The sequence below is a fragment of the Macrotis lagotis genome, chromosome X (genome assembly GCF_037893015.1).
Source record: "Macrotis lagotis isolate mMagLag1 chromosome X, bilby.v1.9.chrom.fasta, whole genome shotgun sequence".
In the NCBI taxonomy this organism is placed as follows: domain Eukaryota; kingdom Metazoa; phylum Chordata; class Mammalia; order Peramelemorphia; family Peramelidae; genus Macrotis; species Macrotis lagotis.
Window position 1 is genome coordinate 332,972,943 of NC_133666.1, and position 72,089 is coordinate 333,045,031.

At 33.9% G+C, this 72,089-nt stretch overlaps 1 pseudogene; it reads right to left on the reverse strand.

The window, feature by feature from the left end:
* Positions 1-30,129: 30,129 nt before the first annotated feature.
* Positions 30,130-36,785, reverse strand: LOC141500504 (small ribosomal subunit protein eS26-like; annotated as a pseudogene).
* Positions 36,786-72,089: the final 35,304 nt, after the last annotated feature.

Genomic DNA, 72,089 nt, shown 5'->3' on the forward strand with positions numbered 1-72,089 from the left:
TGACTCCACTTTTACCATTATTATAATATCTTAAAATTCAGCTCTCTCCTGTGCCTCATCTATAAAAGCTCCTTCTAACCTGCTCTATTTAATGTGAAGGCTCATATGAGTACTATCAGTATCATCTTTCCATGCATGAATACATGCAGTTCATCATCATTAAATCCCTCATAATTTACCCTTCCCACTTCCCATCCTCCCTGTCAATGCTTCACCTGAGTCCTGTACTTGATGATCAAACTTTTTGTCCAAGAACAAACTTTTTGTTCTTTCAACAGGAACATTTGAAATTCCCGTTTTATTGAAAGTCCATCCTTTCTCCTGGAAGAGTATGTTCAGTTTTGCTGGGAAGTTGAATTTTAATTGCATTCCAAGCTCTTTTCCCTTCTAGAATAATATATTCCCAGCCCTATGAGTCCTTAATGTAGTTGCTGCTAAGTCCTATGTGATAATGCCTGCAGCTCCACGATATTTGAATTGTGTCCTTATGGCTGCTTATAATATTTTCTCTTTGACTTGGGAGTTCTGGAACTTGGCTATAATTTTCCTGGAGGTTGTTTATTTGGGGATCTCTTTCTGGTGGAGATTGTTGGATTCTTTCAGTTTCTATTTTACCCTCTGCTTCTAGGATATCAAGACAATTTTCCTGTAGAAATTCTTTAAAAATGAGGTCAAGGCTCTTTTCCTGATCATGACTTTCAGGTATTCTAATAATTTTTAAATTATCTTTTCTGAATCTGTAGCCCAGATCAGTTGTTTTTTCAATGAGATATTTCACATTTTCTTCTAGTTTTCATTCTTTTGTTGTTGACTTATAGTGTCTTGATTTCTCATAAATTCATCAGCTTCCTTTAGCTCCATTCTACACCTGAAGGATTTGTTTTCCTCAGAGAGCTTTCTTGTCTCCTTTTCCATCTGGCCAATTCTGCTTTTTAAAGCATTCTTCTCTTCAATAACTTTTTGAACTGTTTTCTCCATTTGACCTAAGCTGGTTTTTAACATGTTATTTTCTTCAGCATTTTTTTGGATCTCCTTGACTAAGCTATTGACTTCATTTTCATGTTTTTTTTTTCTGAATCTCTCTCATTTCTTTTCCCAGTTTTTCCTTCTATTTCCCTTACTTGATTTTCAAAATCTTTTTTTGAACTCTATCATAACCTGAGCCCAACTTCTATATTTCTTGGAGTCTTTAGATGCAGAAACTTGGACTTTTCATCTTCAGATTTAGTATTTTGATCCTCCATGGGATCAAAGTAATTGACTGTGGTTAGGTTCCCTTTTTTTTTCTGTTTACTCATTTCCCCAGTCTTTGCCTGGTTTGGGGGTGCTTCCTGAGCTTTTGAGTGTTATTGGGACACCCCTGCAAGGACCTCAGTATGTGAGGCTCTGACTGCTCTCCTGGTCTGTTGAATGACCACTAGCATATCCCTCTGTCCCAGGGCTGTGAGGGGTGGGGTCCCTGATCTATGGGGGACTCAGACTGCAACCAGGGCCTGCATGTGGTCAATGCCACAGAGTCCTGTCCCAAGGACACAGGACATACCTCAGCAGTCCCCCTCCACTCCCTTACCTTCCACTCAGGGAGCAGCTGCCAGGTGGCTCCTGCTGGGAGACCCCACAGGTCTGCATCTGTTTGCTGGGATCTGGGCTGCGCTGAGGTCCACAGAGGACCATGCTGGCCTAGACTTCACATTGGCTTTGGCAGAGGTCTCCCTGCTGATTTTCCAAGTTATGCTTACTGTTCCCTGTGGTGCAGGTCAGGAAATTGCTTCTGCTGCCAGGAGCTGTGTCTCCCAGGTGCCCTGGGGCTGTTTCCTTAGTTCTAGTGTGCTGTTACCCCTCCAACCCCATGGAATAGAGCCTTCCCACTATTTTCCAGGTTACCTTGGGTTAGAGAATTGACTCACTGGATCTCTCTGTGGGTTCTTTCTCTCAAAAATTTAGTTAGAGTCATAATTTTAAGGTTTTTTTAAATATTTGGAGAGAGCATCTTGGCTTTGTCCATATAGCTAATTATTTTAAGCCAAATATAAGTCTTTATATTTATGCCAGTGATTTCAATTAATTTGAGCATTTGAATATTTTCTAATACAGCACTTAAATGGACCCATAATATCATTGATGTGGACGTTCCAGTGCTTTAGATAAAATTTCATATATGACTGTCCACCTTACCTGACTGATGTCTATTTCCTTTCATTGGTTTGTCATAGAAGGCTCATCCTAACTACACCCAAAGGGCAACAAAAATATGCATACCCTTTGATATAGCAATATCACTACTGGGTCTATACCCTGAAGAGATGATGAAAAAGGGTAAAAACATCACTTGTACATAAATATTCATAGCAGCCCTGTTTGTGGTGGCAAAGAACTGGAAATTAAGTAAATGTCCTTCAGTTGGGGAATGGCTTAGCAAACTATGGTATATGTATGTCATGGAACATTATTGTTCTATTTGAACCTGGGGGGATGGAAATTCAGGGAAGCCTGGAGGGATTTGCACGAATTGATGCTGAGTGAGATGAGCAGAGCCAGAAAAACACTGTACATCCTAACAGCAACATGGGGACAATGATCAACATTGATGGACTCGCTCATTCCATCAGTGCAACAATCAGGGACAATTTTGGGCTCTCTGCAATGGAGAATACCATCTGTATCCAGAGAAACAACTGTGGAATTTGAACAAAGACCAACGACTATTACCTTAAATTTAGGGAGAAAACACTGATATCTTTTGTCTGCTCTTGCTATCTCTTAAACGTTATGTTTCTTCCTTAAGGATTTGATTTCTCTCTCATCACACTCAATTTGGATCAATGTATGTCATGGAAACAATGTAAAGACTGACAAATTGCCTTCTGTGGGGGTGGGGGGAGGGAAGTAAGTTTAGGGGAAAAATTGTAAAACTCAAAATAAATAAAATCTTAAAAAAAAGAAGGGTCATCCTACACAGGAGAGAAGTATAGTTAAATAAATCATATAAGGAAATATTTGTATAACTTTGCTTAAACTTGTTTCTTCAAAAACAGTTATTGGTGGGGGATGGGAGCAAAGGTCTAAATTCTTTTTTTTTAGTTTTTTGTTTTTTTTTGCAAGGCAATGGGGTTAAGTGGCTTGCCCCAGGCCACACAGCAAAGTAATTATTAAGTGTCTGAGGTCACATTTGAACTCAGGTACTCCTGACTCCAGGGCCAGTACTCTACCCACTGAGCCACTTAGCTGCCCCTAAATTCTTTTTGAAGAAAAAAACACATTTTAAGAATCCTAGTTATAGAAAGACTATTGAGAATTGCACAGTTTATTTTGAAAGAAAAATTAAAAGACATTCTATAGAAAGAGGTTTTGACTTTTTTTTTGTTGTTGTTGTTGTTTTAAGTTTTTGCAAGGCAATGGGGTTAAGTGGCTTGCCCAAGGCCATACGGCTAGGTAATTATTAAGTGTCTGAGGCCGGATTTGAATTCAGGTACTGCTGACTCCAAGGCCAGTGCTCTATCCACTATGGCACCTAGCTGCCCCAGGTTTTGACTTTTAACAAGAGATTTAAAAAATTGAGGAACCACTAAATACCTATTCCATTATCTTGGACAGAACTGAAAAAAAAAAAAACTTTTACAGTCATGGATGAAAGAAAAGCAGTAAGATTTGCCCCCTCTTATTTATGTTACTGACTCAATATGAAAAAAAGTAAAATTCAAAAGTGATCTGAAATCCCACATAAACTTTTTTATATTTTAATACTCTTGGCCTCAGAACTCACATTTCTATAATATTTTAAAGTTTATAAAACACTACTCACATAAAATTATAACCAATGGGGGTGACTTGTGCCAAAATGATCCCCATTTTATGGAGCAAGAAACTTAGAATCAGAAAAGGTAAATGCTGTGGCAACATAGTGTCAGAGATAGGATTCAAACTGTCTCAACTTCAAGGTTTGCATTCTATCTGCACATTATATTTCCTGTCATTTGTAGTTTTCAATTCAGTCCATTGGGGTAGTTATTTTTCTTCTTTGGGAATATGCATAAGGTATAATAATTTGCCTTATTAAAATTTTCTTTACATTCATCATCTATTCTGTGTTTGCAGTTAATATCAAATGTTTGTCAAAAAACCTTAATTCTGCCAGTTTTCTAATTGGTAAGAAGAAAAACATTATATTTTAAAGCAGTTTTCTTGGGTAATGGATTTGAAATCATTTCTCTTTATTTATAACATCACATAGCCACTAATTTATCAGAGTCTGAATCAGACTAGTTAGTCCAATAATAGTTCAAATAACTTCCTATTATGTAAAGAAAAAACTTTCAAAAATCATTTCCCTCCAGAAGTTTTTCCTTGTAAAACTTTACAAATCCTTTGGTTTCTGACAAATAAATCTGTTTGACTCTCTGTATTACATCATTTTGTTTGGAGCATTGTGTCAGCACTAACTGATACTTATTAGTACCACATGGGTAAGACAAGTCTAAAAATAAGAAGACTGACAGCAATTCTTGAGTAAACAAAGTTTTGCTCTAGTTTGTGCATGTGCCCAGAATTCAGGCAGAGTTTCTTAAAATACCTGTTGCTTCTAGACCCTTAAATGTTTGTACTGATACTTTCTTGGTTTGCCACACTTACATTCTCTTTCTATATTATTTTAGAATTATTTCTAAGAAAAGACTCTAGCTTATACTTAGTGAATACTCTTGATTTGCTTCTTCAGTTGACACTTCTAACTCACATCCCTACCATTTTGGACTAAATTTTTGACAAGAAGATGATTCAGAACAATTACAGAACTTTACTCTCAACCAATTCAGTGTCTATGTTATTCCCTCTCTGAACCAATTCTGATGAGAGTAAAGGCTCACCCACTCCCCTTACCTTCCCTCTCTTCCACTCCACTACAAAAGCTTTTTCTTTCTATTTTTATGTGAAAAAATTAACCCATTTTACCTCTCCTTTCCCTTTCTCCTAGTACATTCCTTTTTCACCCATTGACTCCATTTCTATAATATACTTTCATAGTCAGCTTCCTCTTGTTCCTTGTCTATATATGCTCCTAACTGCTCTAACAAATGAGAAGATTCATAGGAGTTATCAATATCATCTTCCCTTGCAGTTATATAAGCAGTTCAACATCATTAAATCCCTCATAATTTTCCCTTCCTGTCACCCTCTCTATGTTTCACCTGAGTCCCTTACTCAGAGATCAAACTTTCTGTTTAGCTATGGTCATTTTATCAGGAAAGTTTGAAAGTTCCCTATTTCACTGAATGTTCATCTTTTCCCCTGAAAGAGGATGTTCAGTGTTTCTGGGTCATTGATTCTTGGTTGTAATCCAAGTTATTTTTGGTTCTGTAATATCATATTCCTAACATTATAAGCACTTCATGTAGAAGCTGCTAAATTTTGTGTTATTCTGACTGTAGTTCCATAATATTTCAATTGTTTTTTTCCTGACTGCTTGTAATATTTTCTCCTTGACTTGAAAGTTCTGAAATTTCACTATAATATACCTGGAGTTTTCATTTTGTAATCTCTTTCAGGAGGTGATCAGTAGATTCTTTGCATTTCTATTTTACTCTGTTGCTACGGTATCAGGGCAATTTTCCTGGACAATTTCTTGTGAAATGGAGTCTATGTTCTTTTTTGTTTTTGTTTTTGTGATTTGTTTATTTGCAGGTCAATAGGATTAAGTTACTTGCCCAAAGTCACACAGCTAGGTAATTATTAAGTATCTGAGTCTGGATTTGAACTCAGATCCTCCTGACTCCAAGGCCAGTGCCCCATGCACTGTGACAGCTAGTTGTCCTTAGGTTCTTTTTTTGATCATGACTTTCAGGTAGTCCAACAATTTTAAAATTATCTCTTCTGGATCTATGTTTCAGGTCAGTTGTTTTTCCAGTGCCACATTTTCTTCTACTGTTTCATTCTTTTGGTTTTGTTTTATTGTTTCTTGATTTCTCACAAAGTCATCAGTTTCCCTTAGCTCCATTCTACATTTTAAAGAATTGTTTTCTACAAAGAACTTTTGTATCTCCTTTTCCATCTGGTCAATTCTGCTTTTTATGGCATTTTTTCTCCTCCATGGCCTTTTGGACTGCTCTTTACATTTGATCTAAACTAGTTTTTTAAGATTTTCTTCATTATTTTTGGTACCTCTTTCAGGAAGTTGCTTACTTGATTCTCATTTTTTTCTGCATCACTTTCATTGCTCTCTCCAATTTTTCCTCTACCTCCCTTACTTGATTTTCAAAATAGTTTTATGAGCTCTTCTATAGCCTGTGATCAATTCATATTTTTCTTGTGGGAGCTTTGACTTTGTTACCTTCTGAGTATGTATTTGGTTCCTCCATAGGACCAAAGTAAGTGTTTGTGGTTGGGTTTTCTTCTTCTGTTGTTTGCTCATTTCCCAGACAAGGAAGATAGAAAAACAAACCAAGAAGAAAATAACAAAGTCAAAACTGTTATATCTAAAGGCTCAAAGAAAAATGTAAATTGGTCCTAGAAAGATTTCCTGGAAAAGATCAAAAAGGATTTAAAAAATCAAATAAGAGAAGCAGAGGAACAATTAAGAAAAAGAAATAGGAATAATTCAAGAAAGTCTTTTAAAGAGAGCCAACAGTTCAATAAAGGAGTAACAAAAATATTGAAGAAAATAACATCTTAAACAACAGAAGGCTAAATAGTAAAAGAGGCATAACAATTCACTGAAGAGAACACCTTATAAAGTAGATTGGTTAGATAAAAAGAAATATAAAAATTCATGAAAGATTTAAAAAAAACCTCATTAGAGAGAAGAATTGGTCAAATAGAAAAGGAGTTACAAAAGCTTACCAAAAATAATTCTTTAAAAATTATAATTGGGCAAGTAGAACCTTATGACTTCACGAGACATTATGAAACAATAAAACAAAATCAGAAGAATTAAAAAAAAAGTAGAAGAAAATGTGAAATATATTTTTTTAGGTTTTTTTTTGCAAGGCAATGGGGTTAAGTGGCTTGCCTAAGGCCACACAGCTAGGTAATTATTAATAGTCTGAGGCCAGATTTGAACTCAGGTACTTCTGACTCCAGGGCTGGTACTCTATCCACTGCATCACCTAGCCACCCCAAAATGTGAAATATCTTACTGGAAAAACAATTGATCTGTAAAATAGATACAAGTGAGATGATTTAAAAAGTTTTATAATATCTGAAAGTCATAATCAGAAAAAGTTCAGATAACACCTTTCAAGAAATTATCAAGGAAGACTGCCATGACATTTTAGAACCAGAAGGTAAAGTAGTCATTAAAAGAATCCGAGAAAGTGATCACAGAAGGAAATGCTCAGGAATATTATAGTCAAATCCCAGGACTCTGAGATTAAGGAGAAAATATTGCAAAGAACCAGAAAGAAACAATTTCGATATTGTGGGGTCATAGTCAAGATAACACACGATTTAGCAGCTTTGACATTAAAGGATAAGAGGGCTTGGAATTCTAGAAGGAAATGGAACTAGGATTATAATCAAGAATCATCTATCCAATAAAATTGAATTTAACTCTTAGCAGGAAAAATGTATAGTTATGGAAATAGAGGACTTTCAATATTCATGATGCAAATACCAGAGCTACATAGAAAATTTGGCTTTCAAATACAAGATTCTAGAAAAACATTAAATGGAAATGCGAAGGAGAAATAAAGTTAAACTTTTTACCATTCTATATAGGAAGATGACACTTGTAACTCCTAAGAACTTTATCATTAATTAGCACAGTTAGGAGTCTACATAGACAGAAAGTATGAAAGATAGTTAACTATAATAGAATGATATCTAAAAAATAAAATTAAGAAGTGAGGACAAAATAATGGACTGGGAGAAGAATCAAGGGAGAGGTAGAATGGTAGAAAATCACCTAAAAGAGGAGTGAAAGAATTTTTACAGTAGAGGGGGAGATTGGGGATGTAGTGGAGGACTTGAGTCTTTCTCTCTTTGAAATTGTCTAAAAGAGGAAATAACATATTCACTCAATTGTGTATAGAAACTATCTTACCTATTAGGGAAATAAGAGGGATTGAGGCTAAGGGATATACAGAGAGATCACAAAAGGGAGAGTAGTTAAGGAAGGCAGTGGTTAGAAACAAAACAGACTCATGATGAGGTACAGGCTAAAAAAGAAAGAGTGAAGAATAAACAGAAGAAAATAAGATAGAGGGAAATACACTTAGTAATTATAACTATGATGTGAAAGTAATGAGCTAAACCATAAAATAGAAACAGATAAAAGAACTGATTAATTATGTTTAAAGAATTAATAAACTGTGTATTCCTGTTTAAGTAGTAATACTGTGACTGATACAAAGAGATCAATCAAAAAGGAAAAAGACTTATATGTACCTATACATTTAACAGCAGCAATTTTTATGTTGGCAAAGAATTGAAGGGATGCTTATTAATTGGATAATGATTGACCAAGATATAGCATATGTTTAGCATAGTAAGAAATAAAGAGAGGGTGTTAAAAAGAGAGAGAAAAAACATTGCAAAACCTATATGAATTTATGCAAGATGAAGTGAGAAGAACTGGAAGATAATTATACACAGCAATATTGTAACTGACCAAATGTGAAAGATACGGTCACTCTGATCAAAATTATTCCAAAGAACTTGTGATGTAAAAATGCTATCCATCTCCAGAGAGAGAATTGTTAAACTGAGTACAAATTGAATCACAATTTATTTTTTCTATATTTTGTTTATTGATAATATGGAAATGTATTTTATATGATTACTCATTTATAATTGGTATCATAGTGCTTGCTTTGTCTGTGGGTGGGAGAGGTATGAGAGGGAAGGAGAGTATCTGAAATTCAAAACTTAAAAGGAAGAGAAAAATATGTTAAAAATAAATAAAATTTTTAAAAAACCCAAATGTGGTACTGAATGAATTTTTATCTCAGCTCTCTCTCCCCCAACTTGTTCCTAGTTCTTTAAACTAATGATGGGTTGACTCCATCACTTGGCACATATTCAAATGCTGAACACTGTTAGCTCACTTTTCTGTCCTTTTCAAACTCATAAGTTAATGGTCTACATTCTCCACATAAAATGAAAAATAAACATCGAGTCAAAGGATTGAAGCCTTTTTTCATGGAGCCACATGCTGACCACAGAGAGAGAGCAAGAGAGCCCAAGGCTTCTCTGCTTACAGAATTGTCTTTCACTGGATATTGCCAGGCAAGCTATCAAACCAAGAGAACCAAGAGCCAGGACTGATTAAGCTTTTAAACCCCCCATCAACCCATTTGTCCTGGTTCCACTATGTAGTCAATCAAAGATGCTGACATTTACTATATGGTTAGGCGACTATAATCAGTTACAGAATATCGATGTATTCTTTGTTCTCTCTACAAGGTACTTCCATTATATAACATCAAAACTTTCCTTTTCACTCTCTTCCATATAGGAGTAGAATCATGGTACTCAGTGCATGTGCTAATTCCCTATTACTTCGAAAATTAATGATATGCTACATAAATTAAGTGATTTGAGAATAACCTGCTATTTGAAATAGTCATTGACAATGATCAATGTGAAAATTCTTAAGCATATATGAAGAGACAATATTTTTTTTTTGCAAGGCAATGGGGTTAAGTGGCTTGCCCAAGGCCACACAGCTAGGTAATTATTAAATGTCTGAGGCTGAATTTGAACTCCAGTACTCCTGACTCCAGGGCCAGTGCTTTATCCACTATTCCACCTAGCTGCCCCTGACAATAATTATTCTTTGTAAATATTTTTCATGTCATTGAGATTACATTTCCTTTAATACTTAGAAAAAGCTCCAGGACTTCAATGGGTTCAAATAAATAATCTTATGAGAATAATTGTTTAATTGACTTTTTAAATAACTACAATTCAGGACCCTTTGAAAAACCACTAGTTTTCAAAAAATGTTCAAAAGAATATTATTGAAGGAAATTTCACTAAAAATATCAGAATCTATTTGTCACATGAACTCAATAAAAAGTACTTATTAAATGACACACAAACTATGATAAGGCAAAAGAAATGCCCTAGCTAGTAAATCAGCATGAATTTGTGAATTTTGATTTTTAAATAGAATCATAATGGTAAACCAAGTTGAGTCCTTTCAAGTATGGAGCCAATTTTAAATTCCAGCATTTCAAGAGAGTTTTGTTTCTTCCTTCCTGATTCTAATTTCTTTAATTTCCTTTTCTTCTCTTATTGTTAAGCTAATTTTTTAAACCAGGAATACAGGTTTGATATACTTTTAAATATATTTTTATATTTTTTATATTTAAGGCAGTGGTGTTAAGTGACTTGCCTAAGGGCACACAGTGAGGCAATTATTAAGTGTCTGAGGCCAGATTTGAATTCAGGTACTCTTGACTCCAGGGCTCATGCTGTATCCTACACCACCTAGCTGCACTGAGGTTAACATTTCTAACACAATATTGAATAGTAGTGGTGATAACGGCATCCTTATTTCACCCCTGATCTAGAAAGATTTTTTTTTTTAGGTTTTTGCAAGGCAAATGGGGTTAAGTGCCTTGCCCAAGGCCACACAGCTAGGTAATTATTAAGTATCAGGAGGCCGGATTTGAACTCAGGTACTCCTCACTTCAGGGCTGGTACTCTATCCACTGGGCCACCTAGCTGCCCCCCCCCCCCCGATTTTATTGGGAATGCCTCTAGCTTATCCCCATTGCGTATAATGCTTATTGATGGTTTCAGATAGCTACTGCTTACTATTCTAAGGACCAATCCATTTATTCCTATGTTCTCTAGTGTTTTTAGTAGGAATGGGTGCTGTATTTTCTCAAAGGCTTTTTCAGCATTTATTGATATAATCATATAATTTCTGATAGGTTTGTTACTGATTCAGTTAATTAAACTAATGGTTTTCCTAATATTGAACCAACCCTACATTCCTGGGATAAATCCTGCTTGGTTATAATGCATTATCTTAGTGATAACTTGCTGTATGTAACTTCTTTCTTAAGCAGTTTCCTAGTATCACCATCAATCAGCTGGTTCAGCTAAGGCAGGCCTATCCTTCCCTCTAGTCTCAATACCTAAAAGCAAGGTTCCCAAATGCTAATGCTTTTATTAAAAAGTTCTAAATGAGTTTGGGGAATAGAGATTGGACAAGGCAGAAAAGTGTTTCTCATTTTGGAAGGAGGTGACATCATACTACCTGGGGAATAAATTTTGGATTCATCATTTCTCTTCCTATTGCAGATGTCTCTGATAGAACCAGCTCCTTCATACTCAGTACTGCTTCTCTTTCTCCAAGAAGACTGTCCTCTTTTCCTTGCTCTTTTATGGGGCCAGCAGTACATGGGTTGGGAATAAGAAAAGGAAAAGATGAGTTGTGTTCTCTGCACATATTAGAAAGGTTCTTTTCAACCCCTATTCCCCCATAGGTAGTGAAGATGAAGATGCAAAAGAGTTTGGACAGAGTATGGAAGAAGAGAACTTTGGAGAAGTAGCCATCCACAATTCAATGAAGTCTTAAATGTAAGTGCAATATAAAGTTATTAAAGCCAATCATGGTGCTGGTACCAGGGCAATGTAATTTAAGCCACAGAAGTTCCATTATTGGAAGCAAAAGTTCACTTTTCAATTTTTCAAAGCAATAAAATCATTTACATTGAAGAACAGTTTGAAATGAACATCCACACACATATTCAGTTTTTTGAGTTAGAAGGACACTTTACAATCATTTAGTGACAGGATTTGGTGGGAAGAAGAAAGCAAATTTATTAAGTTCCTATTATGTGCCAAGCACCATGTTAAATGTTTTTACAGATATTATCTCATTTGATCCTCACACCAGTCCTGTTAGTTGGCTGCTACCTACCAACCATTACCCCTATTTTTCAGTTAAAAAATTGAGGCAGAGGGGTCAGTTAGGAGGGTAATGGATAGAACACAGACTCTGGAGTCAGGAGGACCTGAATTCAAATATGGCTTCAGACAATGATACTCACTATCTGTGTGACCTTGGACAAGTCTCTTAGCCTCTTTATCTTACAAAAAAATAATAAAAAGGAAAACTGAGTCAGACAGCACTTAAGTATCTTGCCCAGGGTTACACAAACAGTTAATTGCCAAGGTTGGATTTTGATTTGATAATCTTGATAGCAGGCTTCCATCCTCTACACCATCAGGGTTCCTGAAGGGACAGTGGATGTTATTTATGACATTGTGTATGTGTGTGTTTGTGTGTGTGTGAGTTTATGTGTGTGTATAGTCTCAAACTGTTATATTACATGCAAAGAAATTGTTTCCTCCTGTCTAAATAACTTTCGTGTATATTAAATAGTCAAATTAAGATTTAAACAGAGGTTCATTGATTCAAAATTCAGGGATCTTTCTCATTACACATCTTTCCTTCTAGCTTACAATTTATAGATGAGGAAACTGATGACCATAAAGTTGAAATGATTTGGCAAAGATCAAACAATGGGTAAGTGGCAGAACTGAGTTTAAAACCTCATTCTCATGAATCTGGGTCCAAGGGGCTTTGGATTACATTAAAATATAGAATATCATCAACCAAAGTTTCATGTGATATATTTTCTAATTAGGAAAATGCATAGCTCTGCAGTTATAGTAGGTAGATTCTAGAAAGGCTAAATGCCTGTATTTAAAGGGTAGCATGAATGAGAGAATATCAGTTTGGAGAAGGTCAGTAGTAGAGTTCCTCAGAGTTCTGCTTTTTGATTTATGCTATGCATTTAAAAAAAATTATGACTCAGAGTTAGAGATGGAAAGTTGAAAAGGATGGCAGTCAGAATTCTCAGGCTACAGTGATGAGCCAAATCTAATAGCAAAATTTAATATGGATAAATATGATCTTACATGGGTTTAAAATACATTGTACAAATACAAGATGGTAGAGACAGGGTTAAACAATACTAGTTTTTTGGGAAGTGATCTGGGAGTTTTAGCAGACTACAAATTTAATAGGAATCAAAGATTTTCATGAATGAAAAAATGAATGAGTAAAAAAAGGATTCATTAATTTATTACTTTGTGTCAGATACAAACTAAATGCTAGGAATATGAATACAACAAGATAGTCTGAAAAATTAGATTTTTAATAAGTAGAACAAAACAAATATCCACTAGCGGTAGTTAGAGAATGGTACTTTGAATTGGGAAGTCACAGGGATGGTTAATATAGTGATAGGACAATTGATTGACAAGAAAATCCAGAAAAATTAACCAGATTTTAGGGTTCACTAAGGGAATGATATTCTACAGAATTAGGAATATCATAATTCTACTTTACTCATTGAAGGTCAGAGTATATCTCTAGAGCAAAGTGATTGATTTGTTTGTCACTTTTTTAGGAGGTCATATTTGTAAGGTGGAGAAAATTCAGAGGACACAAACTAGATGGAGAGTGACCTAAGGACTATATTCAATGGGAGTAGGTAGAAGAATTTGGGATTATTAGCCTGAAGATAAGAAGTCTGAGAATAAGGGAATATGAAAACTGTCTTCAGGATTTTGAAATTTGGCAGATATAGAGACAATGGGTTGAAGTTGAAGTTGATTCAGGCTACTTTGGGATCTCCTTTGAGATCCAATCAAAATTTCAATGATGTTGCAAGTCAAATATATCTGAAAAATTTTATGACATGTTCTTAGTCCCCATCTGATGACATCTCTCCATGAATTAACTTGCAATAAGCTGATTTCTTTATATTTATGAAGTCAATATTATTTATACTGGATAATTTGAAGTCTCATATGTACTTTCTTCAAAATAAATATAAAATATATTTCCATCCTTTTGAGAGAATGATGTTTCATCTCCCATAGTTTAAATTTTCATTTATAAATGATATTTTTTAGTTGACCATATGATTAGTAGAATTTTGAAAATAAATAGAACTTTTATTTTGGTAATTTTCATTTTCTGTTTTTACTATTTGTAACTTTTTCAACAGTTAGAACATTCATTCCCCCCCTTCAATTAAGGAAAAAATTCTTCCCAATTAAAGCTATACAAAATTGGAATGCTTTCCTGTGTCAAGTTCACCATTAATGATGTTCTAGTGGAGGCTAGCTGTCCACTTATTAGGGATAATTAGAAGGTAAATTCTCAGGTACAAACTGGATTAGATAGTCATTGGAGATTCTTTTCAATTCAAGTATTCTATAAGTCTGTTCCTCAAATTTGAGCAACAGAGAGGTGGATTCCTGGTATTTACAAATAAAAATGATACTCTTCCTCCTTCCACTCCAACCCATAGTAAAAGATGGGAACAAGTTTAAGTGTCAAAACACTTGAGTTTCTTTTTCATCTCTGACATGGACTAGCTGTGTGACATGGGTAAGTCAAGTTTAGGCTGTCAGTGATTCTCTTTGGGCATGAGACGTGTGTGTGTGTGTGTGTGTGTGTGTGTGTGTGTGTGTGTGTGTGAATGACAATCACTGCAAAAAGTTTGGATTAAAGAAATTTAAAGAAGACATCAATGGTGAATGGTAAAAAAAAATGATGAGTGTTTTTCATGACCAGTGTAAACATTCAGAACTCTAGTTACAATGTGCCTCTTTTAAGATGAACAGATTTAACATCTATGAGGATCATCTTTCATTTACTGTGGTTTCTTCTCCCACTCCAACCAGTATGAGTCAGTTAACACCATAGACAAATGGGATTTTTCAAATTTTGACTTTATAAGCAAAAGGCTGCCAAAGGTCTCTTGTATCTCATCCTTTACCTCAACCATCTTTAGAAATGTTCCAGGCTTTCCTTTTCTTTTAAGACTCCCTAAAAATTCAAAGACTATTTGGGCAGTATATTTTTCTTCTCTGCAAAGGGTCAGTGTACCTTTATACACACTAATAATTTCAATTCTACTTCTTATAAGCAACATATGCAAAAAGACAGTACAATACTGAAGCAAACATACTTCTGTGTGAAAAATTAATAATATATTTCAAACATATATAGCATATACAAATCTTTATTATGTAGGTAGATACTAAAAACAAAATATAAATTCACTTGAAGGGATAATCAAATTTATTTCAGTCTTTGACATATGTTTGTACTGAGACATTTTTTGATATTGACAAGGTGACCTCATACTCAAAATCATGGAGAACCACTGTTGCAGTTGAAAGTTAACAGGACCTCAAAATTTGAAGACCTAAGTTTGAGTCTCAACTTTTTCTCTCTCTGCTATTGGCTGTGACCTTGTTGGAATCACTTAAATTCTTTGAGCTTGTTTCTTCCTATACAAAATGTAGACACTCATTCTTTGCACTGCCTGTCTTTCATGGTAGGCATGAAAACAGATATCAGATGAAAAGGCAACACTTTTAAACTGTTGAATGCTATATAACTGTAAGCTGTTATCCTCATTTTTATCTATGGAAGATCAATTGGCTTATCTAATAGATGGCAAAGTGATGTACCTTCTTGAATAGTGATTTTATAAAATCTACTTTGGGATCCAATTAAAGCTTTCAAGATAGCTGTGAAAAACCATTTTAAAATACATTTTAAATTTTATGATATTTTCTCAGTGTCCATCTAAAGATAGCTAAGCGTTCACATGTAATAAAGTCAATTTCTTTCTATTTATGCTGTCAAAATTCCTCATATAGTTCTCTGGATAACAAAGTCAAAATGCACTTACTACAAATTAAGCTGAAACATTACTCAGTCCTTCTGAGAGAATAATGTTTTTCTTCTATAGTCTAAGTTTTCATTTGTAAATAATCTCTTTTTAATTGACCATGTGATTATTAGAATTTTGAAAATAAACAGGACCTTGTTGGTTTTTCCATTTTCTATTTCCTTATTTTCATTCTTTCAACAATTAGGACATAAAATATTATTAATTAATTAATATACATTATAAGCTCTCCTATAACTATTAGGAAAAATATATGTTGCAGTGAATTTTTTATTATGTCGGTAGTTGTTATCACTTATGTGACCTAATTTACTACTATATTATTAATTTTCTATACAAATGAATACCTGGAAGAACCCAACTCTTGTTAGAAAAATCTTAAAATAACTTTCATATTCATCTTGAATACTTCACTTCATTTGCCCCCAATTAATTTTCTATCATGATTTGAAATCATGGCAGGATTCTTTAAAAAACTGGATTTTGTGTCTGTAAAAATACTTTTAATTTTTCTATAGAAAAGACTTTTTCCATTCTGTATGGTCACCAAGGTCATGGTTTTCTGGTGATGACCTCTTCCTAGTCACAAATATTAATAGCAATATGTAATTTGGATATGAAACCTAAATCCAAGGCTTATGGCATCTTTCCTAGCTTCAATATACTTCTACTAAATGATTGGGCAACTTTCCTAAAGTAGGCTGGGTAAATTACCCTGTTGCTATACAGAATTCCCAGTGGGTGGCAGGCCATTCCTTTTTTTTTTTTTCTTCTCTCTCAAGAAGAGTTAAAAAGTATTTACAATATTTTGGTCTGGGCAGATTCCCAGTTGCCTTATGCACTGGTCTAACTCTGGTTAAAGTCCAAAATCTTCAGGATGTTTTACCTGCAGTACCAAGTAGTATGTTTCCCAGAGACTAGATAAAATCATGTCTTGAAAAAATGCTTAGTAAGGATGGTAGAAAAGTTAATTTGGTTTTGAAATCTATAAACTTTGTTAAGCATCTGTTTATGATATTGCCAACTTTTCTGTGTATAAAAAACCCAAGAAAATCATCTAGAGGGCTCTCCTCTCATGTTATTTCAAGGTACTGTAGTGTATATAAATTTCTAAATTTCATCTAAAGTAGCTCTGTCTAGTCTTCTTTCCATCTCTGCCCACCACCAGTATGACCATATAAATCTTTTAATTCAGATGCCTCTTTGGCAAATCAGGCTTCCATTGACATCTAAGGAAGTTCATGGCTCAGAACATTATGAAATTGCACAATGTATAGATATGAAGAGGAACACATCTTTTTTTAAAGAAAGATTTTATTTATTTTGAGTTTTACAATTTTCCCCCCATTCTTGCTAATACACCTATTTTTTTAAAGATGTATGACCCTTCTAGTTAGCTCATATTCTTTTCTTTTTTTTAGGTTTTTACAAGGCAAATGGGGTTAATAGGCTTGCCCAAGGCCACACAGGTAATTATTAAGTGTCTGGGGTCAGATTTGAACTCAGGTACTCCTAACTCCAGGGTCGGTGCTCTATCCACTGTGCCACCTAGCCGCCCCACCCCCAGCTCATATTCTTAATGAACAAAAAAATGAATTCTAACAAAGGAAATAAAACAGAGGCATATTTATTCTTAAGAGAATTATGTAGTCTGATCATGATGTCTATGCAAATTAAATTTTAAAAGGAGATCAAAGAAGATCATATAATAAAGCACAATGTAAACCTTAAGTCAATATATAATTTCAGCTACCATTATCATTATTATTATTATTACAGGTCACTTAAAAGACTAGTTTAAAAATATTTAAAGATTCAGTCAAAAATTTTGAAATCATGTGCATGTGTATATAAAAAAGAAAATTTTGAGAACGTGCAAACTTTGAAAACAAAAGTTAGAAGAAAATACAACTGACTGTTGAATTTTAGCAAATTGTCCAACTGATAGATATATATATGGTCTATGTAAAGTTTGATTCCCAAATTTTTATGAAAGAGTTTTCCAACCTTTGTATATTTATTACTTAATTCTGAATTCTTGACACATAAGAAAAAAATTGTTTCTTATTTTAAAATAACCTTACTTATTTGGGTACTGTGATTTTAATTAAGCCAACAACAACAACTATAAAATTGAGCTATAGAATATGACTTGAACCTAGTTCTTTTAGACTCTTAGGCTGGATCTCTATCGTCTGCACTATTCTACCTTTTCAAAAATAATAGTTATGATGGGATGTCAGACAAGAATGATTTTCTTTTAAATTTTAATCTAGGATAATAATATTCATTGTGAAGTCAATAAGGTTTTTGAAGATGCAAGAGACTGAATCATAGAATCATAGGGCTAGAGTGATCTTAAACAATCATCTGTTCTATCCTTCCAACCATCTCTGACAGATGAGATATTCTATTTTTAAAGATTTCTGAAGAAGGAAATTCCATGGCTTCCCTTGGGTAACCCGTTTCAACACTTAACAACCTTTCCTGGCAGGAAATTATTCTTCTCATTTCAGCTTAAGCCTATTTCCTTGCGATCTGTCCTAAATGGAGATAGAAAACAGCTGGTCACCATACTCTAAGTTCTTTGTGTATTGTACTTAAATGTAGTTACTACATGAGCTCTATTCTGCTTTTTCTGTCAGATGAACAATCTCAGCTCCTTTATTTTTTGGTCAATTATTTTTAAGACCTTTACTTCCTTCTTTAAGAATCTGTGTTGTAATGTGTGGAAATTTCTTCCATTTATGAAGATGGAATCTTTACATTCCTCAGGTGATTATCTTTAAGGCTGGAGTGTATGGTATGCTCAAGAGGACTAAAAACTCTTGTATGAGGGTTTGTGGAGCCCTTTTAAGGACTACTCATCCTCTTTTGGTGTCCACCTGATTCACTCAACTCTCACCTGTGGCTCTGATAGCATGTACAACATCTATGCCCTGATAAATCACCTTGGCAGATGAATGAAATAGGTTGAGCATAACCAACAGGTCTCAAACTTGTTGAATTAGGGGACTGTCTACACCTGGCATGTGAAGACTTTCTTTGGTGGAATATACATATGAGAACTATTTTTTTCCACTAGCCATGAAGGCTGCTGAAGTGTGGAGAACTTAGAATTTGGTCAGTTTTTGAAGACACCAAGGTCATCCACTGGGTCCCAGGCCATTTCCCATCATCCTGACTCTTGACTTGTCACTGAACTGTGATGACTCTGGAAGAAAGAGTGAGGCTGATGATTTTGTGTCACTCAAGTCAAAATATTACCTGTGATGTCACTGGACCTCTTTGAAAGCAAAGGACAAACCATAGCAACTACATCTTTAGGATAGGGGACCAAAAGTTTGATTTTTCTGGTTATCAGTTCTCTAGTGATTAACATCTCTAAATTTAGTGTCTTTGGGAAACAGAAACAGACTACGTTTTACATCAAGATTTTCTAGCTTGCTGTGCTTTTAGAAATGTTACTTTTTAAGCACAGCTTTCTGGAAAATCAGTTTCATATCTACTCCATGAGGAGACAAAATAATAAGTCTTTAGTGGAGATTTAACATAGTATCAGATGAAGCTTAGGTGGTGCAGTGGATAGAATGTTATCCCTGATTTTAGGAAGAGCTGAGTTCAAATCTAGCCTTTGGTACTGCTGTGTGATATTGGGCAGGCCATTTAACTTTTTTCTGACTCAGTTTCCTCAACTGTAAAATAGAGATAATAATAATAATAATAATACCTCACAAAGTTATGAGAATGAAATGATGGTATCTAGTAGGCACTACATAAATACTTATTCCCTTCCCTATCTAGTCTAATGCCCTTCTTTTACAGAGGAGGAAACTGAGGTTCAGAGAGATTAAATGACTTGTTCAAGGTCACAGTTCATTAAAATCAGAGGAAAGTTTTTGGATTCATTGTCTCCATAGGAAACAAAATATCCAATTAATAATTTGGAAAGACAAACTATGATATAGTTTATGTAAAGGGTGAGGAGCCCACATTAACTCATATTGTTGTCCATAAAATTCCAAATCCTAAAGAAAATTAATATTATTACAGAAAAACGAATTAGTTAATGATGGCAACTGTAACAATAACTAGCACACATAAATATTATGTAGCATTTTTTAAGACTTGCAAAGCCTTTAATCCTCAAAACAAGCTTGTGAGGGAGGTAATACCCCCCACTTTACAGATGAAAAAAACTGAGGCTTAGAAAAGTTATGACTTGCCCAGAATCATATAGCTAGTAAGTAAGGCAGGATGAAATTTGGTAATTGTAACTCTGGACATATTCTCTTCCCTTCAAAAAATACTGGTTGCAAGTGTTAAAACAAAATTAAGTGAATAATTCAGGGAATTGTCAAGACATTTTAGGATTTCTAAATTTTTCATTAAATAATTTCCTTATGTTGACCTTGTCTTGGCAACATATTTATTTCTGAATCACAGTTTCCTAGATACTTTTAGGATTGCAAGCTGAAATAAGCCTTTGAAATTATCTAATGTCCTTTGTACATATAGGTAAACTGAGACCCAGAGAAGTTTTAAAAAAAACACTAATTAACTTTTAATTTACATCCAGATCTGACTTCAGACACAGTATTCTTCTATTTACCTTATTTTTCTTAGGGTTTTTTTGGCAAGGCAAATGGGGTTAAGTGGCTTGCCCAAGGCCACACAGCTAAGTAATTATTAAGTGTCTGAGACCGGATTTGAACCCAGGTACTACTGATTCCAGGGCCAGTGTTTTATCCACTATGCCACCTAGCTGCCCCTGCCTTATGTTTTAAGGTCTCCATCACTATCCCAAAATTCTGCCTTACTGGCAGTGTTCTCATGTACTGCATGGCTGTCATGGAGAGATCAATTTGCTCTTAGTGGGATGTGACATCAAGTTTTTCTTCTCCTTTGCAAAAAAGGGAGACATGACCAAGAGTCATTCTAGACTTCTGCCCAGTGTCTGTTGGATAAGTGGACTTTTTGCCATTATAAGACCCCTGACATTATGTTAGAATTGATCAGCCTATTGTTGCAGCATCCTATGTAAACAGACTTCATCTGACTCCTTGACATGACAAAAAAAAAATGACTGCACAAGTCTTATAACTGACAATTTGAAATTAGTTGATTGGTGAACTATTTATCAGTTTGCACATAAAACCCCAGCTGCTGTTTCTCTGCACTGATATCTTGCCCTTGGTTTAGGAAAATGGTAGTGGGTACCAGTTTGTCTCCTATGATTCATAGCTTACTCCCAGGGGTTAAACTACTTAAGTTGCAGAAAAACAATGGGTATTTGTCATCTTCTCAATTTCCATTTGCCATCCCAGACACACTGCTCTGGATGGATGCCTTTGGTAAGCTGCATATTTCGTTTTTTTCTTTTCTTTTCTTTTTGCATCTGGAAACAATGTAGAACAATTATCTGATGTAGCATCCCTTGTGCCCCAGGTGTTTTGTGACTCATTCTACTCTCTCTGCAAACTCATTAAGTGGGTTTGGGGAAGGATGCTTTGAGTAAAGTTACATATTAAAAATGGTTTGGCAAAAACAATGTAATTACAAAACCAAGAAGATGAAGAAGAAGTAGAAGAAAGGACTTCAGTTGTGATCTGCACACTTGTAACCATCCAGCCAAAGAAATAGAACATTAAGCAAAGGGGGGTGCAAACAAGCTGGCCAGAGCTTGTCTTTTTCAAAATTAGGTTTGTAATTAACTTTACCCTATCTCCAGGGAATATTGGAATCAGAGCAAGGGAAAAAAAAATCAAATGAAAGAAAACAAAACACAACAACCTTCTCATGCTCTAGGTTTTTCAAAATACTGTTTTTGAAGAAAAGTAGCCGAACAACCACTTCTCCTTGGGATGGCCTGAGCTAGCTAATGAAAATTTTGAGAACGTAACAAGGGTACCCTGGAAGCCATTTGGAATTGAAAGTCTGTGATCTCACAGTGGATTTCAATTAGGGCTGGGTGGTTCTTGTTTCACTCCAAGCTCTTTGCATGTCTTGAACTCTTTATTTTGTCTTTGAGCTTTGGCTTTGGCAGTCCCCAAGATTTGGCTTGCCAAATCACTTTTCCCCTTAACATTTAGGCCCACATGTATTTTTAGGGAAATTTAATCCATATGTCTGAGTTGCATTTAATATGAAATCATCAAAATATTTTCATGAGAACCATCCAGAAGAATGCTCCACTTATAGGCCTTAACCCCCCCCCCCCCCCAACAACTTCTTAGAATTAGGAAGTTATGTTTTGGGAAGAACAATAAACAATTTGAAGAAGTCAAAGGTTTAAGTCCTGGGAGGCTCAACATATAAATCCATGAGATCTGAGAGTGATCTAGACATGAAAAAGAGTGATCTTTTATCTCTAGTCATGAAGAGGAGGGGAAACAATTCAAAGGAAAGAATTTTCTAAGTCCAAGTGAGTGATGAATCTACATTAAGAATCATTATTGGATAAGAGGGCAAATATAATTACCTTTAATATTTTGGAGCAAATTATTTCAGCCTGAAGATGGAAAACATTTGAATGTTGGTTGGTGACATGATCATTAGAGTATTAGAGAGAGTAAAAGTAAACTAGATTTGAAATTTACAGGATTTAAGTTCACTTTTGGCTCTTCTACTTAGTACCTGTGTAACTGTCAGCAAAATCTTGGATTCTTTAGCTTTCTGGGTTAGTTTCCTTAATTATAAATGAAAAGATAGAATTTAAAGGCTTATTATTATAGAGCTAGAAGGAAGTCACAGACCACCCCAGGTGGTATGGAGAGTAAGTGATTTGTTTATCAGGAGGTAAGTATCAGGGGTAGTACCTTGGATTCTAGCACTTGTACTGTTCTTGTTCAGTTGTCCAGTCAAGTCCAAATCTTTGTGACCCCTTGTCAATATCTATGAAGTTTTCTCGGCAAAGATATTGGAATGATTTGCCATTTTCTTCTATAGTGGGTTAAGGTAGCCCAGGATCACCAAATTAGTAAGTATCTGAGGCTGGAGTTAGACTTAGGTCTTCCTGACTCCAGGCCTAGTGGAGCCTAACAATGAGCCACCTAGATGCCTATTCTTTTTTCCATTACTTCATCCCAAATGTGTCTTTGTCCAATAAGGATAATAAATGAATGAAAAATTATATATTACCTTGAAAGTGGATAATATCTTTATTCATAAATATTTATTGATTACCTATTAGACTCAAAGATGTGGGAAAGGCCCTAAGGTGAATGTAGAGATATAATAAACATAATCCTAATCTTTAGCTGTTCTCAGTTAGAAAAGTTGATAATATCATTAATAATATAATATTTTATAATATATAAAATATTAAAATATTAACACGATATTGTTTTACATATAATATATTATATGACATAAAATAAGTAAGAATATGATAAGCATTAATATAATTTTATCATATAATAAAAATAGGCAGCCTTTATATAGAGCTTTAAGCTTTGTAGAATACTTTGCAAATAACTTTACAACTATCCTGGGAGGTAGGTACTATTTTTATCAGCATTTTACAGATCAGTAAACTGAGATAAAAAGTAAGCGTTTTGCCCAGGATTACACAGATGTTATATCTCTGAGGTCATATTTGATCTCAGGACTAATTCCAGCTCCGGTGCTCATGATCTACTACAGGGCTGTCCAAAATGTGGCCCATGGGTTGCCTGAGGCCTCCAGGGCAATTTTATGCAGCCCCCTGTGGGTTTACTAAATGCTTTAGTAAATGAAGCTGAGCTACAGAACAGCTCTCACTAAAATGGCAAATCAAAATATATTGTCTATTGTTTCAATAAAAACTTTGAAAAGTAAGGTTAGATACCCCTGATCTAAACAGGCCCACAGGCTGCATTTTGGAGAGCTCTCTACTAGATGAAGGGGCTTTCAGCCTTTTTTTTAAGTTTATGACTTGAAAATGTGAATATTGTGAGATTAAAGAAACTAAGTGTGTGGCAAGTTACTTCTCTTCATTTTAACTTAATTTCCTTACCTTATGAAATGAACTTGGGTTTGGTTAGGTTAGATCATTTGAGTATTCATTTTGATATAGAAAATTAACATTTGGCAACTTGTTTTTTCATTTTCTGAATTTTTATTTACCCAGGGAGGTGAAGAAATTTCTCTTTTCTGAATTTTGCAGCAGAAGAGATAACCATGGAAAATGCTCTTGGGAATTTTTAATTAAATTGTACTGGCATAGACCAAAGCATAACACCAATTCAAGTTTACCAAGAAAATGCTTTCAGCAAAAGGTAGTCTTTTTTATTTTATTTTTTTTAGCTAATTATGATATCAGGAAGCCAACTGGAGGGTCCATATAAACAATAGTTTTATGTTATAATATTTTCACTTACTAATTATTGAATTTAAATTATTAAATTAATTAATTAATTGAAATTATTAAATTTACTGAACTCTTCCATTTTTGCACAGTGCAGCAAAACTAAACTCTTCTTTTTTACTTTTGAAAATCCCTTGGGTATTGTTTAGGTACAAGTCTAGTCTAGTGAACCAGGTTTGCAGCTGTATACATTAAGGGCCTAGAATGGGGTGACTTCAAACTCATTTGATTTTCATTCTTGGAAAGCAGGGTGGGTTCTGAAAATGTACTCTTCATTTTGGCTTCTGTCTCCAATTAGAAGCTTTTAAGAACTCAAAGAAGAAATTAAATAAATATCATTTTTCCAGTCCATAATATAAACAAAACAACTTTAACTTAGAAACTAATTAGTTTAGACCAAGGGTCTGAAAGAAAGTAGTATGGCACTAAAATAAATTAGTTTAAAAAACATCAAATAGGAACTGAAGAAGAGAGGAGAACCCAAACCATGATTACTTATAGTATTAATATCATTCCCTTTTGGGCTACAGGAATTGAAATTATTTTGATAACTTTAGAAATTATATAGTCCCTTTATTATAAAGATTAGGAAATGGGCTCAGGAAGTAATTTTCCTTGCCCTTTGATTATTTAATTTTTTCTTTTCCTTATTAGCTTTTTTGTGCTTCCCAGTCATTTCCAGCTCCACTTCATATGTTGTATTCCAGCACCTTTCTCACTCTTTTCTTTCTCATTTGTCACAAATTCAGTTCATCTCTCACATTTCAGCCAAAGTTTTCTTTAAATTCTAAACTGTCAATAATATTCCCCTACTCAATCAGCTCAAATAGCTTCCTATTATCTCTGGGATAAACTTATAAACTTCTCTCTTTAGCTGTTTAAGCCTTCACAATTTATCTTTTTAGCCTCATCTCATCATATACTTCTTCCCTTTCTGCAAGACTGCTCTTCTCTTTCTCCAATCTTCGTATTTGACTCTCTGTCTTCCATCTCTACCTTTTTACTCATTGTCCCACACTCTTGAAATCCACTCCTTCCTTCACTCTGTCTTATAGAATCCTTTTTCCTTTAAGATCCAGTTCAAGCACCATCTTCTGGGTTTTGATTCTCACTCAATTACAGGTGCCATCTGTGCCAAATGATTTTGTATTTGACTATAAGGCATAAATTTATATTTTTTCACTTTATATATGATTTTACATATATTTGTGTCCACATCCATCATACATGTATCTTCTCTTTCCCACAGCTTACAGCTAGAGATTGTCATTTCATTCTTTGTATTTGTATCCTCAACACATGGCTCATTGTCTGACACATAATAAGTATGAAATACTTTTTTTCTGATTTATAGTATGGTACTTTGTCCAAAGTATAGTATATGCTTGCTAAGGAGTTGTAGATATAGAGATAAAATATAAACATGATTTACAGAAAGCAAATGCAAGAGCATTTTTATAGTGTGGGTATATGTATATGGTGTAGTGTGGTGTGTTGTGGAGAGATGGTTCATGTAGGCAGTGGAACTTGAGATAGGAACTGAAGGAAGTTATTGCTCTTAACAAGGGGAATTGTGAAAGGTAAACATTCCAGGGTAGCATTGGCCTTGGAGCCAGGAGGACAGGAGGTCAAATCCAGCCTCAAATACTTGACACGTATTAGCTGTATGAACCTTCAGCAAGTCACTTAACCCTGACTGCCTTGTATCCAGGACCAATTCCAGTTGTCTTGCTTCATATCTGGCCACTGGACCCAGATGGCTCTGGAGGAGAAAGTGAGGCTGGTGACACAACACAATAACCCTTCATTCAAATCCAATTCATTTGCCTGGCATGGTATCACCTCCCTGATGTCATGGTCTTCTTGAGAATGAGGGACAAAAATCATCAAAATTCCAAGCATGAGGGTGGGGCAGACTTTGCAAATGCATGAAGATGGGAAATGGAATGTTGCTTATGTGGAATAGTTAGTAGGTAAGTTTGGTTACAACTTAGAGTGGGTGCAGAAGAATTAAATGAAAAAATGAAACAAAACTGAAAAGTAGATTGATTTTTATTCCATAGAGATATTTTACTTTATATGCTTACTGACCGTAGGATTTTGGTAAGTTTACTGAAACTCTTTCAAAGTTTTGGGTTTTTTTAAGCAGTAAAGTTGGAGTTTTTGAAGAATATATTATTGCATCTGTTTGGACTGCACGTTATTTCTTTAATCTATTTTACTGTTCAACCCTCAATGTTTTAAAGGATACCGAGTCACTTTCATGACAATTGCTTTGGAATGTATCTTGAGATCTGATACTGTTTGCCTCCTTCTACCTCACTTCAGACTCAATTTCTTAATCAGTTTGTTCACTGTTTTTCAATTGTTATGGCACTTTGATTTCCAATATCTTACTTGAACCTCACAATAATGCTATGAGAGAAGGTTAGGTATTATTATTCTTTATAGAAGAGGCTGAGAGAAACTGAAATATTTGACCTTGACCAGGTAGCTATTAGTATGGAAGTAGAATTGATGGAATTTGGGACACAATGTGGTAGCATTGAAAACATATTGGCTTTAGAGTCAGAAAATCTAAGTTCAACCACCCACCTCCCCCTACATATTTATAATGCTTTACTACCTGTGTAACCATGGACATAACATAAATTCCCCAATAATTTGTAAGATAAGGAGTTTTTAAGATCTGTTCTAGCTTTTAATCTCTATAATTCTATGAATTTAATTCATTCATCCAATTATCCATCCATCTGTGTGTCTTCATCTACTTCCTTAACAATAATGTTTTCTAACAATATGATTTACTCACTTCTCAAGCCTATTATCATCATTAGTAATATATCATAATCCATAATAATCATTTTATTGCCTTTATAATTATTTGCAATGTTTAGCTTTATGCAATCATGGTATTTTCTAAGATTTCTCGATGTGGAATATTATGAGAAGACTACTAGCATTAAATAGATAGTGGTGGGCATGTTTGAAATACACACACACACACACACACACACACACACACACACATATATATATATATATATATATATATTGCTATAGATATATATTTGCACATACAATGCAACTATGTGCCAAAATCTTGGAAATATCTATCTTTCACCCAACCTTTTTGATAGAGGTTAGACTGATTTCTTCTTAAATGCTGTTGACTTCACTCCTCACTGAAGAGGCTTTATAGTTTTCCAGAGATAAATGCATTTATGATTCCTTCTCTGAATGGGGCACTTTGGCAATTTGATCATGAGTCAGAAATCATATGTGGTTGGAGTGAGTTTTTAGGTCATAGTTCATAATACTGGCAAACAGTTTTTAAGAAGTTACTTTAATGGTTCACTTGACATAAGTTTTCAGGGATCATTGAACAAAATTATTCCTCTAGTCACATCTGTTATAGTCTGATGTGATTTTGATGCATGTGTGAGAGACAACACCCTGTCTGAGAAAGTATTCAAAATTGTCTTTTGCTCAACCATGCCAAATGATTTCTTGGAAATCAATAAACAATTAGCACAGCAGTATGTTATAACTTCTATACTTTTCTTTCAGTGATATAAACTCAAAATATGCTTTTTTACAAAAAGGAATTCCCCCTATATAAGCCTCTCTTTTTCTTTCTCATGTTTACATGGAACAAGCATTTATAGAATATCTTCATAAAGACTTTATATGGATGAGCAGGCAGGCCTGTTGGTTGGGAGTAACTGATTTTTTTCTCATCCAATTTTTCTATTATAAAAATGCGGTTGATCATCTTTTCCATTCTTGTGAAATTGTCTCGGGGGTATTGTGAAACTAGGTCTCTAATTGCCTTAACATTTTTCTTAATTCTAGAATGTATTTCTTTTAAAAGTATTGAATCAGATCTACTCATTCTTCCTGCTCCATGTATGGCAACAATGCTTTATGATTTAGTTCATTGGGAAGAAGCACAGCTTGATAGCTAGATGGGAATTCAGAGGCCATATAACTAACCCCTTCATTCTTAATAATGAAGGACTGAGGTTCATAGAAGTAAAATGACTTACCCAAGGTCATATAAATAGTAAAAGCTTTCACACCCAGATCCTCTGATTCCAAATTAGCACTCTTTCCACTGTTCCCCATTGTCTCCTATATCAGAAGCCAGTGGTTCCTAGAACTCACTGACATCAGAGAACACATCACTGTAAAACATTTACAATTCGTTTTCAACTTTTATCTATTGACCTTTTCAACTTAATAGTCAAAAAATATTCAGATGATGATGATTTAATTAATTCTCACAAATTCAGGGCAGGTTCATTTCTTACCCTGATGGATTCTCTTTGCTTTAAGGAACAAAATAATAATGATCACTGTCTTTTAAAATAATGTTTTCCTACAAAGTTTTATCATTACAAGGACTAGGAGATTATCCCATCATTCTATGTATCCCCACTCCATTTTCTGCAACAAACCTCACCCTAACAGAAATTAGGATGAGCTCAAAAGTCCACCATTCAGGTGGACAGAATTGACAAAGATAGAAACTGATCTTTTTAACAATCTTTCATCACAGATCACTCCACTGGTATATGCCATATGGGAGCAAGGGAAGAACCATCAACCAGTCATGATCATAAATCTCCACATCATTTGCACATCAAAATCCCATGAATATTTGGGTCCTCTAATCCTTCCATTTCCCTAGCATGCACTTATTCACTCTCATTTATTTTATGTTAAATTACTGAAATCATCCCCACCAAAACTCATACTCTGCTACCTCTCTTTTTCAATCAGAACCAATCTCTCCCAGTCAAAAAGACCTTTTTCAAACTCCTTTCATCATTGGTTAGCCCAGGAAAACCTGACTTTGAGTGTTGCATTTTATACTAGTTGTATGAACTTAGGCAAGTCACTTAACCTCTTAGTCTCAATTTCCTCTTTAGTGAAATGGGGATATTAAAATAATACCACCTAGTTCAAAGGACTGTGGAGAGGATTCAATTACATAATATATATATATATATATATATATATATATATATATATATACATACATATAAACTTAGAATACTCTAGAGTCATAAAATGCTAGATATTATTATTATTTGCATTTTCCAAGGAAAAAGTCCAAGTCTCTAAATCGATCAACACTGGTCTTGAGATTGTTTCCAAAGCACCTATAGAGGCATATTCAGGGCAAAACAAATTCCCACATTAATCATGTCCCGAAAAAAGGTTCATTTCTTAGTGCATTTTAAATTCATTCCTTTCTTAAGAGGAAGTGAGTGACTTGCTTTCTCATTCTTGTTTTCCTCAACATAATGTGGACTCATTTTCTATCATTATGTTTTCCAGAGTTTTAATGTCTTTCAAAGTATTTTTTAATAATATTATTATCATTGTATAAATTGTTCTGTTCAATTCAGTTGTTTTGGACTCTTTGTGAACCATTTTGGGGTCTTCTTGGCAAAGATGCTTTGCCATTTCCTTCTTTAGCACATTTAAACTGAGCTAAATTAAACTGAAGAACCATTTGAACTCAGGAGATGAGTCTTTGGACTGTAGGTCTGATACTCTATTCATTCTGCCACCTACCTGCCCCTCAAATTTTTTTTTTTTTGCTTTAATTCATTTCACTCTGAATGATAACATGGAAGTCTTCTCAGTTTCCTCTTGAATTGTTAATTTCATTATTTCTTATGACACATTTCCATAATGTTCATATACCACAATTTGTTTATCCTTGTCTCTCTAATTTCTCATTTTTTGTCTATCACAAAAAATTCCCTTTAAATGTGTTTTTAACATAAAGAATGGTATCACTAAGTCAAAGGTTATACAAACAATTTTTTGGGTGAAGTTTCAATTTGTTTTTCAGAATGGTAAGAGTAATTCATAGCACCATCAGTAGCATTCTGGTATATATTTTTCTCACAGACCCTCCAACACTTAGTATTTTCCTCATTTGTCAACTTTGATATTCTGATAGGTCTGTTGTAAAACTCAAAGTTGCTTCAATTTGCATTTTTCTAATTATTAGTGATCTAGAACTATTTTTTGAAGTCAACCTACCATTTTATTTTCCTCTTTTCTATTCAGGAATGTTGATGGACAGTTAGCTCTTTACATATGTTTTAAAAGGGGTCTGGGGGCAGCACCTGCTGGTCTGAAGTGAGGAGAGGGTGTCCAATGCTTGTGAGCCTACCAGGATCAATTCCTCACTACCTTGCAGTTCACACAATAATGCAGCTTCACATATAGTTTGGGCAGCACATAGAAGTCAAAAACACTAGCCTCGGAGATGTCCCTGAGATCTGTGGCTTCCATATTGCCTTGATGGCCTTGTCCTTGGGCATGCAGTGGGGCAGTTGGTGCAGCAAATGGGCTCCATGTGGCTGCGGCCCTTCTTGGCATGTCCATTGTTCCTCCTTCTTGGTCATCTTGAAAGCCAGAATCCAAAAAAGTGAACTTTTTTGATATAATTGTTGATAGCTTGGATGATGTGCCTGTTTTCTTTTCCCTAGTTGGTGCCAAAACATTATAAACTCCTATTGGTTATGTTCTAAAGGCTTCTAAATGAAAAATGGCTGAGACAGCTTCTGAACTCTCTTGTTTAACATATATATTTTCCATACAGGGGAATGAATAGATGCTTAAAGAACTTGAGTGGGAGTGACTATCAACAAACTTATTTCTAATTATTTATTTTGTTTATTTTTTATTTATCTCCTTTCTAATGATCTTGTTCATTTTGAGGATTTAACCGATCAATGGCTAACTTGACTAAATACAAATACTTGATTCCAAAACCACTACATCTGTAAATAGTTAGTTCTATCCCATTGAGATATATCCAATTTCTTTTTTTGATCCAGAAGCACATTTTCCATCACCATCATATATCTATACACACACACACACACACACACACACACACACACACACACACACACATATATGGTACAATCACTTAGATACCTCCTGGATACATCAATGAATCTATAATTGCTTTGTTATCAGTGTTTGTTCCAGTGGTAAAGACTTTGTCTCAACCATGCCTTTGTATCCCAAAGGATGTCTCCCCAAATTCTTTAATAAATGCAACACATATGTTCCATCTAAAAACTGTAATAGAGGAAGGTCTTCCTTTGGATCTTTTTTATATTTCATGAATACTCTTCCTTTTTAACCTATGATTGATCCCTTTTCTTTTTTGGTCTTATATATTCCTGATTATGTCTTTTGCTATTTCTGCATATGGAAGAAAGAGTCCTTACATATGGTAAAGTCCTCTAGATGCTCACATTTATTTTACTAATGGAAGATGAACTGTAAGGACTGCATTAAATTCTGGAATAGCATACACATTCAAAGGAAAAAACCTTCAAGGAATTGAATTAATTCATACTTTTAGAAAGTAATTTGGAACAATACAAAAAAAGCGCACAGATTCCATTACTGGACTTAAACTCAAGGAGACCAAAATATTTATTGTGGCATTTTTTTTGTGATAGGCACCAACTAGGAAATGATTATACAAATTGTGACACATGAATGTAATGGAATACTTTAAAAATCATATGCGTGATTATTACATAGAAGTATGGAAAGAGCTAAGTGAACTAATGTAGAATCAAGTAAACAGAACCAAGAAAACTATACAAAATGGCTACAACACTGAAAATGGGAAAAAACCCCACAAGAGTAAATGTAACAAAATTTTGGGTTCTATTGGCCTTTATTCTTCAGAGAAGAAAAGAGATGTAATATGAGAAAATGAAAAAGAGTTTGAAAGAACTCTTGTGAATTTTCCTCTTCTGGGCTTTGGCATCCACATAATAGAATCAGAGATAAGGGCCAGCTAACCTACAGGGCAGGATGGTTCTGCTGTCCATATAGTTGATTGAGGAATGAAAGGTTAGGTTTGTCCCTTCTCAGAGTCTATTTGATTACTTTCTTTATTGTTAAGATTTCCAGGGTACTCCTTGCCATCATAGGCAAGAGGCAAAATCACAACTCTGCTCTTCCAAAGTTCTTTGCCATATTCCAGTCCTTTCTTAGGAGGCCAATAGTGTAATTAAGGTCTTGGTCTGGTAGGAAAAGAAAGCTTCCTCCTTCTCTCTGACAGTTGATAGCAGGGTAGAAGGAGTCCATTATCATGCCCTTAGTCCAAATCGCTATAATGTAATGAGGTGTCCATGAAAAGGTAAAGAGTCTCTTAACAAGTACTTGGTCCAAAAGTCAGCAGGGGTCCCTTAGGGGAAAGAGAGGTATGAATCATGAAAGTCAAAACCATACATCAAGCAGGGTAGCAAATCATACATTGGGGTCAGATTCCCAGACTTGGGGGAGAAATACAGAAATCAGGATTTGGGGCTGGATGGCAAAAAAGAAGGCATGAATTTAGGAATACAAGAGGTCATGGCCTAGGAAGAAGGGCACAATTCAGTATCATTGGCAGCAAGAAAGTAGAACTAGAAAGGGGGATCACCTAAGGGCCTTAAGAACCTGACTATAGTAGCAATTGTTTCCTCTTCTGCCTGACTTGTTCTTAAGTTAACCTCTGTTAGTATGAATAACTCCCATTCCACCAGGAAAGCTCATATTCAGAATATGGAAACAGAATGCAAAGTTTCCTGAGAGAATCATAATATTATAATAAGTTCTAAAAATCTTAAGATCTAAGCAAAGTGGGTCTCCCGAAGTATTTTTGATTTTCAATGAATATATAATACATTAATTTCCAGTTTCACTCAGAAATACATCATTATTGCATGGCTTGTGTAAAACACATGTTCCAGAGTATATGTGTATGCTAATATCTCATTTTAAAGGTTATCTGTTGCTGTTCTTCAAATAGATGATTTTACATTTTTCAGAACACATTTTTCAACCCCAGCATCAAGCCTTCAGCTCCAGTCAATAATTAACTTCACACTCTGTGATCCATGGAAACAGTGATTTCAGTAAGAAAATCTTGGGCAGGAATGGATAATTGAGTCAAAAATGAGAAGAGTAAAGATTGCCTATTTAGGTGTTTCAAAGCTAATCCTTTTTCATTTTACTGGGTTAGCCAAAGGACAAATACTTTTGATGTAATAGTTGCTAGGAACCTTCCTCCCTCTCCCCCCCCCCACCTCCTTCCTGAGAGAGACTGGGGAAAATGCACCCTGTCCACCTGAGGGTATGTAAGCCTGAGGGTGGGGCTGGTAATTGCTGGAGACTAGAGAAAGGAAGGAGAAAAAAAGAGCCTTAGAGAGAAGAGCATAGGTAACCTTGGAAATGATAAAAGTAAAGGATTTGCAGCCTTACTGCATGTGCCCTAAACTGGAGAATTCTCTAGATTAATTTGATTTATCTGAAAACCTTTGTGGATTGGTTACTAAGCTATGGAACTAGGAAAAGCTATTGGAATGCAGAAAACTTTAGGAGGGGGAAGTCATTTCATTTTGCTTTTCTTCTTTGGCAGAAAACTTCAGGCAAAAAACAATACTTGTGGTCAACTAGAGAAGTCTTCATACTTGTACTCAAGACTGTAAGTGCCTCTGGGGAATTACTTATTTGGGACTAATGGTTGCTCATTCAACTGTTTTTTTTTTCCTTTTTTTCTCTTAATAAAACTTTTCTTGATAATATAAATTACATCTTATCAAGTGGAGAACTGGTCTCAATGTATTAGTGTGCCATATATTTGTTTCTCCAGGTTTCCTAGGAGGGATCTTTAAGTCAGGAAATGGAGAAAATCCCACTCTACTTATGCCCTTTATTTCATGAGATTCTCTCACTCTAGGACTACTTTTTAAAAATAAGTTTAGATGCTAACATAGAAGGAAATCTTTGTAGAATATAGATGATTCCTGGATAATTTAAATAGATGTTTGTTCAGGGAATAAAAGGAAAGTAATTAAAGTTACTTCAAAATGTTACTGAGGACTTTATTGCAAGATTTGAATGGGAACCAAAAAATTATATAAATATTGCTTGCAATGGTCAAACCATAATAGAGTGTGTTGCTGTTTATGGCTTTGCTTATATCTCTCAGTGCCTTGGTCTTTCAGTTGGACTTGATTGTTTTCTATTAAAGACGAGCAGTTTATACGATCCCATGGATCTGAAGACCTACTGCCCTATCATTCAAAGAATTCCCTGAATTTATACCTTTTTGTAGGTCACTTACCTGGAATATGAAAGGGATTTTCCCTTAGAACCAATCTTATAGTTGATGTGAAGTGTTTAGTAGAATGGTTTTGGGCAGTTCTGAGGAACCAGTGGGAAGATGGGTTAAAGATCACATTGTCTATAGATATAGGAACTCCTCTAGGAATGCTTTCCATTGAAAGGTGAGGAGTGAAGAACTCTGGTAGAAGTGTGGTGAGAGAGGCCTCTGATAACAATAGCTCCTAAGAGAACAAAAGCTTCCAGAGGTTGAAGGAGGGAGGCTTGCAGGGCAATAGCTTTCATGGCAGTAGTAGAAGCAGAAACTCTGGTTGTTATGACAGCTAGGTAAAAAGAAACCTGGAGGTGACCTTTGGTATGAATGTGGCATTTATAAGCTCAGTGCTTCTGTGGAATCGAATTTCTAACCTATTCAAGATCAAGAGGGAATGACAAGCTTTGTTAGAGAGAAGCAGCCAGGAATAGGGAAGCAAAAAATGATGTAACCTATGAAATTAAGCAATAGTTGGGGTACTGTTCTGATGGACAGCAGAAAGTGGGAGGATGTAAAGCTGAGTATCAAACAAGGAGCAGACTGGCAATCTTAACAAAAAAAAGAAAGTAATATTATTTAGCCAAAAAGACATAGGCAAATGCACACTGGCTCATAGTGTTAAAAAATCTTTATATTGAGGATTAAAGAGGACTAAAGTAGTGTGGAAATAGAAAAAAGAAGATGAATATCAGCTGCAAGTCCATTGCACCTAAAAGTTACCATAAAGATGATGGGGTATGGCAGGCAACTACTCAGCAGACAGCAATTCAATCCAACATGCATTTATTAAATTTACAAAGCACTGTTGGTTCTAGGAATAAAAAAGCAAAATGAAAAACAAGAACCAGGGTTAATCTCAGAACAGATTATGAGATATTGGGATTAGTTATCTGGGTGGAGGGTACCAGAAACTGAGGAAGGAATCTAGGTATAATTGCAATTACAGAATCCAGAGGGCAGTATAGGAGAGCCCCCTTAAAAAGGAAGCTAGAATAATATATTATGGGTGACTGCCCCATACCAAAGAGAAAGAGATGCTAAGGAGTCATCTATACATGGCTTTGTTTGCCATGCTCAGAATGTCTGATAGCAAATCAAAAATCAATGTATTATTCTTAGGATTGGGTGGAAAGGAAAGGATCTTAAAATCAGAATCAATTAAGTATAAATATTGGACCAGTATTCAAATGGGCCTAAACCATGACTCCTAGAGTCAGGTTTCAAGGACAGGACCGGGTTGGCAGTTGGCAGAGGAATAAATCTGACATGACCTTCTTCTGAAGTAGGCTGACTGGCATGTGTAGATTTTGGGGGCCCAAGATTTAAAGAATCTCTAAGGCCCAGTCATTTTGTGAGCTATTCCTTTGGTTGTATTGGACAAGTCCAAATTGTTCAAATTCTCTTCAACTTATTCATCAGGTATATGTAGAAGACTCAATTCAGAAACTAGATGCTAGAATAAAAACATTCCCAGGTCCTGCTCCTTGCCACCTCCCACTTCAGACACAAGACACACATATGCACCTACTAATGTGAGTAAATGTTAGATTTTAAATAGATGTTTAGCAGTTTCCTTCCCTTATCCACTGTTGGGAAGGGAAATATTCTAATACACTTAGCATAGATTCTGTTTGTATTGAGGATAGTTACTTACTTGATTTTTTTTATCAAATTAATTTTTAATACTTTCACATAAAGTGGAGCATGACATAGAAATTCTTGTTACTCAGGAGAGACACATTCATGAAGATTAGTTTTTTGTTCATTAAAGTACTTAAATCCTTAAGCTTACATATATCATCAACCTCATCATCATTCTCTTCCTGTCTTTTTTCTCCTCCTCCTCCTTTTCTTCCTCCTTCTTCTTCCTCTTCTCCTTTATTACTAATAATAGCTACTTCAACTAAAGACAATATATTAATACAAGTTTAAAAAGGAGAGTCTTCTGCATTCCTTTAATATTTTAATAAGTGACCCCAGAGGCTGCTAGAATGGATGCATAAGATAAATTCTTGTAATAATCATAGCCATAGCAATAATCCTTCTGATTTTTACAAATACACCAAAGAAATGCTTTCTTTTGGCTTAATTTCTAGTAGACCTATATGAATATTGGAAGTTTTAATTGCTTTAACTTTGGTGACTTTGAAACCTGTAACTTTCTTATTTTAGGGGATTTCCTACCCAACCAAATTCCTATTAGAGGATAAATCCAACATACTGGAAATTGCCCTCAAGGTGTCATTTTCTCCTTGACTCTTTGATACTAGATCCAGAGGTAAACATTGGGAGAGTGTCTCTCACCCTCCTACCCAAGGTGTACCCAATCAAATTAACAAACAACAAACTCCCCAATCCTGGAAATAGTTCATAGAATCAAAGTATATTTGGAAAAAGACTTTAGAGATCATCTAGCTCTTTCTTCTTATGCTAGAGATGAAAAAAATATGATCAGAGAAGTTAAGTGAATTTTACCTAAGCTGAATTAGTGGCAGAACCAGATCTAAAAATTACATTTCCTGTTTTGTTAGTCAGGTGCTTCTTCCACTGCCCCATACTTCTTCAGCATCACAGACAGCTGTAGTACATTAGAAAGACCTCTGCATCAGAGGAGAGCTCTCTTTTAATCAAGCCTCCTTGGATAACTCTCAAGTCCTCAGTTTTTTCACCTGTAAAGTGAAATGTTTGGACTTGATGAGCTCTGATGGGTCCTTCTAGAACTCAAAATCTATGATGTGTTTGATGACATCTAAAAATTTTTGTCAGCAGATTTCAGATAGTATTTTTGTACTAGAAAAAAAAACTGAAGGGTTAAGTATTATAACTAGAGATACCATAATATTTAAGACAATAAGTCTAATCAAGTACATTATAATTATTGATTATTTAATAAGAAAAGATCTCCCTTAATATGTGCTATGTAAAAAAAATTAATTCCAACATCTAACAAATCTCAGGTTTATTAAAGTGATGACTAATGCCACTGATTTTCCCAGTTTTTCACTCAGTAGACTAGTAGCAATAGGCAAAATATCTAGTGAGAATCTATATTAATTTCAATTCAAAGTGGACAAGAATTCATCAGAACTAAAAGGAATAATTTTGCTGCTTTGTTGATTTAAGTGATGATTATGTGCTAGGCACTATGCCAGTTGCTAAACAAAGAGACAACCCTCCTCTTTCAAATCAACCAATCCAAAGAACAAAAGACAATTACTGCTCATAAGTAGTTTACACAGACAGTAAAGAGAGTATTGGTGCATGATCTTCTGTTTGCAAATGATTGTGCTTTCAATGCACCCTCTGAATCTGAGATGCAACAAAGTACTAATCGATTCTCTGATGCTTGCGCTAACTTTGGCCTAAAAATTAAAACCATGAAAGCACAGGTGCTCCATCAGCCAGCACCACACCTTCCATATGCAGAACCATTGAGTACAGAAAATGAAGTTTTGAATACTGTGGATAAGTTGATTTATCTTGGCAATATACTTTCCAGTGAGGTATACATTGATAATAATGTTGATGCATGAATTGTCAGAGCTAGTTTAGCACTGGGAAGCTCCAAAGGAAAGTATGGGAGAGAAGAGTTATTATTAAACCGACTCCCAAATTGAAGGTCTACAGAGCTGTTGTGCTGACCTCATTGTTGAATGCCTATGAAACCTGGACAGTCTACCAGCACTATGCCAGGAAAGTGAATCACTTAACATTTGAATTGTCTTGGAAAAATTCTGATAATTATCCGACAGGAGAAGATTCAATATACTGAGGTCCTTTCTCAAGCTAAACTACCAAACATTCAAAATCTGCTACAGAAAGCAACTCCAATAGGCTGGGCTCATTGTTCATAGGTCAAATGTGCACTTGTCAATGAGATCATATTGTAGAGAACTCATATGGGGCAAACTTTCACAGGAAGGTCAGGAAAAATTGATAAAATAACACTCTCAAGATCTCTCTTAAGAATTTTGGAATTGATTATGTAACATGGCATTTACAGGAACAGGACTATCCATCATGGCCTACCCACTTCAGAGAGCATGCTGTGCTCTATGAGTAAAGTAGGATTGAAATGGCTCAAAGGAACAATGCAGAGACAAGTTAAGAGACTCTACCCCAGGTATTCATCTGGACCTTTTGTGTCTGAACTATGGTAGAACATTCCAAGCTTGTATTGGTCTGATCAGTCACAGTCAGACATACTGCAAAACTAACATATATATATTTATATGGATGTGTATTGTTATAATTATTTTGATAAGGCCCAGGGAAGAGAACCAACAATTGTTATGGGGATCCACAAAGGCTTTATGTGTAGCCTAACTGATCCTTAAAATAATACGTGGTTTCATTATTTATTCATTCAACAACTATTTATATACAAAGCACCAAGAAGTACTTCAGAGGATATTGTGAGGAAAAATGAAAACTGTAGATATGATAAGATTACAAATCACATTGCCTTATTCACCACTAGTACTTAAAACATTTATTTATAAAATAAATAATGTAGTTCTATAGATTTCAAAGTGATTCTACATATTTTATCATATGTAGATCTCACAGTAACCTAGTGAAGTTAAGTTGGAAATAATGCTAAGATCCCCATTTCCTACATGAGGAAACTATGGCTAAGAAAATTTGTGTGACTTATCCAAAGTAATATAGCTCATCAGTTGCAAAGACAGAATCCAAACATACATCTTTCGATATGTGTCTAAGTCTAGTGCAAGAAACTCTGTAGTAAATCTTATAATATATGAACAGACAAAATTCTGTAGGGCTCCAGAGTGGGGAGATGGCTTATCTGGTGGGCAAATGTTTCATGAATAAGTAATTTTAAACTGGATTTTGAAAGATGAATGGACCTGAAATAGTATGGAAAAGAGGAAGCACAAGAGCAGGAAAAATGATAAATCAATAATAAGCAAAGAAATAGAAATACTTTAGTATTCATCAGAGATCTATCAGAGAAAAATATTTTTGTTATTTCCAGGTAAGCTACCTTATCTCTTTCTTTTGAAATTCCTTTTTGTAGGACACTATTATCCTTCCAGTTTTCAGACTTTCAAATTTAGAATTATTCTTTTTACTTTTTCTTACTGCCCATGTCTCATCTCTTTTGTCATTTTATTGATTTTGCCTAAACAAATCTTTCTTATCCATCCCATTCCCTCTACTCAAATGGTACTGTACTCTAGTTCAGGTTCTTATCACTTTTGTCAGTATTATTACAGTAACCTCACAATCTGCCTCCCTGCTACCATTCTCTCTCTCTCATCTTTTCAAACCAACCATCACGTAACTGTAAAGTTGATATTCTTAAATTGTTTCCTAACACAAGAGGTTTCAGTGAATTCCTTTTGTTTCAAGGATCAACTATCAATGATTTGAATACAAATCTCTTTTTTATTATGACTCCAACCTATTTTTGCAGACTGATTATTCCTTATTTTCTTTAATGTAATTGAAATTCCAGGTAAATTCTATTCTTAATGTATCAAGTGCAGATCTTACCTCCTGCTTTCATGTCTTTTGTTCAAGTTGAGTCCCATTTTTTGGAATATCTTTCCTCTTGACCTCTATCTCTTGGAATACCTAGTTCTCTTTAACTATCAATTCAGGTGCTATTGCCACAGTTTTGGTCCTCTTTTACATCCAAAATTTGTATTTACCTTGCTTTTATTTTTATATTTAACTATGAGATCTATGGGCTGTTCAGAAGGACAAGGAGCTCTTGTGACAGCTTGGTGAGTTTCTTTCATGGCTGCTCATTCGCAATTTGTGTCTACATGTTTCATCCAACTTTCACCTGTTACTCCAAGAATCTGCAATGTGTGTTGTGACTACTACCAGTAAGTTCTCTTGACAGTTGAGTGAAACTAGTCTTCAAACCTATGACTAAATTAGAAAGATGTTTTTCCCAAGCATGTAAAGATTTTCCCCTGGTGGAATGGACAGATGAGAACAGCTATGAAGGGGATTGAAGCAGGTGCCCTGGAATGCTTAGAGCTTGCTCAGACATTAAAGATATCAAGGTCATCCACTGCATTCTGGGCCATTACCAGTCATCTTGACTTTTATCCTTCACTAGACTTTAATGACTCTTGGAAAGGAACGTGAGTATGACAACTTTGTATAACTATGCCTCACCTTAATCCAATTCATGAACTAGTCAAGACAAAGCCTGTCATATCACTGGCTCTTTATAAAAATGAAGGACAAATGATTAATATTTAACTATGGACATTGGTATCCCTCCAGTAAAATTTAGTCTCTAAGAGCAGGGGCTATATGTATATATACATAAAATTTTATTTTATTTTTCCAATTACATGCAAAGGTAGTTTTCAACAGTAATTCATTTGCAAGCTTATGAATTTCATATTTTTCTACCCCCCTCCATTTTACCTCTACCCTCTCCATGGCAGTAAACCATCTGGTAAAAGTTGTACATGTATAAGCATGTTTAACATATTTCAATATTAATCCTTTTGTGAAAGAGGAATTAGAATTATGGGGGAAAAAAACCATGAGTAAGAAAGGAAAAAAAAGAAATTTTTAAAAGTGAACATAATATACCCTGCTCTGTAATCAGATTCCAGTTTTTTCTCTAAATGTGGATGGCATTTTCCATAATAGGTCTTTCAGGATTGCCCTTGATCACTGAACTACTGAGAGGAACTTCATCCTTCATATTGGATCATTTCATAATGTTGTTTCTGTGAAGAATGTTCTCCTGGTGAAGTTCTGCTCACTTCTTTCAGGATCACTTCATGCAAGTCTTTCCATTCTTCTCTAAAGTCCAACTGCTCATGATTTTTTGCAGAAAAATATACTCCTTAATATTCATATACCATAACTTGTTCAACCATTCCTCAATTGATGGACATCCCCTCAATTTCTAAGTCATTGCCACTACAAAAAAGAACTGCTATAAATATTTTTGAATATGTGGGACTTTTCCCATTTTTTATAGTCACTTAGTACTGATATTGCTGGATCAAAGAATATGAACAATTTTATTGCCTTCTGGTCATGCTTCCAAATTGAATGGCTGGCTCAGTTCACAGCAAGACCAATAGTGCATTAATGTTCCAACATCCTTTCCCACATCCTTTCCAACATTAATATTTTTCATTTTTTTCTCATCTTAGTCAATCTGATAGATGTTAGGTGGTACTTCAGAGATGTTTTAATTTTCATTATTTTAATCAATGATATTCTGGAGCATTTTTTCATTTTATTCTAAATAGCTTTAATTTCTTCATCTGAAAACTCCCTGTTCATATTCTTTGATCATTTATCAAATGGAGAATGAATTAATTTTATAAATTTATTTACATTATATTTTAGAAATGAGTCTTTTATCAGAAACATTAGTTATGAAATTATTTTCCACCTTTCTGCATTCCTTCTAAACTTGGCTGCATTGATTTTATTTGTGCAAAACCTATTTTTTATTTAATATATTTGAAATCATTCATTTTGCAAATTACAATGTTCTCTATCTCTTTTTTGGTCATAAATTTCTCCCCTCTCTATAGATGTGACAGATAGAATATTTCAAATTTTCTTAATTGGTCTCATTTTGACTTTATTTTGGTATAGGGTTTGAGATGTGGGTCAATGCCTAGTTTTTGCCAAACTATTTTCCAGTTTTCCCAGCAGTTTTTGTCAAATAGTGAGTTCTTATACCAGAGGCTTGTGTCTTTGGATTTGTCAAACAGTAGATTATTGTAGTCATTTACTATTATTTGTTAGACTTGATCTAATATACTGATCCATTTTGCTATTTCTTAGCCAGTACCAGACAGTTTTGATGACTGCTGATTTATAATTTTAGATCTGGTAGGGATGTGATGCCTGCCCTTATTTTCAATAAATTGCCTTGATATTCTTTTGTTATTCCAGATGAATTTTGTTACTATTTTTTCTAGTTCAATAAAATAGTTTTTGTGTAGTTTGATTGGCATGACATTGAATAAATAATTTAATTTAGATAGAATTGTCATTTTTATTATATTAGCTCATCTAACCATAAATAACTGACATTTTCCCAATAGTTTAGATTTGACTTTATTTGTAGGAAAAGTATTTTATAATTGTGTTCATATAATTTCTGTCTTATCTTGACTTCAGAAGTAGAGTCCCAAGTAGTTTATATTGTCTACGGTTACTTTAAATGGAACTTCTCTTTCTAGCTCTTGCTTTTGGGCTTCATTTGTCATATATAGATGTGATGATGTTTTGTGTGAGTTTATTTTATACCCTACTACTTTGCTAAACTTAATTGTTTCAAGTAGTTTTAGTTGATTTTCTAAGGTTATCTAAGTATATATCATCATTTCATTTGCAAAGAATAAAAGTTTTATTTTTTCATTGTCTATTCTAATTTCTTCAATTTATTATTTTTTTCTTATTGTTGAAGCTAACATTTCTAATACAATGTTGAATAGTAGTTGTGATAATGGGCATACTTGTTTCACCCTTGATCTTACTGGAAATTTTGCTAGTTTATCCCCTTACATATAATGATTGCTGATAGTTTTAGATAGATCCTGAAAAACTCCATTTATTCCTATGCTTTCTAGTGTTTGTAATAGGAATGGGTGTAGCATTTTGCCAAATAACTTTTTCAGCATCCATTGAGATAATCATATGATTTCTGTAAATTTTGTTATTGATATTATGTTGAGTGTTTTCCTTATATCAAACCATCCCTGCCTACTTGAAATAAATCCTATTTGATCATGGTGTACTATCCTAGTAACATCTTGTAATCTGTTTGCTAAAATTTTATTTAAAATTTTTGCATCTATATTCATGAGGGTGATTAATCTATAATTTCTTTGTTTTGGCTCTTCCTGGTTTGGGTATTAGCACCATATTGATATCATAAAAGGAATTTGGTAGAACTCTTTCTCCTATTTTTCAAAATACTTTGTGTAGAATTGGAATTAATTGTTTCTTAAATGTTTGGTAGTGTGTGTGCCCATTTTCATTCAATTTTCTTTAAAGGTCTCATATCTAAGTTTTCTAAAATTTTATTCAACAACTTAACTTCTAACTTCTAACAAAATTTTTCTATTTGCTGTCTATATCATCCACTAACTCATTTAGATTCTTCTCTTAAGAATTTGGATGGTATGCCACTTGATGTTTATATATTTAATATTGATGTTATTTCATTGCCTTTGGTACCTTTTAAGAAGATGTTGTTTCCTTCCTTATGTTTTAATGGTATTTATTTTTGCTTTTGTTTTTCTGAGATCAGGAATACTGAAGTATAATATATTCTACTCCAGCCCTTTACCTTTACTTTATGTGTATCTCTTCTACTTCTATTTCAAATGTGTTTCTTATAAAGAATATATTGCAGGATTCTGATTTTTAATCCCCTCTGCTTTCCATTTTATGGAAGAATACATCTCATTCACATTTACTGTTATGATTCCCTTCATGCTATCTTCTTCCATTTGCTCTTTTCTCTTTGTTTCATCTTATCTCTTTTGTTTCTTCTTAACTCTTCTCACCAATGTTTTGCTTCTGAAGGCTAATTCTTGATAAGGCTTTTTTTCTTGTCAGCTCTTTTGCTTTCCTTCTCCTTTTCCCCCTTTTACTTTTCTTTTTAACTTTACCTTTGCTTTTATTTTTGCCCTCCCTTTTATCAGTACCTTCTTTCCCTTTCTCTCCCCTTCCTCCCTACTTTCCTCTAGGTTAGAATAAGGTTTATTTTTTTTTTTAATTTTAGGTTTTTTGACTTGCCCAAGTGTCAGAGTACACATTTGAACTCAAGTCCTCCGGACTCCAGGGCCAGTGCTCTATCCACTGCGCCACCTAGCTGCCCCTAGGATAAGTTTTTTAACTTAATTGGGAATATATATTATTCCTTCTTTGGGCCAAATCTGTAGAGAATAAGGTTTATTCAGTGCCCACACCCTCTCTTCTTTCCCTCTAGTACACTAGGTCTTTGTGCCTCTTCATGTTGTTTTTATTTATCCTCTAATGCCTCACCTTCTCCTAGTATTGAATTTCTTTTCTTGTCATAATTGTTTTAACCCGACATGTACCAATGACCTCTGTAAAAATATATTCTTTTTAATCTGTTCTGATAGTAATAAATTCACAAGAGTTGATTGATTGAGTTATAGATCTCATGTTATAGTTATTTTTCCCAATTGATAATTTATTTTCCCAATTACATGTTATAAAAGGTTTTCAACATTCATTCACATGTATATGCATAATTATAAGTTATATAATATCCTCCTACCCTCCCTTTCCACCTCCTTTCCTTCAGTGGTGAACAGTCTGGTGAACATAGTGCATATACATAAATGTTTAACATATTTGCAGATTGGTCTTTGTATGAAGAATTAGAATTAAACGAAAAGAAAGAAAATCATGAGATAGAAAGGAAAAACATAAAAGAAAATTGAAAAAAATGTAGGGTTCATTCAGATTCTATAGGGTTTTTGTTTTTGTTTCATTTTGCCTTTCTTCCTCTGGATGTAGATAGTATTGTCTATCACAGATCTTGCAGTATTATCCTAGCTATCCGAACTCCTGAGAGGAGCTACATCCATCAAAGCTGTTCAACTTACAGTGCTGTTGTTAATGTATAGAATGCTCTCTTGGTTCTGCTTTCTTCATTTGCTATCAGTTCCTGTAATTCTTTCCATGCTTCTCTAGAGTCAGACCATCCATGGTTTCTTTTAGAACAATAGTTCTCCATGATATTTATATATCATGACTAGTTCAACCATTCCCCAGTTGATGGACGTACCCCCAGTTTCCAATTCCTTACCACTACTAAAAGAGCTGCTATGAATATTTTAGAACACATGCAAATTTTCCTATATTTTTTTTTAGGTTTTTGCAAGGCAAATGGGGATAAGCAACTTGTCCAAGGCCATACAGCTAGGTAATTATTAAGTGTCTGAGGCCAGATTTGAACTCAGGTATTCCTGACACCAGGGCCAGTGCTCTATTCACTGTGTCACCTAGCCGCACCAAATTTTCCCGTATTTTGTGATTTTTTTCTGGATATGAGTCCAGTATTGGTATTGATGGGTCAAATGGTACAATTAGTTTGATTGCTCTTTGGGCATAACTCCATATTACTCTCCAGAATGTTTGGATTAGTTCACTCTATCAGCAGTGTACTTCTATCCCAATCTTTCACAACTTCTCTAAAATTGATCATTTTCCCTTTTTGTCTAAGATCTTAGCCAGTCTGATAAATGTGAAGTGGTACCTCATAGTTGTTTTAATTTGCATTTCTCTAATCAAGACTTTGGAACATTTTTTTTTATATTATCATATAAATAGCTTTAATTTCTTCATTTGAAAACTGCCTGTTCATATCCTTGGATCATTTTTCAATTGGGGAATGACTTGTAACCTTATAAATTTGATTCAATTCTCTATGTATTTGAGAAAGGAGATCTTTTACCAGAACCTCTAGCTGTGAAAATTGTTTTCCAGCTTTCTGTTTTCCTTCTAATCTTGGCAGCATTGGTTTTATTATTGCAAAAACTTTTAAATTTAATATTGTCAAAATCATCTATTTTGCAGTTTATAATGTACTCTATTTCTCTTTTGTTCATAAATTTTCCATAGATCTGACAGCATTTCTTGATCTGTTAATTGGCCTATGGTATTGCCCTTTATGTTGAGAATCCTGTAACCATTTTGATCTTATTTTGGTATAGAGGGTAAGATGTAGGTCTATGCCAATTTTTACCATACTATTTTCCAGTTTTCCCCCAAACTTTTGTCAAATAGTGAGTTCTTATCCCAGAAACTAATGTCTTTGAATTTGTCAACAGTGGATAACAAGTCATTTATTTCTGTTTCTTTCTAATTTATCTTAATCCACTAATCCCATTACTCTATTTCTTACCCAGTACTAGGAAGTTTTGATGGCTGCTGCTTTATGGCATAGTTTTAGATCTTGTAGAACAAGGTTGCCTTCCTTTACATTTTTTCCCCCCATCAGTTCCCTTCATTGTTTTTAGGTTTTTTTTTTTTTTTTTGCAAGGCAAACAGGGTTAAGTGGCTTGCCCAAGGCCACACAGCTAGGTAATTATTAAGTGTCTGAGACTGGATTTGAACCCAGATACTCCTGACTGCAGGGCCTGTGCTTTATCCACTACACCACCTAGCCGTCCCTTCCCTTCATTTTATTGACCTTTTTTTTGTTCCAGATAAATTTTGTTACTATGTTTTTACTAGATCAGTAAAATAGGTGTTTGGTAGTTTGATTGGTATGGCACTGAATAAGTAATTTAATTTGGGTAGAATTGTCATTTGTATTATATTTGCTCAATCTAACCATGGCCAATTGACATTTTTTTAATTGTTTAGATCTGACTTTATTTGTGTCAAAAGTAACTGTGTTGAGATCATTTCTGGGTTTGTCTTGGGAAGTAGATTCCCAAGTATGTAATATTGTCTACAATTACTTTAAATGGAATTTCTCTTTCTATTTCTTGCTCTTGGGCATATTGTTCATATATAGAAATGCTGATGATTTATGTGAGTTTATTTTACAACCTGCTACTTTGCTGAATTTATTAATTGTTTCAAGTAGTGTTTCAGATGATTTTCTCAGGTTCTCTAAGTATCCCATCATATCATCTGCAGTTTTGTTTTCTCATTGTCAACTCTATTTCCTTTGCTTTCTTCTTTTTTCTTCTCTTATTGCTAATACTACCATTTCTAATACTATATTGAATGGGAATGGTGATAATGGTCATGCTTGTTCCAACCTGATCTTATCTGAAATGCTCCAAGTTTATCCCTACTACATATAAAATTTGTTGATGGTTTTAGATAGATATTGCTTATTATTTTAAGGAAAACTCCATTTATTCCTATACTCTCCAGTCTGGATGTTATATTTTGTCAAAGCTTTTTCAGCATCTGTTGAGATAAACATATTATTTCTGTTGGTTTTGTTATTAATATGTTGTTATGTTGATTATTCACTAATATTGAACCATTTCTGTCTACCTGATATAAATCGTACTTGATCATGGGGTATTATCCTAGCAATAACTTGCTGCAATCTCTTTGCTGAAATTTTATTTAAGATTTTTACATCAATGTTCATTAGGTAGATTTGTCCATAATTTTCCTTGTCTGTCTTGGTTCTTCCTGATTTAGGTATCAGTATTATTGTGGTTATAGAAGCAATTTCACGAACTCTTCCTATTAAAAAAAATAATTTATATAGAATTGGAATTATTTTCTCCTTAAATGTTAGGTAGACTTTACTTATAAATCCACTTGGACCTAGAGACTTTTTATTAGGGAGTTTATTGATGGTTTCTTCAATTTTTTTTTCTCAAATGAAATTATTTAAGTATTTTTATTTCCTCTTCTGTTCATCTGGGCAATTTGTATTTTTGTCAATATTCATCTGTTTCACTCATTTGGACAAAATAGTTCTGTATCGTCTCTTTAATTTCCTCCTCATTGCTGGTGAGTTCACCCTTTTCATTTTTTGATACCGGTAATTTGATTTTCTTCTTTTTTTTAAATCAAATTAACCAAATGGTTTTTATTTTATTGATTTTTTCATAAAACCAACTCAGTTTTATTTATTATTTAATGGTTTTCTTGCTTTCATTTTTATTAATCTCTCCTTTGATTTTCAGAATTTCTAATTTGCTATTTAAGTGGAGATCTTTACTTTGACCTTTTTCTGGTTCTTTTAGTTGCATTCCTCTTTGTCTATTGTATTCATATAAGCATTTAGAGACCTAAAATTTCCCCTAAACAATGCTTTGATTGTATCCCATAATTTTTGGTCTGATGTCTCATTGATTTCATTTTCTTGGTTGAAATAATTGATTACTTCTATTTTGTTGATTTGTTGTTTAATCCCCTCATTCTTTTTTAAAAAAGGTTTTTGCAAGGCAATGGGGCTAAGTGGCTTGCCCAAGGCCACACAGCTAAATAATTATTAGGTGTCTGAGGCCAGATTTGAACTCAGGTACTCCTGACTCCAGGGCTGGTGCTCTATCCACTGGGCAATCTAGCCCATTAATCCCCTTGTTGTTTAAAATTGTTATTTAGTTTAGTTTTTAATTAATTTTTGTTTTATCTTTCTATAGCCCTTATTACATGCAATTTTATTGTATCATGATCTGAAAAGAAAGCATTTATTATTTCTGCCTTTCTACAATTTATTGCAAGGTTTTATGCCCCAGTACATGGTCAATTTGGGGATAGGTGGGATAGGATAGTTTAAAAGATATTTTATTTTCTATCCCCATTCAGTTTTCTCCAGAAGTTTATCATAGCTAAGTTTTCTAAGATTTTATTCACCTTCTTAACTTCCTTCTTGTTTATTTTGTACTTAGAATATTATCTAGTTGAGAAACAAAGAGAAGTTGAGGTCCCCCACTATTATAGTTTTGCTGTTTATGTCTTCTTGTAATTCATTCAACTCCTCCTCTAAGAATTTGGTCACCATTCCACTAGGTGCATATATTATTAAAAAGGATATGAGTATATTTCCTATTGTGTCTTTTCAGAAGATGTAGTTTACTTCTTTATCCCTTTTAATGAGTTCTATTTTTGCTTTTGTTCTGTCTGAATCAGGATCTTTACCTCTGATATTTTTACTTCTGCTGAGGCATGATGTATTTTTCTCCAGTCATTTTACCTTCACCTTCTGTGTATAGCTCTGCTTCAGATGTGTTTCTTGTACATAGTATATTGTAGAATCCTGGTTTTTAATTCATTCTTCTATCCACTTCTGTTTTAGGGGACAGTTTATCCCATTCACATTTATGAATTAGATTACTAATTTTTTATTTTCTTCTATGTTATTTTTTCTTGTTTATACTTTTCTTTTTCCTTTCCTTTTATTACTGCTCACCAATGTTTTGCTTCTTTTCCCCCTTTAACTTTTCTTTTCAATTTTAACTTTCACTTACTTTTAGTTAAACCTTAGCCTTTCCTTTTATCAGTCCCTTCTTCCCTTTTCTTTCCCTTCTCTCCCCTTCCCTCAACCCTCCAGTTTCCTGTAAGGTAGGATAGATTTTTAAACCCATTTGGGAAAACTATGTTTTCCCTTTCTGGGGCAAATCTATTGAATAAGATTTACTCAGTGTTCACACCCTCCCTTCTTTCCCTCTACTACAATAGGTCTTTGTGCCTCTTCACATGGTATTATTTATCCACTAATGCCTAGCCTTCTTCTTCTATATGATATCATAGAAGTACTATCAATCAAAGTACAAAGTTTGATTGATCAATTACTTGATTGATAACCAACATGGCCTCATAGTCACTAAGTACCCTCCCCTCTTTTGTCTTATTAGAAATACACTTCTCATGAGTCATGAATTATATCAAATTATAATCCCTTTTACCTTACCCCACCCCTTTAAGTATCCTCCATGGATACACAATCCTTATGACATAGCATTATACAAAACCAAATCACTTCATGAATATTTTTTACCTCCCCCCAGCACACCTCTTCCAATTATAGTCAGTGTCAAGCAAAACAAAATCTTTTCATAATGTTTTCATGTCCAGTTCTTCTAAGTATACTCTCTCCCTCCAACCGTAGTATTCCATCTATAGCCTTTGTCAAACAAAACATCTGGAGCACTGTCTCTCTCTCTGTCCCTTTAGCACCCCAACCATGGTACTAAAACCCACATTAACTAAAGTACAGGTTAAGATAAGATCAATTCCTATTCTCTTTTTGGATAGTCCTTCTAAGTATGCTTGCACCCTTTACCCGTGTTTTACCACAAATCTCTAAGTATATTGAAAAGTAAAGTCACTTAAGAGTTAATTATGTTTTGAACCTCTAAATACTCTGTGTACTGACACACCCTGAAGGTCTCACTGACATAGGACAGTATAACAGAGGTGCCCTCATCAAAGAATGTTCTGAGCTCGGAAAATGTTTCAAAGCTAACATGAGATACATAAGTTTAGAGCACCTGGGCTGTTTGTGCTCCACCTGTGGTAGAACATTCTGACCCACCTTGGTCTAATCAGCCTCTTTCAGACACACTATAATTTGTCTCAAAAGAGGTGGTATCATTTTGTTCTTCTTTGATAATGAAGGACAAGAACCAACTATACCTATTTCGTCTAAGTACAATCTCTTAACTAATGATAGTTGAATCCCTTTAACCATTCTAAAAGAAATACAATTTAATGTTCTTGACTAACATTTGTTTTCATTTTCCCCTTTCCATTAACCTTTTCATGAATATTCACTGATCAGTTCTGGTCTTTTTATCAGGAATTTTTGAAAGTCCTCTATTTCATGGAACAGACACCTTTTCCTCCTACAGAATATTCTGAATTAAGTAGTGTAGTAAATTCTTGGTTGTAATCCAAGGTTCTTTGTCCTTCTAAATATCATATTCTAAGTCCTCTGATTCTTTAATGTTGAAGCTGAAAAGTCATGTATAATTCTGATTGGACTTCTTCATATTTAAATTGCTTCTTTTTGGCTACCTGCAGTATTTTCTCCTTTATGGATAGTCATATAATAATTTTTAAACTTGGGGTCTCTTTCTGGAAGTGTTCTTTCAAGGACTATTTTGTCTTCTTGTTCTAGTATACTGGGATAGTTTTCTCTTATAATTTCCAGAAAGTTATTTTTTCCAGGCTTTTTGGTAGACAAATAATTCATAAATTACCTCTCCTTGTATCAGTTCCCCAGGTCCTTTGTTTTTCCTAAAAGGTAATTTACATTCTCTTTTCTTTCTTTCTTTCTTTCTTTCTTTCTTTCTTTCTTTCTGTCTGTCTGTCTGTCTGTCTGTCTGTCTGTCTTTCTGTCTTTCTGTCTTTCTGTCTTTCTGTCTTTCTGTCTTTCTGTCTTTCTGTCCTTTTTTGCCTTTTGATGTTGTTTGATGGAATCTAGGTGCCTCATAAATTCATAGTTTCTATTTGTTTAATATTTATTTTTAGGGTTTATTTTCTTCAGTTAGCTTTTGTGTTTCCTTTTCCAATTGATTCAGTTTATTTTTTGCTCACTTGCATTCCTTTTCCAGTTGTTCAATTTTATTTTTTTTGAAGAGTTACATTCTTTTTTCAGTTTTTTTTCTTTTAAAAGGACTTGATTTCTTTGATCAATTTTTCATAAATTTACTTCTTGACTCATTTCTTTTTTCCATTTTTCTTCCTCTCTTCTTTGGTTTTTAAATTCTTTTTTAAGCTCTTCTGTGAGTTCAGTTCATAGACTCCTTTGGGGCTTCCCATGTAGATAATTTGTCACTACTTTCATCTTCTGAGATGGCATTTTTATCATCTCTATCTGCATAATAACTTTCTATGGTTAGTACTCTTAGTTTTTTTGCTCTGTTCCTGGGGTATAGGGAGTATATACCTGAGCTTTTTGTTCAGGAGTTGGTGCCTGAACTCTGACTTATTGTTGGGTAAGATGTTGTTTATGCTGCTCAGGAATTGCCCATGAAGAGGCTGTGGCTTGTTTCCAGCCCAGTCCTGTCTTTCCTCCCAGTGTTCCCAGGGTTCTGACTTTGTCTGAGTTTGGGATTCTCCCTCATGACTTTCTAACTGCTGGAATCTGTGGAGTTATCTAGCTGTGGACTGCACTATGGGGAAAAGTCTCCTACTGGCTTTCTCAATCTCCTGCCTAGCTGGTTTTACTTCCCTTTTGCTCCCAAAAGATCAGACCTTCACTTAAGATATCTACAAATTGAAAGCTTGCTTTGATTTTTTTTTGTGGGATCTGTAGCTTTAAAGTCTCTGTTGAGGCTCCACTTCTTTAATGTTGAAAAGTCCTGCATGATCCTAACAGTGAGTCCTTGGTACTTAAATTGCTTCTTTTTGGCTGCTTGCAATATTTTCTTCTTTAGCTGAGAAGTCTGAAATTTGACTACAATATTCTTTGGAGTTTTTATTCTGGGGCCTCTTTCTGTAGGTGATCAGTGGATTTTTTTCAAGGACTATTTCTTATTATAGGATATTAGAGCAGTTTTCCATTATAATTTCTTAGAACACATTTTCCAGGCTTTTGTTTTGATCAAGGCTTTCAGGTCCATTATCTCTCCTGGATCTATTTTTTCCAAAGACATTATTTATATTTTATTTTACTTTTTTTCAGTCTTTTGACTTTGATGGAATCTTGGTGTCTCATAGATTCATTAGTTTTTTCCAGTTCTTATTTTTAGGGCTTTATTTATTTTTATTTACTTTATTTCCTTTTTTACAAGGTCATTTTTACTTTTAAAGGCGTTCATTTTTTTCAGTCAATTTTTTATAATTCTCCTACATGGCTCTTATTTCTTTTCTCCATTTTTCTTCTTCTCTTTTTGTTTTTTTTTAAATTCCTTTTGAATCTCTTCCAGGAGTTCTTTTTGGACTTGAGGATAATTCATAAACTCCTTTGCAGCTTCACATATAGGCATTTTGTCACTACTTTCTTCTTCTGATATGAAATTTTTATCACTACTATCAGGCTAGTATCTCTATGGTTAGTGGATTTTTTTTTGGTTGTTTTTCGCTCATTTTGATAGTTAAATTCTGCTCCCTCCTGGGGCATATGGGGGTATAGTCCCAAGTGTTTTTTGTACTGGGACTGGGATCTGTTCCCTGCCTTATTGTTTTCCTATGACATTTCCTATGTAGCAGTTTGTTCCGTTATAGAAGCAATTTCACGAACTCTTCCTATTAAAAAAAATAATTTATATAGAATTGGAATTATTTTCTCCTTAAATGTTAGGTAGACTTTACTTATAAATCCACTTGGACCTAGAGACTTTTTATTAGGGAGTTTATTGATGGTTTCTTCAATTTTTTTTTCTCAAATGAAATTATTTAAGTATTTTTATTTCCTCTTCTGTTCATCTGGGCAATTTGTATTTTTGTCAATATTCATCTGTTTCACTCATTTGGACAAAATAGTTCTGTATCGTCTCTTTAATTTCCTCCTCATTGCTGGTGAGTTCACCCTTTTCATTTTTTGATACCTGGTAATTTGATTTTCTTCTTTTTTTTAAATCAAATTAACCAAATGGTTTTTATTTTATTGATTTTTTCATAAAACCAACTCAGTTTTATTTATTATTTAATGGTTTTCTTGCTTTCATTTTTATTAATCTCTCCTTTGATTTTCAGAATTTCTAATTTGCTATTTAAGTGGAGATCTTTACTTTGACCTTTTTCTGGTTCTTTTAGTTGCATTCCTCTTTGTCTATTGTATTCATATAAGCATTTAGAGACCTAAAATTTCCCCTAAACAATGCTTTGATTGTATCCCATAATTTTTGGTCTGATGTCTCATTGATTTCATTTTCTTGGTTGAAATAATTGATTACTTCTATTTTGTTGATTTGTTGTTTAATCCCCTCGTTCTTTTTTAAAAAAGGTTTTTGCAAGGCAATGGGGCTAAGTGGCTTGCCCAAGGCCACACAGCTAAATAATTATTAGGTGTCTGAGGCCAGATTTGAACTCAGGTACTCCTGACTCCAGGGCTGGTGCTCTATCCACGGGCAATCTAGCCCATTAATCCCCTTGTTGTTTAAAATTGTTATTTAGTTTAGTTTTTAATTAATTTTTGTTTTATCTTTCTATAGCCCTTATTACATGCAATTTTATTGTATCATGATCTGAAAAGAAAGCATTTATTATTTCTGCCTTTCTACAATTTATTGCAAGGTTTTATGCCCCAGTACATGGTCAATTTGGGGATAGGTGGGATAGGATAGTTTAAAAGATATTTTATTTTCTATCCCCATTCAGTTTTCTCCAGAAGTTTATCATAGCTAAGTTTTCTAAGATTTTACTCACCTTCTTAACTTCTTCTTGTTTATTTTGTACTTAGAATATTATCTAGTTGAGAAACAAAGAGAAGTTGAGGTCCCCCACTATTATAGTTTTGCTGTTTATGTCTTCTTGCAATTCATTCAACTCCTCCTCTAAGAATTTGGTCACCATTCCACTAGGTGCATATATTATTAAAAAGGATATGAGTATATTTCCTATTGTGTCTTTTCAGAAGATGTAGTTTACTTCTTTATCCCTTTTAATGAGTTCTATTTTTGCTTTTGTTCTGTCTGAATCTAGGATCTTTACCTCTGATATTTTTACTTCTGTGAGGCATGATGTATTTTTCTCCAGTCATTTTACCTTCACCTTCTGTGTATAGCTCTGCTTCAGATGTGTTTCTTGTACATAGTATATTGTAGAATCCTGGTTTTTAATTCATTCTTCTATCCACTTCTGTTTTAGGGGACAGTTTATCCCATTCACATTTATGAATTAGATTACTAATTTTTTTTATTTTCTTCTATGTTATTTTTTCTTGTTTATACTTTTCTTTTTCCTTTCCTTTTATTACTGCTCACCAATGTTTTGCTTCTTTTCCCCCTTTAACTTTTCTTTTCAATTTTAACTTTCACTTACTTTTAGTTAAACCTTAGCCTTTCCTTTTATCAGTCCCTTCTTCCCTTTTCTTTCCCTTCTCTCCCCTTCCCTCAACCCTCCAGTTTCCTGTAAGGTAGGGTAGATTTTTAAACCCATTTGGGAAAACTATGTTTTCCCTTTCTGGGGCAAATCTATTGAATAAGATTTACTCAGTGTTCACACCCTCCCTTCTTTCCCTCTACTACAATAGGTCTTTGTGCCTCTTCACATGGTATTATTTATCCACTAATGCCTAGCCTTCTTCTTCTATATGATATCATAGAAGTACTATCAATCAAAGTACAAAGTTTGATTGATCAATTACTTGATTGATAACCAACATGGCCTCATAGTCACTAAGTACCCTCCCCTCTTTTGTCTTATTAGAAATACACTTCTCATGAGTCATGAATTATATCAAATTATAATCCCTTTTACCTTACCCCACCCCCCTTAAGTATCCTCCATGGATACACAATCCTTATGACATAGCATTATACAAAACCAAATCACTTCATGAATATTTTTACCTCCCCCCAGCACACCTCTTCCAATTATAGTCAGTGTCAAGCAAAACAAAATCTTTTCATAATGTTTTCATGTCCAGTTCCTCTAAGTATACTCTCTCCCTCCAACCCTGTAGTATTCCATCTATAGCCTTTGTCAAACAAAACATCTGGAGCACTGTCTCTCTCTCTCTGTCCCTTTAGCACCCCAACCATGGTACTAAAACCCACATTAACTAAAGTACAGGTTAAGATAAGATCAATTCCTATTCTCTTTTTGGATAGTCCTTCTAAGTATGCTGTAATTCTTTCCATGCTCTAAATACTCTGTGTACTGACACACCCTGAAGGTCTCACTGACATAGGACAGTATAACAGAGGTGCCCTCATCAGAGAATGATTCTGAGCTCGGAAAATGTTTCAAAGCTAACATGAGATACATAAGTTTAGAGCACCTGCGGACTGTTTGTGCTCCACCTGTGGTAGAACATTCTGACCCACCTTGGTCTAATCAGCCTCTATCAGACACACTATAATTTGTCTCAAAAGAGGTGGTATCATTTTGTTCTTCTTTGATAATGAAGGACAAGAACCAACTATACCTATTTCGTTCTAAGTACAATCTCTTAACTACTGTAATTCTTTCCATGCTTCTCTAGAGTCAGACCATCCATGGTTTCTTTTAGAACAATAGTTCTCCATGATATTTATATATCATGACTAGTTCAACCATTCCCCAGTTGATGGACGTACCCCCAATTTCCAATTCCTTACCACTACTAAAAGAGCTGCTATGAATATTTTAGAACACATGCAAATTTTCCTATTTTTTTTTAGGTTTTTGCAAGGCAAATGGGGTTAAGTGGCTTGCCCAAGGCCACACAGCTAGGTAATTATTAAGTGTCTGAGGCCAGATTTGAACTCAGGTATTCCTGATACCAGGGCCAGTGCTCTATTCACTGTGTCACCTAGCCGCACCAAATTTTCCCATATTTTGTGATTTTTTTTCTGGATATGAGTCTAGTATTGGTATTGATGGGTCAAATGGTACAATTAGTTTGATTGCTCTTTGGGCATAACTCCATATTACTCTCCAGAATGTTTGGATTAGTTCACTCTATCAACAGTGTACTTCTATCCCAATCTTTCACAACTTCTCTAAAATTGATCATTTTCCCTTTTTGTCTAAGATCTTAGCCAGTCTGATAAATGTGAAGTGGTACCTCATAGTTGTTTTAATTTGCATTTCTCTAATCAAGACTTTGGAACATTTTTTTATATTATCATATAAATAGCTTTAATTTCTTCATTTGAAAACTGCCTGTTCATATCCTTGTATCATTTTTCAATTGGGGAATGACTTGTAACCTTATAAATTTGATTCAATTCTCTATATATTTTATAAATGAGACCTTTATCAGAATTCCTAGCTGTGAAAATTGTTTTCCAGCTTTCTGTTTTCCTTCTAATCTTGGCAGCATTGGTTTTATTAATGCAAAAACTTTTAAATTTAATATTGTCAGAATCATCTATTTTGCAGTTTATAATGTACTCTATTTCTCTTTTGTTCATAAATTTTCCATAGATCTGACAGCATTTCTTGATCTGTTAATTGGTCTATGGTATTGCCCTTTATGTTGAGAATCCTGTAACCATTTTGATTTTATTTTGGTATAGAGGGTAAGATGTAGGTCTATGCCAATTTTTACCATACTATTTTCCAGTTTTCCCCCAAACTTTTGTCAAATAGTGAGTTCTTATCTCAGAAACTAATGTCTTTGAATTTGTCAACAGTGGATAACAAGTCATTTATTTCTGTTTCTTTCTAATTTATCCTAATCCACTAATCCCATTACTCTATTTCTTACCCAGTACTAGGAAGTTTTGATGGCTGCTGCTTTATGGCATAGTTTTAGATCTTGTAGAACAAGGTTGCCTTCCTTTACATTTTTTCCCCCCATCAGTTCCCTTCATTTTTTTTAGGTTTTTTTTTTTTTTTTTGCAAGGCAAACAGGGTTAAGTGGCTTGCCCAAGGCCACACAGCTAGGTAATTATTAAGTGTCTGAGACTGGATTTGAACCCAGATACTCCTGACTGCAGGGCCTGTGCTTTATCCACTACGCCACCTAGCCATCCCTTCCCTTCATTTTATTGACCTTTTTTTTGTTCCAGATAAATTTTGTTACTATGTTTTTACTAGATCAGTAAAATAAGTGTTTGGTAGTTTGATTGGTATGGCACTGAATAAGTAATTTAATTTGGGTAGAATTGTCATTTGTATTATATTTGCTCAATCTAACCATGGCCAATTGACATTTTTTTAATTGTTTAGATCTGACTTTATTTGTGTTGAGATCATTTCTGGGTTTGTCTTGGGAAGTAGATTCCCAAGTATGTAATATTGTCTACAATTACTTTAAATGGAATTTCTCTTTCTATTTCTTGCTCTTGGGCATATTGTTCATATATAGAAATGCTGATGATTTATGTGAGTTTATTTTACAACCTGCTACTTTGCTGAATTTATTAATTGTTTCAAGTAGTGTTTCAGATGATTTTCTCAGGTTCTCTAAGTATCCCATCATATCATCTGCAGTTTTGTTTTCTCGTTGTCAACTCTATTTCCTTTGCTTTCTTCTTTTTTCTTCTCTTATTGCTAATACTACCATTTCTAATACTATATTGAATGGGAATGGTGATAATGGTCATGCTTGTTCCAACCTGATCTTATCTGAAATGCTCCAAGTTTATCCCTACTATATATAAAATTTGTTGATGGTTTTAGATAGATATTGCTTATTATTTTAAGGAAAACGCCATTTATTCCTATACTCTCCAGTCTGGATGTTATATTTTGTCAAAGCTTTTTCAGCATCTATTGAGATAAACATATTATTTCTGTCGGTTTTGTTATTAATATGTTGTTATGTTGATTATTCACTAATATTGAACCATTTCTGTCTACCTGATATAAATCGTACTTGATCATGGGGTATTATCCTAGCAATAACTTGCTGCAATCTCTTTGCTGAAATTTTATTTAAGATTTTTACATCAATGTTCATTAGGTAGATTTGTCCATAATTTTCCTTGTCTGTCTTGGTTCTTCCTGATTTAGGTATCAGTATTATTGTGGTTATAGAAGCAATTTCACGAACTCTTCCTATTAAAAAAAATAATTTATATAGAATTGGAATTATTTTCTCCTTAAATGTTAGGTAGACTTTACTTATAAATCCACTTGGACCTAGAGACTTTTTATTAGGGAGTTTATTGATGGTTTCTTCAATTTTTTTTCTCAAATGAAGTTATTTAAGTATTTTTATTTCCTCTTCTGTTCATCTGGGCAATTTGTATTTTTGTCAATATTCAACTGTTTCACTCATTTGGACAAAATAGTTCTGTATCGTCTCTTTAATTTCCTCCTCATTGCTGGTGAGTTCACCCTTTTCATTTTTTGATACTGGTAATTTGATTTTCTTCTTTTTTTTTAAAATCAAATTAACCAAATGGTTTTTATTTTATTGATTTTTTCATAAAACCAACTCAGTTTTATTTATTATTTAATGGTTTTCTTGCTTTCATTTTTATTAATCTCTCCTTTGATTTTCAGAATTTCTAATTTGCTATTTAAGTGGAGATCTTTACTTTGACCTTTTTCTGGTTCTTTTAGTTGCATTCCTCTTTGTCTATTGTATTCATATAAGCATTTAGAGACCTAAAATTTCCCCTAAACAATGCTTTGATTGTATCCCATAATTTTTGGTCTGATGTCTCATTGATTTCATTTTCTTGGTTGAAATAATTGATTACTTCTATTTTGTTGATTTGTTGTTTAATCCCCTCGTTCTTTTTTTAAAAAGGTTTTTGCAAGGCAATGGGGCTAAGTGGCTTGCCCAAGGCCACACAGCTAAATAATTATTAGGTGTCTGAGGCCAGATTTGAACTCAGGTACTCCTGACTCCAGGGCTGGTGCTCTATCCACGGGGCAATCTAGCCCATTAATCCCCTTGTTGTTTAAAATTGTTATTTAGTTTAGTTTTTAATTAATTTTTGTTTTATCTTTCTATAGCCCTTATTACATGCAATTTTATTGTATCATGATCTGAAAAGAAAGCATTTATTATTTCTGCCTTTCTACAATTTATTGCAAGGTTTTATGCCCCAGTACATGGTCAATTTGGGGATAGGTGGGATAGGATAGTTTAAAAGATATTTTATTTTCTATCCCCATTCAGTTTTCTCCAGAAGTTTATCATAGCTAAATTTTCTAAGATTTTACTCACCTTCTTAACTTGCTTCTTGTTTATTTTGTACTTAGAATATTATCTAGTTGAGAAACAAAGAGAAGTTGAGGTCCCCCACTATTATAGTTTTGCTGTTTATGTCTTCTTGCAATTCATTCAACTCCTCCTCTAAGAATTTGGTCACCATTCCACTAGGTGCATATATTATTAAAAAGGATATGAGTATATTTCCTATTGTGTCTTTTCAGAAGATCTAGTTTACTTCTTTATCCCTTTTAATGAGTTCTATTTTTGCTTTTGTTCTGTCTGAATTAGGATCTTTACCTCTGATTTTTTTACTTCTGTTGAGGCATGATGTATTTTTCTCCAGTCATTTTACCTTCACCTTCTGTGTATTGCTCTGCTTCAGATGTGTTTCTTGTACATAGTATATTGTAGAATCCTGGTTTTTAATTCATTCTTCTATCCACTTCTGTTTTAGGGGACAGTTTATCCCATTCACATTTATGAATTAGATTACTAATTTTTTTTATTTTCTTCTATGTTATTTTTTCTTGTTTATACTTTTCTTTTTCCTTTCCTTTTATTACTGCTCACCAATGTTTTGCTTCTTTTCCCCCTTTAACTTTTCTTTTCAATTTTAACTTTCACTTACTTTTAGTTAAACCTTAGCCTTTCCTTTTATCAATCCCTTCTTCCCTTTTCTTTCCCTTCTCTCCCCTTCCCTCAACCCTCCAGTTTCCTGTAAGGTAGGGTAGATTTTTAAACCCATTTGGGAAAACTATGTTTTCCCCTTCTGGGGCAAATCTATTGAATAAGATTTACTCAGTGTTCACACCCTCCCTTCTTTCCCTCTACTACAATAGGTCTTTGTGCCTCTTCACATGGTATTATTTATCCACTAATGCCTAGCCTTCTTCTTCTATATGATATCATAGAAGTACTATCAATCAAAGTACAAAGTTTGATTGATCAATTACTTGATTGATAACCAACATGGCCTCATAGTCACTAAGTACCCTCCCCTCTTTTGTCTTATTAGAAATACACTTCTCATGAGTCATGAATTATATCAAATTATAATTCCTTTTACCTTACCCCCCCCCCCTTAAGTATCCTCCATGGATACACAATCCTTATGACATAGCATTATACAAAACCAAATCACTTCATGAATAATTTTTACCTCCCCCCAGCACACCTCTTCCAATTATAGTCAGTGTCAAGCAAAACAAAATCTTTTCATAATGTTTTCATGTCCAGTTCCTCTAAGTATACTCTCTCCCTCCAACCCTGTAGTATTCCATCTATAGCCTTTGTCAAACAAAACATCTGGAGCACTGTCTCTCTCTCTCTGTCCCTTTAGCACCCCAACCATGGTACTAAAACCCACATTAACTAAAGTACAGGTTAAGATAAGATCAATTCCTATTCTCTTTTTGGATAGTCCTTCTAAGTATGCTTGCACCCTTTACCCGTGTTTTACCACAAATCTCTAAGTATATTGAAAAGTAAAGTCACTTAAGAGTTAATTATGTTTAGAACCTCTAAATACTCTGTGTACTGACACACCCTGAAGGTCTCACTGACATAGGACAGTATAACAGAGGTGCCCTCATCAGAGAATATTCTGAGCTCGGAAAATGTTTCAAAGCTAACATGAGATACATAGGTTTAAAGCACCCGGACTGTTTGTGCTCCACCTGTGGTAGAACATTCTGACCCACCTTGGTCTAATCAGCCTCAGTCAGACACACTATAATTTGTCTCAAAAGAGGTGGTATCATTTTGTTCTTCTTTGATAATGAAGGACAAGAACCAACTATACCTATTTCTTCTAAGTACAATCTCTTAACTAATGATAGTTGAATCCCTTTAACCATTCTAAAAGAAATACAATTTAATGTTCTTGACTAACATTTGTTTTCATTTTCCCCTTTCCATTAACCTTTTCATGAATCTCTTGAGTCTTATATTTGAAGATTGTATTCACTGATCAGTTCTGGTCTTTTTATCAGGAATTTTTGAAAGTCCTCTATTTCATGGAACAGACACCTTTTCCTCCTACAGAATATTCTGAATTAAGTAGTGTAGTAAATTCTTGGTTGTAATCCAAGGTTCTTTGTCCTTCTAAATATCATATTCTAAGTCCTCTGATTCTTTAATGTTGAAGCTGAAAAGTCATGTATAATTCTGATTGGACATCTTCATATCTAAATTGCTTCTTTTTTTGGCTACCTGCAGTATTTTCTCCTTTATGGAATTTGTCTATGATAGTCATATAATAATTTTTAAACTTGGGGTCTCTTTCTGGAAGTGTTCTTTCAAGGACTATTTTGTCTTCTTGTTCTAGTATACTGGGATAGTTTTCTCTTATAATTTCCAGAAAGGTATTTTTCCCCAGGCTCTTTTATTTTGTTCTAGGCTTTTTGGTAGACAAATAATTCATAAATTACCTCTCCTTGTATCAGTTTCCCAGGTCCTTTGTTTTTCCAAAAAGGTAATTTACATTCTCCTTTCTTTCTTTCTTTCTTTCTTCCTTTCTTCCTTCCTTTCTTTCTTTCTTTCTTTCTTTCTTTCTTTCTTTCTTTCTTTCTTTCTTTCTTTCTGCCTGCCTGCCTGCCTGCCTGTCTGTCTTTCTGTCTTTCTGTCCTTTTTTGCCTTTTGATGTTGTTTGATGGAATCTAGGTGCCTCATAAATTCATAGTTTCTATTTGTTTAATATTTATTTTTAGGGTTTATTTTCTTCAGTTAGCTTTTGTGTTTCCTTTTCCAATTGATTCAGTTTATTTTTTGCTCACTTGCATTCCTTTTCCAGTTGTTCAATTTTATTTTTTTTGAAGAGTTACATTCTTTTTTCAGTTTTTTTTTCTTTTAAAAGGACTTGATTTCTTTGATCAATTTTTCATAAATTTACTTCTTGACTCATTTCTTTTTTCCATTTTTCTTCCTCTCTTCTTTGGTTTTTAAATTCTCTTTTAAGCTCTTCTGTGAGTTCAGTTCATAGACTCCTTTGGGACTTCCCATGTAGATAATTTGTCACTACTTTCGTCTTCTGAGATGGCATTTTTATCATCTCTATCTGCATAATAACTTTCTATGGTTAGTACTCTTAGTTTTTTTGCTCTGTTCCTGGGGTATAGGGAGTATATACCTGAGCTTTTTGTTCAGGAGTTGGTGCCTGAACTCTGACTTATTGTTGGGTAAGATGTTGTTTATGCTGCTCAGGAATTGCCCATGAAGAGGCTGTGGCTTGTTTCCAGCCCAGTCCTGTCTTTCCTCCCAGTGTTCCCAGGGTTCTGACTTTGTCTGAGTTTGGGATTCTCCCTCCTGACTTTCTAACTGCTGGAATCTGTGGAGTTATCTGGCTGTGGACTGCACTATGGCTAAAAGTCTCCTACTGGCTTTCTCAATCTCCTGCCTAGCTGGTTTTACTTCCCTTTTGCTCCCAAAAGATCAGACCTTCACTTAAGATATCTACAAATTGAAAGCTTGCTTTGATTTTTTTTTTGTGGCATCTGTAGCTTTAAAGTCTGTGTTGAGGCTCCACTTCTTTAATGTTGAAAAGTCCTGCATGATCCTAACAGTGAGTCCTTGGTACTTAAATTGCTTCTTTTTGGCTGCTTGCAATATTTTCTTCTTTAGCTGAGAAGTCTGAAATTTGACTACAATATTCTTTGGAGTTTTTATTCTGGGGCTTCTTTATGTAGGTGATCAGTGGATTTTTTTCAAGGACTATTTCTTATTATAGGATATTAGAGCAGTTTTCCGTTATAATTTCTTAGAACATATTTTCCAGGCTTTTGTTTTGATCAAGGCTTTCAGGTCCATTATCTCTCCTGGATCTATTTTTTTCCAAAGACATTATTTATATTTTATTTTACTTTTTTTCAGTCTTTTGACTTTGATGGAATCTTGGTGTCTCATAGATTCATTAGTTTTTTCCAGTTCTTATTTTTAGGGCTTTATTTATTTTTATTTACTTTATTTCCTTTTTTTCAAGGTCATTTTTACTTTTAAAGGAGTTCATTTTTTTCAGTCAATTTTTTATAATTCTCCTACATGGCTCTTATTTCTTTTCTCCATTTTTCTTCTTCTCTTTTTGTTTTTTTTTAAATTCCTTTTGAATCTCTTCCAGGAGTTCTTTTTGGACTTGAGGATAATTCATAAACTCCTTTGCAGCTTCACATATAGGCATTTTGTCACTACTTTCTTCTTCTGATATGAAATTTTTATCACTACTATCAGGCTAGTATCTCTATGGTTAGTGGATTTTTTTTTTTTTTTGGTTGTTTTTCGCTCATTTTGATAGTTAAGTTCTGCTCCCTCCTGGGGCATATGGGGGTATAGTCCCAAGTGTTTTTTGTACTGGGACTGGGATCTGTTCCCTGCCTTATTGTTTTCCTATGACATTTCCTATGTAGCAGTTTGTTCCCTGCATTAGAGTTTCCCAACACAATACCAACTGTTGCCCCAGAATTCCCAGGGCTTGAACTATATCTTCTGAGCTGAGTTTTGGACCCTCACTGCTGACCTGCTGAAATGTTGACTTGCTGACCCTGAACCAAGCTATGCTATGATAAAGAGCCTCCTACAGACTTTACAACTCTCCCTCCTGCATTAGGGTTATACTCCCCTTTTGCCCAGAAGAAGAGACCTTAATTGAAGTTCCCCCATGATATCTTGAGTTGAAATATTTATATTTCTCATACTAGTACAAACTTGTTTTCATTAAAATGCCCTGAACAAGTACCTAGGTTTTCATAATAATGTAGAATTCAAAAAGTGGTTCAGAATGTGGTTCTTTCATATATACTTTTTAAAAAAAGACCTTATAATTTCCCCAATTTTAGGTGTTTTCTCTTTCAAGTATTTTGATAACTGATCTCTAATCAATTTCAAAATTGTTGCTCTGGAATTCTATTCCAGTCTGGAATCTACTGAATCTGTTTGGTCTTCCCTAGGTGTTCTTTCCACCTTTGTTTTTTTTTTTTTTTGTGTGTGTGTGTGTGCTACAACTTCTTCATGTATTCCTTAAGGGACTGTGTATTAGAGGTCAAATGTTATGACTTAGACCTCAATGATGTAGAAAATAAGTTGTTATAAAGATATTGACAGGTATTTTTGTCTATCTATTGTTGTCCTTCCAATTTTCCCTTAAATTCTCTTAGAGAAATATGGCTTAATTGGGTTCTTATGCCCAAGTTTTCTGCTTAATTTTTCCTTCCACTTCTCAGTGGTTTATGAGGCAATAATATTCATAATTTTTCATCATCTTCCTCTACACAGTTTTCAAATTACCTTAATATTCTATACTTTTATTTTCCTTGATATTTTGGCCAAGCACTTAGTCATCAATAGAAATGGTACATTAGGGGTGGCTAGGTGGTGAAGTGGATAGAGAACTGGCCCTGGAGTCAGGAGTACCTGAGTTCAAATCTGGCCTCAGACACTTAATAATTACCTAGCTGTGTGGCCTTAGGCAAGCCACTTAACCCCATTGCCTTGCAAAAACAAAAAAGAAGTGGTACATTTGATAAGGAAAAAATAGAAATAACTGATGGGAATGAGAGAGTTGGTTCAGACCAAAAGATCACTATTGTTTTATACTTTAATCTTGGTAGCTATGATTTATCTATCTTTATTACAGATGTCCAGCATCAGTTTCCTCATCTGTAAAATAAGGTTTGACTTGATGATCTCTAATGCCCTTTTCAGTTTTGAATCTATGATTCTGTGATCTAGTTTTTATCTTTTTGCACAAAGCTCAGACAGATAAGATCCTGGAACATCTTTCTATTAGTCTTTTATATTTATTATTGCACAGATTGTTTCATATGTAGGTAAAATAATTGATTCTTTATAGTTGTAGTAATTTGCTGTATTGTAAGATCATTTTCTGTTGAATCATTGAAAGTCAACAGAACCCTGGTCCTGGGTCTGCACTGTCGTCATGCCATTCTATGAGGGTCTGGGAAGCAGAGGGGAGAAGATGGCGGTAGTGATTGACTTGGGTGAAACCCTCACCAAATGTGGATTTGCAGGAGAAACTGGTCCAAGATGTATAATCTCTAGCATCATCAAGAAAACTGGGATTTCTAAGTCTATTAAAGTAGTTCAGTATAACATTAACACAGAAGAATTGTATGCTTACCTAAAGGAATTCATTCACACATTGTATTTCAGACACCTCTTAGTGAATCACAGAGACCGCCGACTTGTACTTATTGAATCTGTACTTCAGAGAAACGCTCACCTGTGTTCTTTTCAAATATTTTGAGGGAGTTGGAAACTCAGCTATTGGATCAATGTACTGTTGACATAGGTTCAACTAAAGGACAGCCTCCCATCAGGAATGAGTAAGAAATATTTAAATTAAACTAAGCATGTTGGAAAAAAAAAGAAAGTCAACAGAGCAAAATTCAATAGCAGATATTATCAATCCATGAAAGACAATTATAGCTAACAGGTATGTCTTGCTAGATTTTAAATTTCTATGTCCTTCTGTAATAGGCTTCATTTTCAAGCATTTCTTTGCATAATCTACATTAATCCCTAAATCTAGACACTATGAGAGTTATAATACCACTATAATTACTAACTACAATGATCTAGGTATGAATTGACATTATAGAGTCTCCTATTTCATAAAACTGCCTGATTCAATCATTTTTTCGGTGTTTGCTTGCTAATGTTTACTAGCTGTGTTCATGAAGATATTGTCCATGTAGATCCATTGATTCTACTCAGCTCTAGGTTTCATAGGTTCTCATCCAAGTCATTTTGGGTTGTATTTGATAAATCTAATTGCATATACTATCAGGTTTTAACAATTTTTCTTTGAAATGATGTTTATTTATTCCAAAAATATTCCTGTGGTTTTTGACATGTTTAATCATGTGCTCATAGGAGTACTAATCACTTTTCTCCTTGTTGGGGAAATATTAACCTTAAATACATCACATTAATTGATGAACCTCATTTTTAATTAATATTGCTTTAACTTTTAGGTCACTTTACAAATTCATTTTTGATTCACTTTATAATTCTGAAAGTACATACAAACATCAGTGTTGACTAGGTCTTAGTAATTTTATACATGGAATTATACAGCTGGAAATTTATTATTATTATTGTTATTATTTCTACTAATCCACCTTTATTTCAGAGTGTCAGTGGTATAGTGGGACAACTTTATCATTGATATCTTTATACTTTGTTGTATACTGCCCAGAATAGAACCATCTCTGCTTAAGAATTATATTCATCCATTTGTTCAATGTAAGCTTTAGAATCAAACTTAAACCCCTTCATCCTCTATTTTTCCTTGATTTATGTTAAGAGTTTTTCATTTATTGAGGCCAGATGATATTATGATATAATTGGAGAAATATTCCATAAGGTAGAGATCTATAAGATGGAGTCTTTCAGTGGAGCTATGTTGCTTTGTCATTTATATTGTCAAGGGATTAATAGGACATTTTTGTTTCACTCCCTCTTTAATTTGGAAGCCACACTTATTTCTCTTTAGGAGAGATGGCAATGGATTTAACATTAAACACAACCATTACTGAACTGCCTGAAATTTTCATGTTTTATAAAACTGTTCTAGAAATTGGTTGAATGTTTATATATATATATATATATATATATATATATATATATGTATATATATATATATATATATATATATATATATATATATATATATATATATATATATATATATATATAACAGTTATCTGTTTAGTCATCAAATAGCCTAGTCTTTTCACCTTATCTGACTCAATTTAATGTATTTAATAGGAAAGTATACCATACTAGAACTGAATCAAAAATGATAGTCAATAAAAGTAGTTTAAAAATTATAATAGTTCTGAATACCTTGATCAATAATTACCTAGCTGATAATAAGTTGCAATCCTTTTACTTCTCAACTTTTTATTAGCAAATACTTGTAGATTTTTCTTATTCATACAAGCATCAATACATAAATATGTATTTAATATAAATTTGCAAGGGTCACTGGTGTTCTTATATTTTTATTAATAAATATTTGATCATTTTTAAAAAGAAAAATAGGATCAGGTTTTATTTGAGAGAATTGGAAAAGTGTTTTGCTTTATTAATATGATTTTAATGCAAAGTTATGAAATATTTAAAAATAATAACTTTCTTGCTCCACTACTACTACTACTACTACTAATTTCTATCTAAATTTCATAAAATATAAGAAATGAAATATTTATCATGGTAATATTTATATAATATATCATAATCATTATATACATTATATAAAATCAGCACAATAATGTAAACATTACTACTGTTCATAAGAAATTCAATACAACAAAAACTCAAGTTGGATAGTGTGAGGACTATAAAACTCAGGTACAATTAATATGAAAAAATTATAATAATTATGCCAAGAAGCTGACTCCCTTTAGCATTCAATTTTAGATTGAAATAGAACTTCTCTGTATTGGTGTCAAGGCATGCAGATTTATTGCTGTGTCTCCCTGGATATGTTCCCTTTTATTACCTTTACCTTTTCCCTTCCAATCCTCCCACCATGATATAAACAATGGATTAGACATTGAAGAATTGTTATTGTTAGTATTATTATTATTATCTCTTTCTAATCATTCTTGATGGAGTTGAGATAAAAGGGTCCTAGGAGAAGTCAGTATTTTTTAAAATTATTCTTTTATATTCATTGATCTGTGGACAATTTTGCAGTTGGATAACAACTATTTTTATAGCTGAATAAAAATATTATATTATAAACTTCTCCAGGTTCAATAAAGGAATCTTTAGTATTCAATGTTATTGTTTATTGTATTCAATGTTATAGTATTCAATTTTATTTTTTAGTTGTGATCAACTTTGCTACGTTTCAATGCTTTTGAAGGCTGTACCTACCAAAGATACCAGATAAGACTCACTAAGCATAAATTTATCATTGAAAAGCTCATTATTGGATATATTTAGTAACTTCTTGTCATCCTGAAATCATGTTGAATGGGATAAACATGTTTTTAGCAGTCAATATTTCTGCACTTCCACCCATAATATTTTTTTATTGTAAAATGAATCATAAAAGATTTGGAAAGCAACTAAATATTGTATGTATATATAAATATGTGTTGATATATATATATATATATATATATACATGTGTATGTCTGCATATGCATGAGCATTCTGAATATGTATATGAATTTATAGATAAATATATATATATATGTAATGTACATATATATTATAACTTATTCCCTATGAGAGCTAGAGAAAGATTAATACTTCATTTCCATTCTCTGTTCCCACACCATCACTACTGTCAAAAGGAACATAAGACTGGTCAAAACCAAAATACTTCTGAAATAAACACACATCATTGCACCAAGTAATAATAAAGATTAGATACTGTGCCACCTAGCCGACCCAGATGTGATATTCTTAAGAGACTCTGACTTATTGATCTATGTAGAATTCATCCATGTAGATCATGTGAGCACATGGTGGAAACAGAGGCTATAAACTATTTTAAAAAATTGACACATTCCAAAAACCTATTGACTTTTATAGTCCTCATCTTTTGTAAACTGCAAGACAATTTATTTCTATACTACAAATACAGGTGATAAAATATTTTGGAGAACTTGATTAACAAATTATGCAGGAATATGACCATCTTCACAGACCTCAAAAATTCATACTATTGCCTAAATATGAAATTAATCCATAAAAAAATAACATTTTAATAGATGTTTCTGTGCAAAATATTCACTACTGAAAGTTGGTTGGTTAGTTCTTGTTCTTCATTATCAAAGAAGAACAAAACAACATCACCATGTTTGATACAAATTACAGTTTGTCCAATTGTGGCTGATAAGTCTCACTGATGTGGTAAGTCCCCTGGAGCAAAGAGCCCAAACTAAGCTATCCCAAAATTGATGAACTGGCCCAAATGGAAAAATTGAGCAAATTAAAACTTTTATGATGATAAATGATGGAATGAGGTCTATGAACTATATTTTCATATTTTGTGAGATTGGTAACATCTCAAAAAAAGGAAGAAAAATATAAATGATTCCTATATCAGTAATCAATTGTATCCTGCTTAGTAAAGTAAAATAAATTACATGTTGAGTTTTTATTCAATGTTCATTTAATAATATGTTTCATGGTTTCATATTTCCTTCTTCACAAAATTATTCCATGGTCATAAAATCCTAGATCTAGAACTATAGGATATCTCATAGGTCATTGAATCTAACATTTTCATTTTACATATGAGGAAATTGGGTACTGAGAAATTACTGGCTTGTGGTCACATAGCCATTAGAGTCTTCAATGGGATGCTCACTTAGTTGGAAGCAATAATGTAAATCATTATGAATCTGAGGACCAAGAACACACAATAGATAAATGTGATTCCTTTTAAGGATTTTTTGTGGGTATAATTATTAGGTCAGGATAATTAATTTAATTTTAAACATGTTGGATTGGAGGTTTAAATGTCTAGGTAAAAACATTCAGTAGTAAGGTGAAAATGTGGGACTGAAGATTGTGAGAATGTTTAGGATAGTAGAGTTCATCCTTTCATCCAGGCAGTCATCCATATAGAGTTCAAAGTTTCAGAACCAGAAGTAGAGGAAAATATCACAGAGGGGAATATAAAGGGAATAAAAGAAAGTTGAAGACAGAACTTTGTTGAATTAAAAGAATTTAGAAAGCAGGATGAGATGCAGAGAAATGTTAAGATGGGAAGCAGGTAAATGTTGGGAATTTATGTCAAACTATTTTGTTCTTTGTATTGGGAGAATGTTTTCTGAATTGGGAAGTAGGCAGGCAGAGTTATTATAGATTTTATTCCCTCCACAGCACCTTTCTCTTTTTATGGGTGGACCTTGTTCAAGACTCAATTCCTTGAATCTTGCCTTTATGCTTAGCTACTTATTCATCCTTCTCCTATCTGAAGCAGTGACTTCTTTTGAAACCCAATGGTAAAGGAAGATTAATGGTGCTTACCTGACATTGCAAGCTAGCAACCTTCTGACAGGTTTAGTGATTCATTTTGATGGTCAGAGAAACCCTAGTGAAATTCTTGTTTTTCTTCTCTGGAAAGTTGTTAAAATAAATGAATAAGTATTCTTTTGTCTTTAAATATGAACTCCTAATCAGCTCACATCAGTTGACAAAACAGTAGTTGAAATCTCCTTCCTTCAGGGTTTTTCCTTCCTCTCATTGACTTGGCACCCAAGGACCAGTATACACATTTGAGAAATTCTGTTGAGAAATTGTTTTATTAAATATACTTGCTACTTTTAAACAAAAGTCAATATTAACACTTTCCAATAATCAAAGGAAATTGAGAGAATCTAAAATGAAGAGCCTACTACACAATGACAATTCTCTCAGGAAAGTGAATGGAAAAGGGAGGAAAGGATAAAGGTCATCCATCGCCATCTCCAGTCAGAATGTATTTAACAGTAGCTATCCCCTCTAGAGCTCTTGCAATCTCCCATTCATAAGCCATGATGCTTCTGTCTCATTTATTCAGCTTCAACTTGATCCTACCATTCTTCTTATAGCCCCCCAAAGCCTTTACAGATTCAAGCTTAGGGTTAGAGTCTCTGAGGAGAGGTTGAAGAGGAGGATCCTCAGAAATCTTCCCCGAAACTTTCAAGCATTCGTTTTTTGCATCTAGATCTTCACTGTGATGCCTAGAGGAGGCAAGAGTAAGATACATTTATATTTCACACAATAAAAAAATTAGATAATCCCTCTAGTGAGAAGAGTAGGGACAGATTAGGGAGCCAAGACAATGTTCATAATGGTGACTGTGGACAATATGATGAATACTAAATACAAAATTATAAAAGTGTTATTATATAACAGTGGAATCTCAACTAAGAAATTAAATAAAATAGATTTGTAGTGAACACAACTGGAATTGTTATGTTGTTTATCCAACAATGCTTAGCAGCTTCAGAAGGAAATAGAGAAATCCAATAAGTTGGGGCTTAGCTAAGGTTGGGGATTTTCAAGAATATATTAGTGTAAAGTCAAGCTGTCAAAGAATTTTAGGGTGGTATCAATGAATTGTAGAACCTAAGTTCCAAGCTTGAATGTGGGGGTTGGTGAAACTAAGGAAATAGTGATTTATAGATGAAAGATTAACGACGGTCTTGGGTCCATGTACCAAAATTGGTGGGAAGTTATTTAGTAGGAGTCAGGTAGCTGTGGAGGAAAAAGCTAAGAAAGTCATCAACTAAAAAAAGGAATTTTAATATTTTGAGATTTTAGAGAACTGATGTGATGATAAATATAAGAAAGAGATACAAAAGAATGAAGACAGATAAAGAAGACAGATCTGTTAAAGATCTGATACCCAAAATATATAGGGAATAAGTACAAAAGTTTGCTTCAAGTCACTAATAGCAAATTATATTCCTTACATGCACCACAGTTGAAATAACACAGACTCTGGACCCTTGATTTTATTGGTGAAGAAAATTGCCCAGAGGGAAGCTCCCTTAAGAAATACAAATGGATAACTATTTTTCAATTTATTGCTTAAGAGACTTATGATGGAAAATTGCTATCCATCTCCAGATGAAGTACTGATGGAGTCTGAGTACAAATTGAAACATACTTTTTATTTACTAATTTATCATGATTTTTTTGTCTTTCTTT